Source organism: Hibiscus syriacus, unplaced genomic scaffold (assembly GCF_006381635.1).
Source record: "Hibiscus syriacus cultivar Baekdansim isolate YM2019G1 unplaced genomic scaffold, ASM638163v2 tig00113123_pilon, whole genome shotgun sequence".
Lineage (NCBI taxonomy): Eukaryota > Viridiplantae > Streptophyta > Magnoliopsida > Malvales > Malvaceae > Hibiscus > Hibiscus syriacus.
Window position 1 is genome coordinate 285,307 of NW_024063443.1, and position 72,089 is coordinate 357,395.

General features: G+C 35.1%; 2 protein-coding genes and 3 pseudogenes across 2 annotated transcripts; 2 read left to right on the plus strand and 3 right to left on the minus strand.

The window, feature by feature from the left end:
• Positions 1-2,669: 2,669 nt before the first annotated feature.
• Positions 2,670-3,119, minus strand: LOC120185516. The gene has a single exon (XM_039189713.1). It carries the CDS (start codon positions 3,117-3,119, stop codon positions 2,670-2,672), a length of 450 nt encoding a protein of 149 aa, XP_039045644.1.
• A 16,486-nt stretch (positions 3,120-19,605) lies between these two features.
• On the minus strand, positions 19,606-28,262 carry LOC120185517 (annotated as a pseudogene).
• Positions 20,105-23,770, plus strand: LOC120185477 (triacylglycerol lipase SDP1-like). The gene is made up of 3 exons (XM_039189682.1): positions 20,105-21,726; positions 22,284-22,427; positions 22,633-23,770. The coding sequence occupies exons 1-3, from the start codon at positions 20,314-20,316 to the stop codon at positions 23,635-23,637; spliced, it is 2,562 nt and encodes an 853-aa protein (XP_039045613.1). The 5' UTR covers positions 20,105-20,313; the 3' UTR covers positions 23,638-23,770.
• On the plus strand, positions 24,772-26,521 carry LOC120185478 (annotated as a pseudogene).
• Positions 28,263-36,456: 8,194 nt separating the features above from the next.
• Positions 36,457-37,724, minus strand: LOC120185518 (annotated as a pseudogene).
• Between the last annotated feature and the right edge of the window lie 34,365 nt (positions 37,725-72,089).

Sequence of the window (72,089 nt, forward strand, 5' to 3'; positions counted from 1 at the left end):
AATTCATGCAAATAAGTAATCCATTTCAACCATAGTTTAACCTAATCTTTTTCCCAAACATATAATAATATAACCCGACCTAATGATTTTATTAACAAGAGATGGTATATACATATAATTTAGGATAAAATTAAAATTGAAATATTCAAAAATTTTGGGACCAGTTTAGAATGAAGATCATAGTTTGGGGATGGAAATGAAATGTTTAGAAGTTTGAGGACTAATTTAGAATGATAGTCATAGTTTAAGGATGATATTGAAACATTTAAAAATCTAGGGACCAATTTGAAATTAGGGTCATAGATTAGGAATGTAAAATAATTTAACTCCAAAACTAAATATAAAAAACTATCAACATATTTTAAAAACAAATTAATATGAAAACTTCAAGAAACTTGCAAATTTTAAAAAATCGTAAAACGTCAACAACCAGAAATTATAGTTCACGGGGAGATGGGTTTTAAAATTTCAACCATAGAATTAATTACTATTAAGTTTCATAGAACTTAGAAGTGTGAACCTATAATAATAATAATAATAATAATTACACAGGTGTGAACATGGTATGAATTCCTGTGTGTAATTTTCCCATGTATTTATTCAAAGGTTTCATTAAGAACTATTTCCATGTAAAATATGTCATTTAGATATATTTTTTCCCCAAACCTCTCTCTAATATTTAATTGACAAAAGAAGGAACATGTTTTAGATGATGTGTGCAGCTACGTAGACATGGAATTCATGTGCATTGTGCATCAACCCCTTGCTTGCCTTTCGAGCATTGCTTCAACTAGAGATAGAAAAATAAATCCACGTCAGCTGCCCAAAATATTGTTTAAATCTTAATACATTATGTGCCCATTTTAGGATTTCATTTATTAATAGATAAATTAGTTTTAAAACATATTAATCAATCTCTCAAAGCTTAGTGTGTATATAAATATTAAAAATAATGGAAGTCAAGTCATCACATTAAAATAGTAAAAATGAATATATCTAATAAAGTTGTTAGATCATAGGCATACTCATTAATGTTAAAAGAAAGGAATATATTCTATCAATAATAATGGGTTTATTTAAAGAGATGTTATGTTTTTAAAATAATGTCGAAATTTTATATTTTAACGTTGGTAAATAAAATAAATTGAATTAACAGAATGATAGTTGTATATCGAATCTCTGGAGTATCTAATTTAAATTAATATTCAATAATAATAATTGAAAAAAGTATGTTTTAATAAATTATTTAGTCATCAAGTAGCAAATGAAGACAAAATATCGTTATATATTGGGGAAATGCTTCCAAGAAACGGAATATAAAACGATGCATGAAAACACAAGATGTTCCCTACTTGAGAAAATCCACCCAAAATATAATTAAAAATATATAAATATATAAAGTCGAGATGTGCATGTAATTGGAGGTAATGCCGTCAATGACACAAGTGAAAATGACTGACCCTAACGTAGGTCACAAGACCTCCAATTATTTATAATACTATTAATATATATATATATATATATATATATATATTATCAGCGATGAATAAATTTAACTACACAAAATATTAAAACTTTTAAATAAAAGAATTTAAATCATAAATTGAATAAATTAATTGAATGAACCATTCATACAATTTATCAATAATAATTGTTTTTTATTATTAATAAATATTTATATTTATATTTATCGACAAATTAATCAATATTTTTCACCCACGAATATGTATGATATAATAAAAATATATGATATAAATACGTAATCTGACCTAATTGAGATGATCAAATGATGGGGAAAATACAAGGAAATAAATTGGTATTTATTTCTCATTCAGAGATGCATAAATTACAAGGAAGATGGTAACTTATTTGAAAAAAAAGGATTGTTGTGCTCAATTGTGTGGTGGAGGAATGGGTACTGTTCTTTTTTTCTTTGGTTGTTCTTTCGGTTTTCAAGGTTTCGTCTTGATTAATTTGGATAGATCTAGGGTTTTGGTGGGTGAAAGTCTCCCAACGGTGATATTTTGCATACACAAAAACTCGAACTTGAGATCTACTTACCACTTGAACCCACTCCATTGGTGAGGCTGGGTGTTCACCATGCCTAACTCTTTCCCCTTCATTATTTCCACCTACTTAAAAAGTGTACCTATCATCACTTTGATTTTATTTCAGATTATGATGAGTTCATACAAGAAATAGTCTCCAATATCGAATATAAATATAATATATAAGACAGATTTAAAATGATATGGATTCAGTAGTTAGAACTTAAAATAATTTGAATTAAAAACGATATAAAATAAATTTAATCAGGAACCAACTCAGACTCTTTTAATTGAACGACCCATTACTAATTTATGTTAGACTTCTACCTTCAATAGTATGCGCTGAGAGCTTGGTAAGGTGGTACCATGCAATTAAAATATGGTGTAGTAGTAGTTCTATATTTGAATTGAATTGTGAATTTGTTGCAGCTTGGTTGAGTGGGAAAGGGAGATAATAATATAAAATCCGATTCCATGTTCAATTATTTGAAGCAAATAATATAGTTTAACCTAGTTTGGCTTGTAAATTCAAGTTCATACAAATTTTATTTTTGGATAAGTAATTTATATTCATCCAAAAGAATGCAGCTTAGCTACTACAAAACAAGGCAAGTTCCAGCGTTAGGTCAATCCCCAACTTATGCACAAATGCCTATTAGCATCATCAACCCTATGTATGCAATGATTATACAATTTGATTTTCACAGCCTCCTTTATACTATTTACAATAATATCAACTGAACGTGATAAACCCCTGAAGTTCCTATAATTACGTTCCTCCCAAATATAATACAGAAAGCCAGTCCAAGAGAGCTTGAGAATCCGCACACGGAGAGATTTTCCCTTTAAGTTCTCAATCAGCCAGTTGAGACGAACATCCCAGCTATACGAACCAATTCGAATCCCACAGGAAGATGGGACAACACTCCATACTTCCTTAGCAAAGGAATAATATGCAAAGAGATGGTCACGGGTCTCCAAACCAGTCCCACACACAACACAACCATTGTCCATGATCAAACCAAACCGAACCAACCTATCTTTAGTAGGCAACCTATCAAGGATGGCCATCCAAGAAATTAGGGAGAATTTTGGAATATGAACAGGAAACCAAATAATCTTGTGCTAGCTGACCTTCTCCTTTCGGACTATAATATTATCCCAAATCCATTTGCCTCTAACTAGGCTCCAATTAGCACAAGGAAGAAATAATCTCCTAGCCTCCTCTCTAAGCCTCAGCAGCTTTTTTAAAATCCAGCTGAAGTGGGCTTTACATTCAACCTCCCAGAAACTCACCGCATTGAAACAATACTCCTGAACCCATGCAATCCAAAGTGAACCTTCATTTTCCAATATATTTCTTATTAACAACAGGCATCAGGATTTACTCCATAAAGCAAGATCCCTCTAACAAGATAGTTTTAACTAACTGCAACCTACCCCCAAAACTTAATTTCTTGATGGACTATTACCTCAGTTTTCCTTTAATCCTCTCCAACAGAGCAGAACAATCCTTCCCTGTAAGTTTACGGGTTACTATGGGCACCCCAAGGTACCTAACAGGGAGGTGAGCCACCCTAAACCCAGTAGCTAACTGTATCAGATCAAGGGCATTCTCATTCAAGCCACATGCAAAAAACTCAGTCTTCAGAGCATTCAACTTTAGTCCTGACAGTTCATAGAATATCTATAAGGTACTTTGAACACCCAACATAGACTCAAGGGAGCCATGACATAAAACTAATAAATCATCTGCAAAGCAAAGATGAGTGAGGAAGATTCTTTTACATTTAGGGTGGAATCTGAAAATTCCCTGCTTGGCAGCAACATTCAGCAGAGAGGACAAGACATTTATCATAATGACAAAAAGATAAGGTGATAAAGGATCTCCTTGCCTAATTCCCATTGCCCCCTTAAAATACCCCGCCAAGCTACCATTCAAACAAGCAGAATACATGGGGGTAGTAATACAAGCCTTGATCCAGTTGCAGAAAACATCAGGAAGCCCCATTGCCCCAAGAACAATCAGCAAAAAGTCCCAGTTAATAGAATCAAAAGCCTTCTGCAAGTCTATTTTAACTGCACATCTAGGAGAAAGGCTCTTCCTAGAGTATCCTTTCACTACCTCCTGGGCTAGCAGAGTATAATCTACTATATTCCTACCCTTGACAAAAGCTGACTGATTATGAGAAATCATACCAGAGAAATAAGGAATAAGTCTATTAACAAGTACTCTAGTAATGGTTTTGTAGACCACTGAACAACAAGAAATAGGTCTAATTTCCTTAGCTAAGCTTGTATTAAGGGACTTAGGGACCAAAACCAAGGTTGTGGCATTGAAAACAGGCAAAAAGCAAGAAGTATGGAAGAAATACCTCACAGAAGAAATGAAATCATTACCAACAATGTCCCAGTCAGCTTTGAAGAAGCTAACAGTGTAACCATTGGGGCCTAGGCTCTTGTTCTTCCCTTGTCTAAAAAGGGCATCTTTGATCTCCATATCACTCACCTCCTTAGTATGAAAGGTATATGCACCTTCAGGCAAGGAGTAGCTCAGCAAGTCCTTCAAACTTTCAACTGAGCATCCTTTTACTAAAGGGTCAAGAGAGCCAATGAGGTTAGTGAAAAAATCCACTAGCTCAGCAGCCATTCCTTCAAAAGATTCATGGATCTGCCCATCATCACCTTTAATAACTTTCTTAAGAGTCCACTAATTCAGCATGAACCCTTCTCTCTTCATCAATCTTCATCTGATTTGTGTGAGCCAGGTTAAGTGTTTGGATTTGCTCCAATTCAGCCCTTTTATTTCTGACTCTACCAGAAATTTCAGATAAATACTCCTTGTTAAACTCCTTAAGCAGAGGTTTAAGTCTTCTTAACTTGTTAACAGACACTCATGGCAAATCCTCCACATTATTGCTGCCAAGAATCCCTAACGTAGAAAAAAAATTCATTGCCAATCCAACAATTAAAAAACTTGATAGTGATCAGAGACCCCCTGGGCCTTAAATTCCACAAAAGATTCTGGAAAATCCAACAACCATTGGTCATTAACTAAAATACTATCCAGCTTGCGGGCTAAATAAGATACTTCTTGTTTATTGGACCAAGTGAATAAAGGCCCAAGAAATGGATGATCCATAAGGTCAAGGCCCTCCAAACGTTCTTGAAAATCCTTCATATCAGAGGTGCAATGGACTCCCAAAACATCAAAGTCAGAGCTTTCCTCAGCTTTGGCAATGATGTTAAAATCCCCACCAATTAACCAAGATGAGGGACCAATATCCTTCTCAACAAAACTTAAATGATCCCAAAGACCCCTTCTAACCACACCATTGTTGCTGCCATAAACAAAATTAAAAGTTGTCCTATGCCCATCCTCAGTCCCAATGATAGAAATAGCTTGGTCACAACTCCTCAGGACAGAGATTGACAGATGTTTCCTCCAAAAAATCCACAGTATACCCCCTTCAACAAACTCATAATTCTTAGCAAAATTCCAATCATCAGACAGTGCAGCAGTGTATCTAGCAGAGTTATCTCTTTTAATACGAGATTCCATCAAACAGAAAACATCCACACCATAAGAATCTAATCTCCTAAGAACCTTCAGCTGTTTAATGGGATTGTTGACCCCCTAACATTCCAGAAACTGACAAGCATTAAGATGAAGGAAGTTGGGCACTACTGCCAGTGCTCAAGTTAACCACATTACACCTGGCTTTCTCAAGATACTCTTTCTTTTTAGACTTTATCTCATTGAGAAACATTTCCACGCCCATGGAAGCCACTTTGGCTTTCTTATGACCATCAACCACAATCTCTATTTTGCTAGAGGAGCCAACAATCTCTTTTTTCCTCCCCTTTGTCTTCTTCTTCAAAGAGTCTTGAAGGGAAGGAAAATCCCTAGGATGAACAGCTTCCTGAAAACAATTGGCATCAATACATGTGTCATAAGAGTCTGTCAGCTTCTTTACCATATCAGCAAAAAGAATCTGTGAAGGATTAACAATATTTTCCATGACATCATTCAAATTAGGCTCACTGGCCTCCTGCAAAGCCTGTATTGTTGTCTCCATAGTAGTGCTAACTTGTAATTCCATCACCAATCCCTTAGCATTATTACCACTACCAGAGAGAAAGTCTGAGCTCATCTCCTTGGAAGTGCTGGTAATTTCAGCTAGCCCCATAGCAACAGAGGCAATAACTGGCAGAGGTTCCTTACTTACAGATACTATAACATTACTCTCTTTTTTCCTCCAGACTTGCACCTATTTAAGTTTCTAGGGAGGGTGCCTAGCCTCAGAGCACGAGTTAACATGGTGCCCAAATGATTTGCACTTATCACAACATTTGGGAAGCCATGGCACATATACTCTAATAGCCACAGAGGACCCATCATTTAAAATAACATGAACAACATCTGAAATAAGAGCTCCAGCTTTAATTTCCACGCAAACCTTGGCAAATCTGAGCCTCTCATTTGAAGTCGTTATTGCGTCCATGTATAAAGGGTTTCCTAAGGCACTAGATATATAACTTAGACCCTTCTGAAAAATAAAGCTCTAATGGAACATTGTAAAGTTGTACCCATATCGACATAAAGGATAGGTCAAAGCTAAGCTTCTGCATACCAGACACCCAATTCCTTAAGACTAATGGCTTGTTCTGGACGTGCCAGGGTCCATTATTCATGACCCATTCCCTCAAACCAGCATCCAGAAATGAAAACACAAAGAGATTAGGGCCAGCAAGACTAACCTTAACTCACGAAGAATTTCCCTAAATTGTTTCAATGATTCACTGCATAGATCCAAAGCTCGGGGCCAAACCAATAAATTGACCCACTAGAGCATGATTCCAATCAACTATTCCTTCATCAATCACCTAAGGTGGGGGTTTAACAGTAGCCACTCCATCCCATAGCTCAGGGGGAAGAAGTCGAGAGACTGCTCATTCAAACCCACGAATAGCTTCTTCCAATCCAAACTCAAGGACCCCGATTCCATGCAATTAACAAGCAACAAACCTAGAATACCCCCAAATAGAAAGAACAAAAAGAATCAGAAGCAAGGAAGAAAATCTGAGAGACCATTAGACCTACTAACGTGCGGCAAGAGAGTCTTCATTTTCCTCGAAATCGAAAACCCGGGTAATATTTTCAATGTTATAATGTTTTTATGATCAAGTTCATACAATTTGTTTAATATATAGACTCATATATTGTTTCCTTTTCAATTGCGTACTAACTTCTTGGTTATCGGATGATTCACAATCATATAATTATAGCAGTCACCAAATACTTTCATTAATCCCAAATATCTTTCTTTCTTAATGATTGGATCCAAGCTTTGAGTTGATCTTATAAGTTTTTAAATTTTTTATTTCGGTTTTATGAAGAAAAAAAATGATTTCGAGTATTCGGTCATGGTGATATTTATTTATTTATTTATAGTTGAAAGTAGAAAATAATCGTCAATCAAACGATTTAACTTAATTTACTTTGATTCAAATAATTTTGATTTTATATTATTTGATCTCTCCCACTCCTTTCTGAAAATTAACCACTGCACGGACAAAGCTAAAGAGAAAAAATTCATCAGATAGATCTTGATCTGCATGTCAACAAAACCTTCCTCATCTAAGGAGGCTCCATACTCCTGCGGTCTGCTGCTACTTGGACCTCCACAAACCGAGGGCCCTCTTCGATCCAGATTTGCTCTTCTTCTCTTAGCTCTGTCACAGTCGCCATTAAATGAGTTGCTCTATTGGCCGATCTAGGTATTTGGAAAACTTCTACCTTTTTTTTATATCTTTAACCCAGGTGTTGATCTCTGAAAAATCTTTATCTTTGGAGGATAACTTGCTTATAACGGTCCTCGAATCGCCCTCCACTATGATTCTGTGAAAACCTATATCCTATGCGAAATCCACCGCTTGGTTCGCTGCTATCGCCTCTGCCATAAAACTCGTGGTAACGTTCTGATTTGTTCTTCGATAAGCCCCAATTATAAAGCCCCCTTTATATCTTATTAACACCCCTGACACTGATTCTTGTTTATGATGAGCAAAACCCACATAGAAATTCGCTTTAACAATTATGGATGGAGGTGGAATCCAACTGCTGTCTGAACTTCTGTTTGTTCCACGAAGACGGATGTTTATTTTCTCAAAATATGAACAGTGGGCTTTTATTGAGGTGAGCATCTCTTCACTTCTTGTGTTAATGCCTTGGTGAATAGATTTGTTACGAGCAAACCAAAGCACACATAAAGTCACCAAAATCTCAGAATGTTTCGAATTGGAATAATTTGTAAACAAACAAAATAATCAATCAGCTAAATCCATATTACAAGGCCAAGAGTAACCTAATGCATGCCAAATCTGCACTGTCAATCCATAATCTCGCACTACGTGAAAGTAAGATTTAGTTTCTATTGGGCATTTGGGACAAAACTTATTATTTGAAAATAAGCTTACCCTTATTCCCATATGTAATGGGGTAAGGGGAGGTAGGATACTAAAATAAATTGTAGTTTGTGGGGATATAATTGAATAACAGCTTCCTAATTTACAACTTAATCTTTCTCTGACAACTACAATCCCAAACAAACTTAACTAACCTCTTAATAATTGGATTGTGTCCCCCTCCGCCAATAGAAGTCTATAAGTACTCCTTACGTTAAAAACCCCCGATTTTTCCCCATTCCATACGCGAAAGTCAGCTTGCTGATAACGAGCCAAAGGAATCCGGATAATCTTTTCAGCTTCCTCGTCATTGAAAATTTGGCCAATCAATTCCACCTTCCAGGCTCTCGACTCCTCATTGATTAAATCTGAAACTCGCTCCACCCTGTCATCCCTAGGAGATGCAACCTTACATTGTCTTTCGTTCGGAAGCCAATGATCATTCCAGACCAAAATTGTAAGGCTATTCCCCACTTTTAAACCCAAGCCCTTTTCCAAAAGTCCTCGAGCACTCCAAATACTTATCCACACATAAGAGGGTGTAGAAGAGTTAAGAAACTCACCCGACGGATAATATTTTGCTTGAAGAATACGACTCACCAAAGACGCAGGATTAAGAAAAAGTCTCCAACCTTGCTTTACTAATAAAGCAATATTGAACTTCGCAAAATCTCTAGAGCCCAACCCTTCATTCTCCTTTAAGCGACTTAGACTCTCCCATGAACACCAATGGATTCCTTGCTTTTGTTCAGATTTTTGCCACTAGAAACGCGCCATGATGCTTTCAAGTTCTTTGCATAATGTATTAAAGAGGGATTGCCTGCAAAACAGACTTGATAAAAACTTCTTTTCCTCTTTGAAACAACATACGAACACACCAGCTCTTAATTCGGCTTCGAACTTTATCCTTCAAGTTGACAAACGCCCCATTTTTATCACGCCCAACAATGGTTGGAAGGCCTAAATATTTCTTAGGATTAGAAGTACTTGAAAAGAAGATGCCCGATTTGTAAAAATTTATTTGTTTTCCCGTACTATTCCCATACACATACAAGATTTACTTTATCCATTGAGCCATTGTAGGGTGGCTTCTCCAAATATAAGACTGTCATTTGCGAACATGAGATGAGTTATAGTTGGGGCATATCTATTAATCTTTACTCCCTGTAACTCCCCATGATGAAATGCTCTTCGGATTAGTGCTGAAAGTCCCCTCATTGCAGATGAGGAAAATTTAAGGGCTTAATGGATCGCCCTATCGAAGTCCCCTTTGAGGCATAAAACTCTCTCCTGGTACCCCATTCAAGATAACCAAGTAAGAAAACATGGTAACACAACGCTTCATAATATTAATCCAATGCAAAAAGAAATCCATACCTGTCATCACTTCCCATAAAAAAGTCCACTCTACCCGGTCATAAGCCTTGCTCATATCCAACTTCAAAGCAAAGCATCATTTTTTTCCATCTCTTTTCTTCATAAAAGAATGTAATAGTTCGTGAGCAATGATGATGTTGTCAAAGATTAAATGGCCTGGGACGAAAGCATTATGTGCTTCATCAATACAACACTGTAAGAGGCTTTGTATTCTCATCACTAGCATTTTCGAGACAATTTTGTATATCACGTTGCATAAGCTAATCGGGGGAAATTGAGTTAACCTCGACGGGATACTACTTTCGGTATTAACAGAATGTGGGTGTGATTAATTGTTGTCATATCCTCTCTTCCTTCGGCAAGTGCAATGCAATAATCCGCGACTTCTACTCCAATTAAGTGCCAAAATCTTTGATATAATAAAACCCCCAAACCATCCACACCCGGTCACAAGCTTTGTATCCAACTTCAAAGCAAAATATCATTTTTTTTTCCATCTCTTTTCTTCATAAAAGAATGTAATAGTTCGTATGCAATGATGATGTTGTCAGAGATTAAACGGCCTGAGACGAAAGCACTCTATGCTTCATCAATACACCACTGTAAGAGGATTTGCATTATCATCACTGGCATTTTTTAGACAATTTTGTATAACACGTTGCATAAGCTAATCGGGCGAAATTGAGTTAACCTCGTTGGAGACACTACTTTCGGTTTTAACACAATTTGGGTGTGATTAATTGTTGTCATATCCTCTCTTCCTTTGGCAAGTGCAATGTAATAATCTGCGACTTCTACTCCAATTAAGTGACAAAATCTTTGATAGAATAAAGCCCACAAACCATCCGCACCTGAAGCCTTTAAAGGACATAAGGACTTCATCGCAGTTGTCACCTTCTCTCTGTTAAAAGGGCTTGATAGCATGGTATTCATCTCCCTCGTTACCCATAATTCAATGCCCTCTAAAATTCTTTCATCAATTTGGGGAAAACTTGACGCAAAGAACTCTGCAAAGTACCTATGTGCTAAGTACGTCATTCCTTCATCGTCCTTAGTTAAGACCCCCTCATCTGATTCGATAGCATGAATACGATAATGATGTTTACGGCTTGAGACAAACCTGTGAAATAACATTATATTGTTATCCCCATTTTTCAACCAGTTCGCACGGGCACTCTGTTTCCAATATAATTCCTCCCTATCAGCCTCAATATTCAGGTGTAGTTTCGTATCAATGGTTTCCCCCAGCACGTCATCTATAGGAGATAACTCTACTAACTCATCCAATCTACGTTTCAACTAAGAAGCCGTGATGCCCTTCACCCTGCAAACTTCTTTAAACCAATGATCCAGCCCATGACAAACAAAATTTAATTTATCGGGGATCAATCATTGTGCTTCTCTCCATAATCTCGCCACTGTATCTTCACAAGAGTCTTCCACTAGCCAGGAGGCTTCAAAAAGGAAATGCCACATTTGTGGAATCAGTTTTTACGCATTCCTAGAGTTTGACTATATACTCTTTTTGATTTATATTTTTCATCAACATTTTAACTCTCAACATTTTATTTTAGGGTAAACAACAGCCTACAGACATGAATTGGTTGTCCCCTACAAATCTTAAATTATTATATATTTTAGACTTTTCTATATATTTTCTATTGAAAATCTGTTTCCCTCTAAAATTTTATAAGTTCAAGTTCGTTTCTAACTTAAAATTTTGCGTCCAAGTTTGCATGCAGACACGACTGCTCAAATCAATTGACAACATCCTTAAAAAACTAACAACATCCTTAAAAACTGACAACATTCACGGACGCATTGCTCAAACCTATAATTTTTAGGGAGAACAATATTCTCCTTAACGGTTGAAGTTATTTGATGAGTTAGATTGGATATCATTTTTAGATTAGGTAAATGACGAGAAGGTAAGAAGTGAGAAGCAGCCCAATCATGCACGACTCTCATCCAATTTGTTGTCAGGCAAAAACAACTATGTACCCAAAAGCATATTGGCATCAGACAACTCATGAGGTTTAGTAATCCCAAAAACCTCATCCCTTTCCCATTTTACATTTCAAAACAGTGTTAGAATTGAAAGTTTATTAATTTCGATATAAATGGTTTTGGCTTCAAATTTAAAGCGGGAAAAAACTTACATATACTTACCAATTTGGTTTGTTTGAGCTATGTCTTATATTTGGTATCCATCTCTGTCTTGTTTATCAAACATGTTAATTACCTTAATTAGACAAAACTTTTAAGACCTAACACAGTTCCGAACGCAGGACAAATCTTGATTAAGAAAAAAAGTAATCTAATTTCAAACACCAATTTGCACTGTTTGGGGGTATTGAGCTAGATTTTTGTACGGACTATGATAGAATATTCCACAATTGATTGAGGTGGTGAATTTTTAGCCTTTCTGGATGGAAATTACCCTTTTCTTTCCAACAAGGATGCCATTAGTTTGATTTATGGTAAAGCTTCTTGTAGTTGTCTTTGATGCTCTAAAGCAACACTAAAATGTTGTTCACTTTCAAGATATCTGAACGTAAAATGATTTAAACTAGAAATAATTTGAATAAATAAGTTAAAATTATTAGAATTTGTGGCAAACCTGAATTACAAAACCTAAAATGGCATGACTTAAAAAATAACTAGATTTAAATTATTCAAAAAAAAAAACTAGATTTAACCCAATCTGTGCAATTAACAAGGGATGGCAGCAGAGTGATGAACGTTGCTCAAAGATGAAGAATCAAACCTAGAGAGATCTAGACTCGATCAAAGAATGAGAAGGGAAAGAGATAAAGGAGGTGACGATAAGTAGTGTTTTATGGGATTTAGGGGTTTAAATGAAATTGAACTTAAGAAACAAGATTAAGATAATAAAGATGTAATAAAGATAAGAAAAAAAGAAGAAGACAATGAATGTAATATGATAGGAATAACTTAGCTAAATTTTGAGTTTTGATGGTGATGGGTGGTAATGGTGATTTGAAAATGATGATGATGATGGTGATGATAGATAGTTGTCCTACGAACCCTCCTAGCTGCAATTGACTAGGAAAACTCGATAATCAGCTCTAACAAGGTCTCCTAATTGCAATGAAAAGATAAATCAACATGTGAAGATCTCCATGAAAGAATTTAATGATAAAGAATGCTTCGTAGGTACAAAACAATCAACACTTGTAAAAACAAACTCTCGTTGTATTATATTCAAGAAAAAAGATGTGTTTACAATCGTGGAAGGGGAATCCTTTATATAGAATGAAGAGTCCTCATTCTAGTATGACTAATGATTAAAATGATAATAAAAATAACAATATAATGTTATCCTAATTCCTAATAAAATAATAATATAAATATAATGTTTTAACTATATCTTAATTCTTAATAAAATAGTAAATCTAATCCTAAAAGATAATGCATATCCTATATTAAATTATATTACAAATAATCAATAAAATTTTTGAATATTCGTAATATTTACAAACTCCGATATAATTTTTTTTGTATACTTTGTATTCACTAAAATGAGCGTATCTTGAGTTTCAAATATTATATTGATCTCATTCAAGAACCGTTGGAAAGTAAAGAGACAACCGGTCGTATCTCTAGAATACATGTCGACCAAATAACGCCTAAATCCCATTCAAAAAGTCATTGCAAGTATGCTATTGTTCTAGTCTTCTTTTCCAAGGCTTGATTGTGTGGATCAATTGGAAGCGTTAGTCCATCTTCTTTTGATGTTAGGCTTGTGATTAGTGGTGGATCTAGAAATTTTTTTAGAGTGAGAACACACATATATTAATAATATAAAATTTTAGGGTGGGTACACATATATTAAGAGAAAAAAACTTTAAATTTTAAGAAAATTAGAATTCCAAAAAATTTCAGGGTGGGCACGTGCCAACCCTAACACCAATATACATCTGTCATTGCTTGTGATATATGTATCACCCTTACTCTCTTAAAAAAAATCGACCTCGAATCTGAAATATCAAAGAGAGAAATGTTAGGATCTTTAAAGAATCCATTCACATTATACTTACCGAATATGTATGCTTTGAATCTTCGAGACCTTATTCTTTTAATAGATTCGAGTAGAAACATTAGTCTAAAAAAGCATGTATTATCATTATGGACTCTTGTGCATGTATCAACATGTATACTCAGAAACTTCAATTATTATCCATGTTTTACCTAACATACACCAAAAAAATATGTAATTATTAATGGAATTTCTGAGGGAATTTCTGAGGGAAGAGAGTAGTCAGTAAAATGTTGGTCGAAACCAATATTTCCGAGGGAATAAAGTAACCCGCCAGAAGTTTACTGACAGAAATCCATCAATATATTATTGATGAAAACTTTAAAATCCGTCAGAATGTTATATATAAATAAAATACTATATTTTATGTTTTCGACGAACATATTTTTTCCGTCGGAATGTTATATATAAATAAAATACTATATTTTATGTTTCTGACGAACAATCTTTTATATCATGATATTTAAAAATATAAAAAGAAGATCTGAATTTTTAATTTATGATGGATTACATTTTTCCGTCATAAATTTAAATCTTAATTTTTTTTAAAAAAATGAGGGAAAATTTATCGGGATTATACCCGAAAAAATTTTCATTCCCTACAAAATATCATGAATCCAAATTTTTATTCCCTCCAAAATATTACGAAACCAAATTTTTATTTAATTAATTAATGTACCAAAAATTAATAATAATAAATATAATTGAAATAATTACATTCATTTAAAAAATAGATAATAATAATCCTAACAAGTCCTTAATATGAAAATAATAATATATAATGAAAAATTAAATTCACCATATTAACGAAGATTAAATATGGATTTACAACATATATTTCACAATTCAATGTTTCTAATAAATATATGGTTGTAAACTATACATAAGAAACACAATTTCAATAATAAAAAAGAGTAAAATACAAAGTTTGCATACTAAAAAATTGTTATAATTTAAAATTTTCCAAACAACCTACAAAATATAATGAAAGATATTAGTGATTAATTAAAAATAATATAATAAACAAAGTATATATTAAAAGAAATTACATTGAACAAAAACTAAAACTTACATCAATATTGATAATAATGATAATAAAAGATGATGAAATTAAGAGAACTTTTGGGTAGAAAAATGAGTTAATAAGAAGAGATGAAATGAGAAGAAAGAAATGAGTGTCTAAAGGTTTAAACAGGAAAAATTAGGAAAAAAAAAAGCGGGTAAATTTAAAATTTTATGGTGCAATGGAGAGAAATTGAGGAAAGTGGAAGTGGGTAAAAAAATTTCAAAAAATTGTGACGGAACATATAGACTCGTCACAAATTTTTGACTAAATAGGTGGATCCTTCATAAATTTGTGACGGGCCCACAAATTTCGTCACAAATTTAAAATATTTTTTTAAAAAATGATTTTTTGTGATAGAACATGTGGACCCATCACAAATTTGTGACAGAATAGGTGGATCTGTCAGAAATTTGACACGAGTCCACAAATTTAAAATACTTTTTTTCCTAAAAAATGATTTTTTAAAAATATCATATAAAAAAGAATCATCCAATCCCCTTACCAAGTTCACCGACCAGAAAAAAATGTTTCCCGCAATAACTTCCATATATTGAATTCCAATGCCACAAGCAGCAACATGAAGACGAACAAGCTGAATCGAGTAGTCATATTTGTTTGAGTAGTTGAAATGAAATATCTAAACTAGATTGGAGAGATGGAGTTGGCGAGCTATATAAGCCCGATTAGATGTCTAAATAGCTAAATTAAAATTTTCAAAAATTATTTAAAATTTTAGAAAAATAGATTTTAATAAAATATAATTTCAATAAGTATTATCTAAATTATTTTTGATGAAAAAAATGAGATAATAAGAATAGAAGAAATGAGAAGAAAGAAATTAGAGAAAAATGAGTTTAGAAAGGTTTAAATAAAAATAGGGTACAAAATGGGTATGTTTGAAATTTTATGTTTCAATGGAGGGAAATTGGAGGAAATTAGTGGGTAACTAAAAAAACCTCTAAATTTTGTGATGGAACATGTGAACCCATCACAAATTTTATGTTTCAATGGAGGAAAATTGGAGGAAATGAGTGGGTAATTAAAAAAACTCTAAAATTTGTGAGGAACATGTGGACTCATCACAAATTTGTGACGGAACATGTGAACCCGTCACAAATTTTATGTTTCAATGGAGGAAAATTAGAGGAAATGAACGGGTAATTAAAAAAACTCTAAATTTTATGACGGAACTTGTGGACCCGTCACAAATTTTATGTTTTAATGGAGGTAAATTGGAGGTAATGAGCGGGAATGAAAAAAACTCTAAATTTTGTGACGGAACATGTGGACCAGTCACAAATTTGTGATGGGTCCGCATATTCGTCAAAAAATTAAAATACTTTTAAAATTATTAAATAAAATAAAAATAGAATAATAATCCTTTTGTTTCTTTTGTAATCTATTTGGGTAGTTATATTGTGCATAATTTTAAAGAAAAGTAAAAATATAATTTTAATTTTTAATTTTTTTGAAACTAAACAAGGTAACCGTCTCTAAAAACCTCCCTCTAAATCCTAAGGGAAGAAAAGTGCACTACTTTGTTGTCTTTTCATTGATGAGCAAATAAAAGTATTGAACCATTACAATTCAACAAAACATAAGATAATATTAAGGCAAGCCATTATCTTTGGGCATTAACCTCTGCATTATTCAACAAATGTCATCATAGCATGCATTAGGAATTTGATATTGTGCTTTCAAGTGTATTAATTCGGAAACCATTGATAACCAGGCCATATCGGTTCAGAAGAAGCACAAAAGTCTATCGTAAAATATATGCATTGAACCAATTGGTGGTTGATCATCTTCTGCCATATATGCATTTAATTTAGGACCACCAACATCTACTTCATGGGAATCATGATTGTTACCAAATGGATTATATGCATACTTTGGAATTGAAGTACTAGATCTTGTCATATGGTTATAGTAACCAGTGAGAGAAAAATGTGGCTCTCCATGATGCGCCCAATTGTAATAATGTGGAACAAATCCTTCAGTGATCACATGAACTTTAACCATTTCTGGATCTCAAAAACTTTTATTTATGCATTTAGGTCGATTACATGGATACCTAATATTTTCTCGATCAACAAATCTAGGCTTACTTAACGCAAATGTAATGAACTCCAACAGTGGTCGCTCAAAATCAGGATTAATAATGTGACCATTTATTAACCAATCAATATTTTACATCCAAGATCGATCCATAGTGAATACCAAAACCGGTTTCTATTGTATTATTAAATTAAGATACTTAAATTAGTAAAATTTTAAATAATAATTTTTTAATTTCTATTTTTTTATATTTTCTAAAAAACAAAAAATTAGGACTTATGGTATTATTATTGAAAATTACATGTAAAAAAATTTAATTACTGTTTTTATTTATATGCAAAAAAAATTATTATACTATGTTACATTTAAAAATATTTTCTTTACTTTTTGACATATTTTGCACCTTTTTAATTAAAAGGATAATACTAATAAATTGATAGCATTATGTTTTAAAAATAAATTCAAACTTACCTCAACTCACAAATTTCGTAGAAAATTTCAGAGTTCTGAAAAAAATAAAAATAAAATTTAAAATATTATTTTTCTTATAAATGTAAAAAATAATAGCTGTGTTATCAGTATCATTAAAAAGAAGTTTATTAATTAATTAGAAACAACTTGCATTAACTATATATAAAAAAAGGAAGCAATTTGCACTATATATATTATCATCGAGCATATGCAAAGCAATTAACCTTTGTCGAGGAAAAATTTTATTTTTTTATAAGATGATTGAGTATGCTATATATAAGTCATGAAAGTAGATAGCTAAATCATTTAGACAAGCAACATTTTCCAATCTAAAATTACAATATAAAATAAAATAAAAAAGATAAATGCATATAAATAAAAAAAAGTAAAGGATAAATGCGTATAAATCAGTATATTATAAATGCATATAAATTAAAAAAGTAAAGGATAAATGCATATAAATGGTAATTGTTTATAGGTGGTGATAATATTTTTTTATATATATTTTTTATTTCCGATGGAATGATTATTCTATTACAAATTAAATTGATATATTTTTTTTATTAAAGTGAACAAAATTTTCGACAGAATCATTGTTTCGTTATAAATTAAATTGATATTTTTTTTATTGAAATGAATAAACTTTCTTATGGAAAAAACAATTCGATTGAAAACTACAAATAGGTCACAATTTTATGACGGAATAATTTATTTTCATCGGTAAATTGTGACAGATTTTACATTTGCCGGAATTTTTCCTTCGATAATTTGAAATTCTTTTGTAGTGATATCCTCATCAATATCATCAAGGGAGGTTTATCAAAAGTTAAAATGGACCTATGCTCCAAAGACACCTACACTTTCCACGGCATTGGTTTATAATCTGATTCAGCTGAATCAAAAATAGCTTTAAAGCAGAAGTTTCTGCCAGCCTTGGTCTAGGCCGACTTGGCACTTAATAAACCAAACTTGATAATCAAGCATATGCAACAAGATCGAACTAATGAAATCTTTAGCAAATAAACAAATTCTGCATAACATAACAAAACATACAGAAGTGCAATCAAATGGGGCTGTGCATGAAATCCCATGTTATCGTTGCTTGCATGATTGCATGCATCTCTGGGAACATGAAGTCGACATATTTCGAAACAAACAGTAAAATCAATAAAAAGACCAAAAAAAAATGCACGGAAAACAATGAAAAGGAGCAATGAGAATAGCTGCGTGATACTGCATTTTATTACCGTCACATTGATGAGTGTAACCTTTGAAATTATGATAATTATAAACGATTCATCCATTTTGATTGAAATTTTGATGGTTATAAATAATTTATCCATTGTGATTTGAACGAAGAGTCACAGTTATAAGCTCACATTGTCTTATCTGATAACTTTTTAAACATCAATCAGAAAAACTCACAATGTTAATGAAAAATATCAATGATATAATTTATTTAAAATTTATTTAAAAATAATATAAAAAAATTATTAAAATAGGCCAAATGAGAAATTATTTGGAGAAATAAATCAAAATCTAAGGTATTATCAAAGTGGTCGTTAGAACCTGGTCAAAATCTTCTCTTCTTGTGGTATATTCAATTTTTTTGAATGTCAATATTGTCTAGCTACAGTAGCTGACAACACAATATTACTATTAAAGTTGAAATTGGAGAAAGAGGATTTAAATGCCACGTCTCGCTTACTTGTTATATTTTATTTATACATATCCATTCAGATTCAGTGCACATGCAGTGGTCCACTCCCACAATTTTTTTAATATAGTGAAAATAATAATAATTTAATTTAATATTTGAAATAATTTATTTAAAAAAGCTAAAATGCTACTTTAATCTTTTTTTTATTAAAAAAACATAACTTCAATAACTATTACTATGATATTTTAATTATTAAACGAAAATAAAATAACTAGAATTCTAAAATAATAATATTTTTAGAATTGATTAAAATCTGACGTAAAAGGAACTAATTCTTATCGGGTTAAAGTGAAACATGTTGAGTTGTTGTGACAAAATAAAAGCAGCTGTTGCTTGCAAGCAAAAGCAACTAAATCCCATTGGTCGTTTACGCCAAGCTTTCCCCTTCCTCGTTTTAAATGTTTTATAAATAGGAAGTTAGTTTCCCCGCGATCAGGGTCTTTATCTTCTTCTTCATTTTCTTAACTTATTACTCACACACAATCTTCACGGTCTCCATCCGGAATCTTCGTTCATATTGGCCGCGTTATCTCTTTCACAGATCCCAAAGGTTTCGCTTTCTTGTTATATTTAGCTGCTGCTTTCAGTATATCAGCACAACAGGAATGTCTGCGCTTTTCTTTTACCGGGTTTTCCTTTGCGAATGTTGGATTGCCGAAGGAAAAACCATTGATTTTTAGTTGGTTACGTAAGTTGTGAAATTTGATGTTGTAGTCAAACTTTCAGGCCTTCGTCTTTCTGGGTTTCGTTTCGTTTAGGTTCTTGATTATCGTGTGTTGATGAGAATTAGAATTCTGGGTTTTCTTTGATTTTTATAGATGTTAAGAGAATTGGGTTATTCAATTGATCTTTAGTGATTCAGAATTCAATTTGGTGCAAAACAAAGCCAATACTGTCTTCATTCATCTTATCTCTTCATTCCCTTTAAGAAAATTTCTTGCCTGCTGACCGCCGATATTTACCTTAGATCAACGTTCTCTGTTTCCTTTTTGGGTTATCCGGTCCTAGTTCCTGGCTGTTACCAAAATATCGTTGTAAACTAGCCATGGATATAAGTAATGATGCCAGTGTTGATCCATTTTCAATTGGTCCCTCGTCGATCATTGGTCGGACAATTGCTTTTAGGATCCTGATGTGTAAGTCAATGTCGCATTTCAGGCATCGAATATTTCACGTGTTGTTGGATTTGTTCTACAGATGTAAGGACTTGTTTTCACCCATTATATCATGGTTGCATCCACGAAATCCACAGGGGATATTGGCATTGGTGACAATTATTGCTTTTTTGTTGAGGCGATACACGAATGTAAAATCGAGGGCTGAAATGGCTTATAGAAGGAAATTTTGGAGAAATATGACGAGAACTGCATTGACATATGAAGAGTGGGCTCATGCTGCTAAGATGCTTGATAAAGAGACCCCAAAGATGAATGAATCGGATCTTTATGACGAGGAACTTGTGAGAAACAAGCTTCAGGAGCTCCGACTCCGTCGTGAAGATGGATCTCTGAGGGATATAATCTTTTGCATGAGAGCTGATCTTATCCGAAATCTCGGTAATATGTGTAACCCTGAGCTTCATAAAGGAAGGCTTCAGATGCCTAAACTCATCAAGGATTATATTGATGAGGTCTCTACTCAGTTGAGAATGGTTTGCAACTCTGATTCAGAGGAGCTCTCCCTGGAAGAGAAGCTTGCTTTTATGCATGAAACGAGGCATGCGTTTGGTAGAACTGCTTTGCTTTTAAGTGGGGGTGCTTCTCTTGGAGCATTTCATATTGGTGTCGTTAAAACGTTAGTAAAGCACAAGCTGTTACCCAGGATAATAGCTGGTTCTAGTGTAGGATCCATTATGTGTGCTATTGTTGGCACCAGGTCATGGCCTGAGCTGCAAAGTTTCTTTGAAGACTCTTGGCGCTCGTTGCAGTTCTATGATCAGCTAGGTGGAATATTTGCTGTTGTTAGGAGGGTTATGAGACAAGGGGCTGTTCATGATATCAGGTACATGCAATGGATGTTAAGACACCTCACAAGTAATCTTACATTTCAAGAAGCTTATGATATGACTGGACGGGTTCTTGGGATAACGGTTTGCTCTCCAAGGAAGCATGAGCCACCTAGGTGCCTTAATTACTTGACTTCACCTCATGTTGTCATATGGAGTGCAGTAGGCGCTTCTTGTGCCTTCCCTGGCCTTTTTGAAGCTCAGGAGCTAATGGCAAAAGATAGGAGTGGAGAACTTGTTCCTTATCATCCTCCCTTTAATTTAGATCCTGAAGAGGGTTCTGGTGCACGTCGGTGGAGGGATGGCAGCTTGGAGGTTGATTTACCTATGATGCAACTGAAGGAGCTGTTCAATGTCAATCATTTCATCGTGAGCCAGGCAAACCCTCATATCACACCATGGTTGAGGTTTAAGGAGTTTGCAAGAACCATTGGTGGTAACTTTGCGGCAAAGGTATGTGGTTAAGAAAGAAAAAGGAACCTTTTATCTTGGTTTATATTTTCTTCTCAACATTGTGTTATATACTTATCGCTGTCTATTTCTTTTAGTCGACTGTCTTACATGTCTGTGTTGAGACATGAATGAAAATCTCTGACCTTAACTGCACATGGCCTTCTAGTTTATCTCTGATGCATAGACATGCATCGACATATAGAGGAGTAACTAATCTTACAGTGTACATAGTGATATCAGGCAATTTCAGTTGAATGCTGTTTTATATGTTCGGGTGGAGCATTGGAGTCATTCTTTGAAAGTCGTTTCGTTGGTAATTTCATTTTTGTAGGAACAAAATGATCTGAATGTACAGTTTTACATTTTTTTGAGGTTTTCTGTCATGGTTTAATAAATAGAGCTGAAACAAAGAAGCTTCTGCAAGAATGATTATACGTGTATTTAAAATATTTTATCTATTATCAATCTTGTTAGTCATTACCATATCTGTCTGTTTACTTTTCCTATTATTTGCATGCTGAAATGAAATAAACTGGTTTTATTGTTTCAAATTGTAGCTTGCACACCTAACTGAGATGGAGGTTAAACATAGATGTAGTCAAATACTCGAACTGGGATTTCGGGTGGGGGGACTTGCCAAGATATTTGCTCAAGAGTGGGAAGGTGATATTACTGTTGTTATGCCAGCCACAGTTTCTCAGGTATGTTCAAACTTATTTTAAGGCTTGCCTTGAGTGACATTCAAAATTTAAAATGGTGAAAGCTTGAGCAGTGGCATTCAAACCTAGATTTGTATTGCTTCAGCTTTTATGCATTAACCGAGTCGATCTATGTTGTTTCTCAAGTTCACATCATTCAATAATCTTTTCAATGGTGACTGACTGTGTTTTTTTAAACTGTTAACAGTACTTGAAAATTCTTCAAAATCCTACTCTTGTGGAGCTTCAAAAGGCATCCAACCAAGGGAGAAGATGCACTTGGGAGAAGCTTTCGGCTATGAAAGCAAACTGTGGCATTGAGCTTGCCCTTGACGAGTGTGTTTCAATTCTTAATCACATGCGTAGGCTTAAAAGGAGTGCTGACAGAGCCGCCGCTACTTCCGCTTCATCTCATGGCCCCACCAACACATCCAAATTCAGTGCTTCGAGGAGAATTCCTTCTTGGAATTGCATTGCTAGAGAAAACTCAACAGGTTCCCTCGAAGAAGATCACCTCTCAGATGTTACCACATCTTTGCATCATGGTGTAGGGGGTTCGTCGGGAATGCCATCTCCTGGGAGGAGTTTGCGAGCCCACCGCAGTGCGTATGATGGAAGTGATAGTGAGCCTGAAGGTGTAAACGTAAATTCTTGGACAAGATCCGGTGGCCCGTTGATGAGGACAACTTCTGCAAATTTGTTAATCGATTTTGTCCAAAATTTAGATGCTGAATCTGAAGTGAACAAAGGTCTGATGGCTCATCCTAGTTCTCCCGGATTTCAGATGGGCAGCGGGGATCCTTTTAGGCGCAGCCCAAGGATGACAACAACAGATAGAGGTTCAGAACACGAGTTCAGTCAGAGGAATTTCGGGAACAGAGCACCTGTTAATGGTTCAAGCATTATGGTCTCTGAAGGAGATTTCCTGCAGCCTGAAAGGCTCCATAACGGACTTATACTCAACGTCGTCAAGAAGGAAGACTTGGCACCCTCAAGTAGAAGCCCCAGTCCAGAAAATTGTAGCACTGAAGCAGCTGAATGTCTGCATTTGGACTGTCCAGAGAAGGATGATAGCTCGGTATCCGAATATGGCGACGAAGATGCGAATGCAGCTAGCAGCCTGAGTCAAACAGTTGCTACTGAAAATCCCAATGCATACCCCAGTGTCCATGATGGCGATAATCAGGGTGGTGTTGTAGATGATAAGTTTTAAGATGAATCTGATCCTTGCCAAGTTGGCAGGGCTATTTTTGGGGTCACAAGTTGGCTCCTGGCATATTGAATGTCAAGCGATTGGTACCTTTCATTTTGGCTTGTTTAGAGGGAGATTTTGCTATCACTAATTATTATTTTTTATTTACTATTATAATTCTGTATGACATAAAAGTATTGTCCCTATCTTTTTATGCTTAATTTCATTCTTAGCCTTTATATCCACAACTATTGTATAGATGAGTTGGTTATCATTTAAATTGAGCAATTCTGAACTAATTAGTTACATATTTTTTTTTATCAAAAAGGTGTCATTTTAATAAATAATATTACTTGGGTACCATTCTGATAAAAAAATGTTGATTTGGAGAAATTATTATACGAACCTTTTCCACCGGCTCATCCAATTGTTTTATGTCACATCACTAATTTTTTCCACTCATATTTGTAAAATCTTCCTTCTTAGAACTTTTTGCATTTTCAGATCGAACAAAGAAGAATTTAGAATCCACCATTATTACTGGCCTGCAAAATGATATTGTAGCTTTTTTTTGGATAATGAAACCAAAGGTTGAAGAAATGTCATTGAACAAGTCTCATATTTCTTCAACTTCTGGTTTCATAATAAAAAATCAGGCTAGAATATCATTTTGCAGGCCAGTAATAATGGTAGATTATAAATTTTTCTTTGTTCAACTGAAAGGAAAAAAGTTCTAAGAAGGGAAAAAGACTTTTCAAATATGAGGTAAAAAAATTTAATAATGTGATGAAATAATTGAATAAAATCATAAATGAAGTGATAAAAAAGATTCATATAATAATCTTTCAATGGAAAGAGTTAATATAACAATTTCTCGTTTGATTTGGGTATTATCCTCGTAATATTACCTTGAACTGAGGTAAACAAGTGGAGTTCGATGTATCCATAAAAGGAACGTGCTCTCCACTTTCGTACATTAAATGATGATTTATTGAATGATTTTTTTTCTTAAAAAGGAAGAAGAGAAGGGAATCCACACTACCCTTGGTCGTTGACGGCAGACCACACAAGCTTTACCTATTGCCGCGTCTCTCTTTTATTTTTCATGAAGCATACCCAATTTTCTCTCCATTTCTTCAGCTCATTTCCCTGTCTTGGTGAGTCTATTCTTCTCACTCTTCAATAATCCTTTCCCAGATTCAATGCTTTAAGCTGAACTTACTGGCAGTAATGACCTAGAAGTGTATTTTGAAGAAATATTTTTGTATTTGAGCCACTTTGTTGGAATTCCATGGATACTTTACTTAGAACTCACAGCAAGCTTGAATTTTCGCGTCTTCTACTCCATGGGTTCTCTGAAAAAGCTAGAAACCCAGGAGGTTAAGTTTGGTCCCAATAAATCCTATTTTAGAAGAGATATGAATAATGATGGTTGTATTAAGGTTATGGCAAGTAGAAGTGCTCTTTTGGAGTTGGTTCCTGAAACTAAGAAGGAAAATTTAGATGTTGAGCTTCCTATATTTGATCCATCAAAAGGTACTGTGGTGGATTTAGCCGTTGTGGGAGGTGGCCCTGCTGGTCTTGCTGTTGCTCAGCGAGTTTCGCAGGCGGGGCTTTCGGTGTGCTCCATCGATCCATCTCCTACATTGATTTGGCCTAATAACTATGGTGTTTGGGTGGATGAATTCGAAGCTATGGATTTGCTTGATTGCCTCGATACGACTTGGTCCGGTACTGTTGTGTATATCGATGACCAGAAAAAGAAACATCTCGATAGACCTTATGGAAGGGTTAACAGGAAGCAGCTCAAGTCCAAAATGTTGCTTAAGTGCATATCCAACGGTGTGAAGTTTCACCAGGCCAAAGGTTATTAAGGTTATTCACGAGGAATAGAAATCCATGTTGATTTGCAATGATGGTGCCACGGTTCAGGCTACCATTGTTCTTGATGCCACTGGATTTTCTAGGTGCCTTGTTCAGTATGATAAGCCTTATAATCCAGGCTATCAAGTGGCCTATGGAATTTTGGCCGAGGTGGAAGAACACCCCTTTGATGTAGAAAAGATGGTTTTTATGGATTGGAGAGACTCACATCTTGCCAATAGTAAGGACTTGAGGGAGAGATAGTAGAATTCCCACATTTCTATATGCAATGCCCTTCTCGGTGAACAGAATATTTCTCGAGGAAACTTCTCTAGTCGCATGACCGGGAGTGCCTATGGATGATATCAAGGAGAGAATGGAGACCAGGTTAAGGCACCTAGGAATTAAAGTTATGAGCATCGAAGAGGACGAGCACTGTGTTATTCCGATGGGTGGGCCCCTTCCAGTGCTACTCCAAAGAGTTGTGGGAATCGGTGGCACAGCTGGGATGGTGCACCCTTCAACGGGGTACATGGTTGCAAGAACTCTTGCAGCTGCTCCAATTGTTGCAGATGCCATAGTTCGGTTCCTTGATCCCGGAAGGAACTTGGTGGGAAACAAATTGTCAGCAGAAGTATGGAGGGATCTATGGCCCATAGAAAGAAGGAGACAAAGGGAGTTCTTCTGTTTTGGCATGGATATTTTGCTTAAACTCGATTTACCGGCAACGAGAAGGTTTTTCGATGCGTTTTTCGATCTGGAACCCCATTATTGGCATGGATTCTTGTCATCTAGGTTGTTTCTTCCCGGGCTCATAACATTTGGGCTTTCTCTGTTCTATCATGCCTCAAATACTTCCAGGTTAGAGATTATGGCTAAGGGAACTGTTCCTTGGGTCAACATGATCAATAATTTAGTGCAGGATAGAGATTAAGATGATGAGGATATCCATTTATTGCATGCTTAAGTTTGTTGGTTGGGTTGCATTTTACTAGTTTTTTCCCTATAAATGTTTATATTAAACTACGAATTTGTTTCTATATAATTATGATAGTTACATTATGAGGATGAACGAACATTGATTGTAATTTCTTACAGAACAAAATATCATTAGATTTCTTCATTTATGTACTCACAGACATGTTCGATTAAGCCATTCATGGTCTCTTGCTTGTTCTGAAAAACATGAAGCCAATTTTTATTTTTGTTTTTAGAAATCGTTTTACAAATTAAATGAAAATTTGAAAATGAGTTACAACATGAAACGAAACAACTCTTCAAGACAATAAACCACATAGGAAAGTGTGGCCAAAGCTGGGCAACAATGGAGGCAGGACAAAGTATACTATAAAAGACCAGAAGATTACTGGGGGAGAAAACACACAGACAGGGATGGTTGAAAGCACACTCTTTTAAAGGACTGGTTTCAAGGAGATCACTGATTTTGCTGTCGATTCTGCGGCAATGAGAAGTAAACCTGAGTAGCAGAGAAAAGAAGCCCTATACTAACACCCAAAAAGGCAAGGATACTCCATGAGCTACTAAAATGGGTGTAATAGGCATGAGCCAGGGCAGCCGTCCAGGGATTGTTGCAGTACTTGTGAATGTCGTGTACCACTTCAGAGTACCACTGTTGGTCAGGCACCAAATCTCTGCTCATTTTATTGAAAAGATCAGCAACCTCTTCATCGCTGCCCAAATAGTTGTGAAGCATTCCCATAACTCGCAGCTCCTTAACATCTTCCGCTGTATCGATGAGAAAGTCGAGGAAGCATAAGTGAGTGGTAATCTCGAATTCGTTCTTGAAATCCCTAAAGCCACCAAGTTCAGGAACTTGGAGACTGTCGAGTCATCCACCAAGAGTTGTGGCATCATTAGTTTTCCCAAAAACTTGCAGAAGAAGTAAATATTCTTGAGGTTGATCGTCGGGGTGGGCTTCACATAAATCCCTGATTCTGTAAGCTCCTTGACGCTACGAAAGGTTTTCCTGCGTCTTCGGCTGTCTCCACACGACAGAAGCATCTTTCCGATCATGCTACTCTCCCTCTTCACTTTGTCTCCTATCAGGTGCTTCGCCCGTAACCACTCCAGGAGGTGAGCATAATCATCCGTATCTGGGCCTTTTACTGCATTTCTGCTCGTGCTCACCTGGTATGTTTGTTATAAGGTTCTGAGCTATGAAGCCTTTGAGAGACTTTTTCCACTTTGGGGGATCAATGGCCGACTCGATCGATAACTGGAGGACTCTGTAAGGAATTTGATTTTCTAGCAAAAACCAGAAGATCTGGTTTAGTATTCAACTTGTCAAACTCACCTTCCATACCGCAGTTTACTGTGCACAACACCACACAACCGTCTATGAACAGAATCCATGCTAGCTTCTTGTCGTCCGGCTTATAACACTTCCTCAAATCTTTTGTCTCCGCCTTAATCTTACCGAACAGATTATTGTCAGTAGTTTTGTCCTCAAGCGCAAAGAAAGCTGCAAATTGAAGATTCGACACCTCTGCACGCTGGAACCTGGGGTCACCATGATGCAAAGGCCCGAGAGATACCAACCTTGGCTCAAAACATTTATTAAAACCCTCCTTCATGTTGAGTAGGAAAGGTGGAACTCTTTGTATTAAGGGTTTAGTTCTCTGAGATGATAAACCTCCTCCCTGGTTTCGGAAACCATCCATGGCCGACTTAAATTCCTGGCTCTTTTTCTTGATGAATTCCGATTTCTCAGTCTCGGGAATATCAATCGTACTATCCACCGGCTCGCCCTCTTTGCTCGTCATTTAGTATGTAGGGAAATTCGGAAATCTAATAGCAACGGTTCTTGCTGAAGGTGGCCGAAGGAACAAAGGATGAATGAGAAAGGCGTGTAGGGTTATTTGTTTCTGGACATGGCTCCAAGCTGCTGAATTTAAAGCTCTATAAAATAATAGCTTAAATTGGCTTGGAATTGATCCCATCCTCTTTGTACTTTATCATGGTAACAACTAACAAGATTGGTATATACATATATATATATCTAAATATGTATGCTTTAATACTTTCTGAAACAGTGATTGTTAAGACTTCATCCATGAAACTTGGAATAAATCTTTCTGATTACTATGATTTCTTTTTATCTGTACATCCGAATGTACCACTTTCTACTCCCCTTTGTTGCTTGGGATGGAAGGTAACAACAATTAAGTTCATTAAACAAAGATGCAGTAAACTATGATTTGCAATGGCGGATCCATAAATGTTTTTCAGGGGTATTCATATGTTAACAACATAAAATTCTTATATAAGACGGGTATAAAAAAAATTTCAGGGTGGGTACCATCCATAAAATAAGTAAATAATCAAAGAAAATTCAAATTTCAGGATATACACTATTAGTAAAATAAGTAACTAATAAAAGAAAATTCGATTTTTAAGGTGAGCATGTGCCCACCCTGACCAAGCCTTGACTCCGCCACTGGTGATTTGGATGATGTTTGTGTTGGTTTTTTGGCAAATTTTGAATCCCACATTGGTTTTGTATAAGGAGGAGGGGAAATACTTTTGTTATAAATAGAGTCCTCCTCCTTAGTTTAGCATCCCACAAATATAAGACTTCTTATATATTAAAGGCTATTTGTACTCTTTCTCTCTCTTTGTAATATTTCATCTATTAGTGAAATATTATTTTAGTAGTGTTCGAGGACATAGGTATAATTTTAGCCGAACCTCGTTAAATTTTGGTGTTCTCTTTTATGTCTATTTAATAACTATTGTCGGGTATAGTTGTTGTTAATTATTGTCTTATTAAAATTACTTGTTTTGGTAGTTCTGTCTAAGGACAGTGGGTTTTAAGAGAGACCATTGTGACCCCTCCACTCTTTCCTGGGAATCTACCTTGGGGTGATTTTTAGTACAATTGTTTTCACACTAGTCACATAGGTAATAGTTTTCAAGGTGAATTTGTTATTATTGGTGGAAATTAACCCGAATTCCACAACAATTAGCATCAGAGCTCTTGGTTTATTTTAGTATGCTCTGTGATTGCGTCTTAGGCCGATATTCCACATTAGAAAAAAATTTCCTTGGGCTAATTGACATTCCGCATTGACTGCTATTAAATAGAATTTGTAGCAGAAATGGCATACGACACAAAAACATCCATATCGTCATCAACAGCTTCTTCATCTTCAATTTTGGCAAGAAATGTTGTGACAAATGTTAGATTTGTAGTGGAGATTTTTGATGGCACTGGTCATTTTGGCATGTGGCAAAGTGAGGTTCTAGATGCCCTATTTCAGCAGGGTCTAGACATTACTATTGAAAGAGAGAAACCAGATGATGTTGAGGAGAAAGAATGGAAGAGGATCAATAGATTGACATGTGGTACTATTCGATCGTGTCTTTCTAGATAGCAGAAGTATGCATTTTCTAAGGAAATTTCTGCAAGTAAATTGTGGAAGGCACTGTAGGAGAAATTTTTGAAGAAAAACGGTCAGAACAAGCTCTACATGAAAAAGAGATTGTTCCGCTTTAACTATGTACCAAGTACCACTATGAATGATCACATTACTAGCTTTAATCAGATGGTGATTGATCTGATGAATTTGGACGTGACTTTTGAAGACGAAGATCTGACTCTGATGTTGATGAGATCACTTCCTGATGAGTTTGAGTATCTTGAAACTACTCTACTTCATTGGAAGGTTGATGTGTCTCTCAGTGAAGTATCAACTGCCTTGTATAGTTATGAATTGAGAAAGAAAGATAAACAAGAAAACACAAGTATCGAAGCAGAAGCTCTTGTTGTTAGAGGTCATTCGAAGAGTCAGAATAAAGGAAGGAGAGGGAGATCGAAGTCAAAGTCTAGATTGAGCAAAGATGAATGTGCCTTTTGTCGAGAAAAATGACACTGGAAGAAAGAATGCCACAGTCTAAAGAATAAAGGCAAACTTGAAAGGGGAAAGGCTGTCTCAGAATCAAATGTTGTCGAGTATGATGATGCAGATTCAGATTTCGCATTCGTTGCTACGCCATCAACCAGCTGTTCCAGTTCATGGCTGTTAGATTCAGCTTGTAGCCACCATATGACCCCCAATATAGAATGATTCTTTGATTTTAAAGAACTAAAAGGTGTAATTGACTACACAGCAAATAATTCCCCTCTTGACACACTTGGGATTGGTCCAATTCGCTTGAGGAATCAGGATGGATCAATCAGAACCTTAACAGTGTCCATTATGTACCAGAATGAGAAATCTCATCTCTGTGGGAACCTTAGAGTCAAAAGGTTTAGAAGTGAGGGCAAAAGATGGGATTATGAGGATTATCTCTGGTGCACTGGTGATAATGAAGGGAATCCGAAAAAGAAACAATGTGTATTACTTTTTGGGTAGTACAATTGTTGGGACAACAGCAGTGGCAGCTTCTACTGATAAACAGGAGTCAGAAGCAACCAGGTTATGGCATATGTGCTTGGGGCATGTTGGTGAAAAATCCTTGAAATTGTTGATAGATCAAGGATTATTAAAGGGTGCTCGGGCTTGCAAATTAGTTTTTTGTGAGCATTGCATCAAAGGGAAGAAGACGAGGGTGAAATTTGGAACAACAATCCATGACACTAAAGGTATTTTGGATTATGTTCATTCAGATGTATGGGGGCCTTCCAAGACAACTTCATTGGGAGGAACACACTATTATGTCACCTTTGTTGATGATTTTTCCTGGAGAGTTTGGGTGTATACAATGAAGACAAAGGATGAGTTGCTAGGATTTTTCCTTAAATGGAAAAAGATGGTGGAGACTCAAACATGTAGAAAAATTAAACGTCTCCATACATACAATGGTGGAGAGTACAAAAATGATCCATTTCTGAAAGTCTGTAAAGAAGAAGGTATTGTCAGGCACTTCACTGTCAGATATACACCACAACAGAATGGGGTGGTAGAGCATATGAACCAGACATTAGTAGAGAAGGTTCAGTGTATGTTGTCTAATGCTAGGTTAGGCAAAGAGTTTTGGGTTGAGGCTTTGGTCTATGCTTGTCACCTTGTCAACCACTTACCATCGACTGCTATTGGTGGTAAAACACCATTAGAGAAATGGTTTGGAAAACCTGCTATAGATTATGATTCCTTACATGTGTTTGGTTTCACTGCATACTACCATGTTAAGGAGTCAAAGCTGGATCCAAGAGCAAAGAAGGCGATCTTTATGGGGATCACCTATGGTGTGAAAGGCTGTCGTCTTTGGTGTCCAGAAACAAAGAAAATAATCTTTAGCAGGGATGTTACCTTTGATGAATCTACCATGTTGAGAAAGGTGACTTTAGAAAAATTGGAGCAAACAGATGGAACTCCCAAACAGGTGGAGTTTGAAGGAAGCAGAATTGTCCCATCCAGTAAAGAAACTGATGTTGACTCTCCTATGGTAGAAGAAGAGTCATATGAAGAAGAGGTTCAGACCCAGGAACCTCCACAACAGCATGAATCAATTGCACTCAGAAAGGGAAAGAGGACCATTAGACAACCTGCTTGTTATGCTGATATGGTCTCTTTTGCATCACCAATTACAATTGATGACGTTCCTGCCACTTTTAATGAAGCAGTCCAAAGTTCAGAACATAAAAACTGGAGGATCTCCATGAATGAAGAAATCAATTCCTTCAAAAGAATCAGACGTGGAAACTAACTAGTCTTCCGAAGGGAAAGAAGGCAATTGGGTGCAAGTGGGTATATGCAAAGAAAGATGGATTTCCTGACAAGAATATCATCTACAAAGCAAGATTGGTGGCTAAAGGCTACGCTCAAACGGAGGGAGTTGATTGTAATGAACTATTTTCTCCAGTCGTAAAACATTCCTCCATCATAATTTTGTTGACTTTGGTAGCGCAGTTAATTTGTAACTAGTTCAGATGGATGTAAAAACTGCATTTTTACCTGGAGACTTGGATGAGGAAATCTACATGACTCAGCCAGATGGATTCAAAGTTTCTGAAAAAGAAGAGATGGTGTGTAAATTAGAAAAATCGTTGTATAGATTGAAGAAATCTCCAAGGCAGTGGTACAAGCGATTTGACAAGTTTATGATAGGGCAGAAGTACACAAAAAACAAATATGATCATTGTGTGTATTTACGCAAGCTACAAGATGGATCCTATATATATCTTCTTCTTTATGTTGATGATATACTGATAGCTTCCAGGAGTCAGACATAAATTGCTAAACTAAAGACTCAATTGAACAGATAGTTTGAGATGAAGGATCTTAGTGAAGCGAAGAAGATTCTAGGCATGGAGATATCAAGAGATAAGAAATTGGGGAGGCTTTGTTTATCTCAGAAAGAATATCTGAGGAAGGTACTAAAACGTTTTGGCATGAATGAGAAGTCAAAACCAGTTAGTACACCTCTTGCTCTTCATTTCAAGCTCGGTGCATCCATGTCACCTAAGGATGATGCAGAACGGGAATACATGTCAAAGGTTCCGTATGCAAGTGTTGTTGGTAGCTTGATGTATGCAATGGTGTGTACGAGACCAGATATTTCACAGGCAGTTGGGGTTGTGAGCAGGTATATGCAGGATCCTGGAAATAAGCATTGGCAAGCTGTGAAATGGATTATGCGGTATATTCTGAACACCGTAGATGTTGGTTTGGTCTTTCAGCAGGACAAACAAGATTGTTAGTGTATAGTTGGGTATTGTGATTCAGACTATGCAGGTGATTTGGACAAGCGTCGATCAACTACTGGTTATGTGTTTACATTTACAAAGGCACCAGTCAGTTGGAAGTCCACCTTACAGTCAACAATGGCTTTGTCTACTACAGAGGCAGAGTATATGGCAGTTACATAGGCTGAGGCAATTTAGCTTCAAGGGTTGCTTGGTGAATTGGGAATGGAACAGAAGCACATTAAAGTGCATTGTGACAGTCAGAGTGTTATTCATTTAGCAAAGAACCAGGTTTACCATGCAAGGACGAAGCACATCGATGTTCGATATCACTTTGTACGAGAGATTCTAGAAGAAAGTGGAGTCATAATCCAGAAGATTCGGACCATTGAGAATCATGCTGATATGTTGACAAAAGTGGTAACTGCGGTCAAGTTTAAACATTGTTTAGACTTGGTTAATATTGTTACAAATTGAAAGATGAATTTGCAGACACTACTGAAGATTGGATTTTTTAGAGATGTGTGTGGAATTTGCCAAGGTGGAGATTTGTTGTTTTTTTTGGAAAATTTTGAATCCCACATTGGTTTTGTATAAGGAGGAGGGGAATTCTTTTGTTATAAATAGAGCCCTCCTCCTCCTTAGTTGAGCATCCCACAAATATAAGTCTTCTTCTATATTAAAGGCTATTTGTACTCTTTCTCTCTCTTTGTAATATTTCCTCTATTAGTGAAATATTATTTTAGTAGTGTTCGAGGACATAGGCATAATTTTAGTCGAACCTCGTTAAATTTTGGTATTCTCTTTTATGTCTATTTAATAGCTATTGTCGGGTATAGTTGTTGTTAATTATTGTCCTATTAAAATTATTTGTCTTGGTAGTTCTGTCTAAGGAGAGTGGGTTTTAAGAGGGACCATTGTGACCCTCCACTCTTTCCTGGGAATCTACCTTGGGGTGATTTTTAGTACAATCATTTTCACACTAGTCACCTAGATAATAGTTTTCAAGGTGAATTTGTTATTATTGGTGGAAATTAACCCGAATTCACAACAGTTTGATCCTATATCAGAGTTGTATCATGTGTAGCTTCGATCTTTTAATTTTGTGTTGAAGTAAGTTCTATTATATTTAAGTTTCGTTCAGATCAATCGTGATTTAGGTATGAACCGGTGTATATATTTATACTGAATTTAGTTGTAAATTATTGTTGTGCTGTGTGTGTTTTTTCCCCTATTGAAATGTTGTTATGTACTCGAGTCTACTAGAATATCAAGTTTAGTATCTTTGTACCTTTTTCTTTCCAAGATACCACGTTTAGCTAATTAGCCTTATGTTCTTGATTGGTTAAAAAAGTTATGTTGTACAATAAATTTTTATTAATGATTTGGGTAAAGTACACAAATGGTTATCGACTATAGGGTGTTGTCTTATTTAATCTCTAAACTATTAAAAGTTATAAAATAATTCATAAATTATATGATGTTACTTTATTGAGTCATCTGATTATTAAAAGTTATAAAATTGTCACGCAACTATTCATATGTTTCACCCTCGTCTTTTTTTGTTAAAAATTATGGTTGTCTGAGTTGAGCGTTGATCTGCTGACTCAGTTATGATAAAATTATATTTTAATGATGTCTACTACAATCATCGTCGTTTTCAAGCACTGACTCGTCAATATAATGTTTTAAATACTGGTTCGATAATATAATGTAAACAGAGACTTGATTCACAAAATACAACTCAAAGAGTTCTGAGATCAGATTTTATCATATCTCAATGAATATGTTAACATTCAACTCAAACAACTGTTATGTTTTTACGCAAAATGACAAGTTTAGAGCATATAAATAATCGAATAATTATTTGTAACTTATAGTAAGAGGGTATATTTGTAACTTTTAATAATTAAAGGACTCAACAAAACAATGTTTAAAAAAACATGTTTAGATGTCTTTGCTACCATTTTTTCAGTAAAGTGCTGTTTGTTTGGATCATGTTACATGCTTTAAAATTCAAAATCAGGTTATTTGTAGCCTTTTTATATCAATATTGTAACTTGTTTTATTTATTAATTTTTCACCGAGAAATACCAACAAAAGGGTAAGAAAACAAGAACAAATAATTTTTTTTTCATTTTTTACTCGTTTGACTTTGATTTTGTAGTCAAACGGGCTTTTTAGCTCAAATGCTTTAGAAAGTCAAACCAAATGAGGCCTAGAAATAGGTGGCTATTGTTTTCTCTGTTACATTTTTAGGTGTCTACCATTAAAAAATCGTTAAGTGGCACGTATCACGCTCAATTTTTTTAATATTTTAAATAATATTTTATTTTAAGAAAAATAAAAAATATAAACGTGACACGTATCATTTAACGGTGTCTTTAACGATAGACACCTAAAAGTGTAACAGAGAAAAAATTAACACCTATTCTTAATAAAAAAATAGACACCAAAAATTAATTTTAAGTATAATTTAATCACTTTTTATTAATTAAACATTTCTTTTAACAGAAAATATTACTAAAGTAACTAATAAATAATAGGGTAAAGTATAGTAATGGTCATTGAACTTTTCTAAAGCTTTCATTTAGGTCCCCTAACTTTTAAAACTCGCAATATAGTCCCCCAACAGTCACGCCGGGGACCATATTGCAAACGGACTAAATGTTGGGGGGTTGTATTGCAAGTTTTAAAAGTTAGAAGACCTAAATGAAAGCTTTAAAAAGTTCAGTGACCATTACTATACTTTACCCTTAAAATAATGATTATAAATATCACTATCAGGCTATTATCATGATCTTTGATAAATTTATTGTTACGTATTTTTAAGATGACGAAATTTAATAGAATTAAAATTTTGAGTTTATTTGTATCTTTTTTAATAATAAAGAGATTAAATTGATCCATTTAATAATAGAAGGACCAATTTGATCAACCCCATATAATACAAGGGCCTCTTAGTTACATTCACCTTTATCATAAGGTTGTGCAAGCAAGGATGGCTTAAGGGGTGTTTGGATGCACTCGTATCTTCGAAAATTTCAAAATTTTAAATAATTTTGATACCTTTTCTTTTTACATTTTTATTGGTTATTTAATTAGCACCTGTGAAATTTTATAATTTTAATTTCTGATAATTTTAATATAAATTACTAATTCTACAAACCTAACGTAAAATCTTGACTCCGTCGCTCATTCCCTTAAAACTCAGAAATCTGTTAATTTATGCGAGAAGATTAAAAGTTGATAGAAAGGGAAACAATAGCAAGAGATTGAGAATGGCGCATGCTAAGCCATTATTATTAGAAACCAACAGTAGATCTTCATTGAATGTTACAACAAACACACCTTTCACCAACTTTATTATTAGCCGCACTCCTTTTGTGTGTTCAACAATGAGGGAAAAGTAAGAAATCTAAGCTTCAGCTTTCCCCTTTTCCCCTAAGAACCGCAAACCGAATGCAAAACCTAAGATCAAGAGGGACACCAAGAGCGGTAACATTTTAGACAGAAACCCAGATTCATCGTCTTTATGAGTCTCTGAATGTGGCTGTGTTTTGATCTTCTTTGGTGCAGGAACTGTGGAGCTGTCAACCTCACCAATGTAGTATTTCTTCATCATGTTCCTTGCATCATCACTAATACGCTATGACCAACGTCTTCGAAATCCTGATTCGCATATTTTCCTGCATCAATAAGATGAATCAAACCGAGCTAAAGAAATATGATCTGCCGGTGATAGTCGGATGACAGCAATAATCAGGAATGGATCAAAAGGACGAATTGTCTTGAAAATTTTAAATTATCATTACTTTTTTATTTATAATATGTTTTTGTCCCTAAAATTTCAAAAGTTCATCCCTAATCTAAAATTCTCCTTATCTGACAATATATCATCTTACCACTAGCGGCTAGCAAGACTTCATCTCCTCCAGGATGATCCTCCAAGAATTGGGTTATGTCATACACCTGATACAATAGGATGAAAAGAAAATAGGTTAACTGCACAGTGAAATCAACATTGCTGCTATCAATATACAAGTTTACTACACCATTTGAGCTCTATCGTGAATTTTCTCGGTAGGTTAAGTTAATATGCATACAGATCGGAAACAAGATAAAGGCAGCTTACATGTAAATTTTATAATCGAAAGTGAAAATCTGATAGTCCGATGGTAATACAGAGAACGTTCAACATAGTTGTCAAATTCCAGAACTAAGCTATAACATCTAAATCAATTATATAAAAAACAACAGGGAAAACCCGAAATCAAATTAGCAAAGAAAAACCCAACCTTTCCAGAGATCAATAGCCAACAATTATTCCTTTCCTTGTTCTTTGCCACGTCTTCAAAAACAAAAACCTTTTCTCCAACCCATTGCCCATTGCTTCAACTACATAAAGGAATGAAAACAATCGAAAAAACCCAGAAAAGTAGAGGAAAGTTCACAGTTAGAACAGTGGTATTATGAGAAAGTAAATTTCAGACAACAAACTAAATAGAGGATGGATTGTCTTACCTGTTGTGAGGAGAAGAAGACAGAGGAATGGAAATGAGGGGAAGGAGGAAGAATTTGAGTCCAGGGTTGTCATAAATGTGTGGGAGAAGCTGAATTTTATCTTAGTTGGCTATGATTAACCAATAAGAAGCTAGACACGTGTTTCTTTTTTTGAAGGTAAAGTATAGTAATGGTCACTGAACTTTTCTAAAGCTTTCATTTAGGTCCCAACTTTTAAAACTTGTAATACAATCCCCCAACATTTAGTCCGTTTGCAATATGGTCCCTCAACATTTAGTCCATTTGCAATATGGTCCCTGACGTAACTGTTGGGGGACCATATTGCAAACGGACTAAATGTTAGGAGACTGTATTACAAATTTTAAAAGTTGAGGGACCTAAATGAAAGTTTTAAAAAATTCAGTGACCATTACTATACTTTATCCTAAATAATATTGGAATAACTGAGAAAAATGATCATCAATTAAAAAATTATACCTATTTGTAATAAGGAAAATTGTAAGAATTGTTGGATGATTATATTGGAAATTATCATTAAATTAAATTTTCTATTTTTATTAATGTAATGTTTATTCAAAGATAACTCTCAATTCTTTGACATTAAACACTCACACCCCTGACATCTGTGATGCTCGATTTCGAGTCTTCAAAAAATAATAATAACTCATCTACTACGAAGATCACTTGATTCGTTTATAATAAATTTATATATATCTATACACGGACAATTAATCACGAAACTATATTGTTAAAATTTTAATTATTATATTTATTTACACTTTTTTAATGCTAAGTACAAATATGTATGTTTATATTGTATTAAACACACATTTCAATTCTTTAAACGCCAAGTAATTTGAAAAAGATGAGATGCCGTGAGTGATGAGAAGGCCATATTCTAGTGCCATTGAACGAGTCGTGGATCATAGGTTTAGCGGAGCAAGAGATGTATCATGATGGTTATGATGGCTTTAGCAGCGTCACTGCTGCTGCTGCCGCTGCTTCTGCCGTCTCTGCCGCTTCCACCGTCGATGCTTCTTTTCGTTCCGCTCCTGATAATGATTCTTCTCCTTTTCTTGGCCCTGTCTCCAACTCAAGCCCCCACCCTCACCGTCAGTGAAGTTTGAGCTTTACGCAGGACGCAAAAACGGGAGAATACAATTAATCGAAACTCCGCCGTCGAGTGCCTGGTCAGATGCATGATTCTCTCCTTTTTGTATGTACTTCCTTCAAGGATGTAACTTGATTTTATATTTTCTCATTTTTCTTGTTGAATCTTTAACGGAGCAAGTTTAGATTCTTCTTCCTAATCGTCACTTGGATTTTCTTGTTGATTTATCCTTTTTATATGTTTAATGGATTTATGAATAGGGTAAAGTATAGTAATGATCACTAAACTTTTAAAAGCTTTCATTTAGGTCCCCAACTTTTAAAACTTGTAATACAGTCTCCCAACATTTAGTTCGTTTGCAATATGGTCCCCCAACATTTAGTCTGTTTGCAATATGGTCACTGACGTAACCGACCGTTTGACGTCGTTACACTACCGTTAGTATGTTTGCAATATGGTCATTGAACTTTTTAGGCGCTTGCATTTAGGTCCCCAATTTTTAAAACTTGCAACACACTCTAAATTTCATTCTAAACCCCAAATTCCTTTTCAATCTCAAATTTTCTTTTTCGCTTCTCTCTTCTCATTTCCAGCGTAACTTTCAGTTGAAGAAGTATGGTAAATTCCAATCTAACTTTGAATTATGTGGAGGTGTTGACTTAAATAAGGGTCCATTGAGAGAAGACCCGACCAAGGGACTATCGGGATCATCAACGATTCAATGTGTAATATTAGATACAGGTCATCTCAGGTGAAGCATAGATGTTCGATGAAATGCTTGTGAAAAAAAATGGGGTTAAATATGCAGAATTGACAAGTACTACTAAGATGAACTAAGTATCATTGTTAAAAGTCACCAACAAAGCTGTAATTATTTTGTATAAATGCATATAATATTTTCTTCATTTAATCCTTGTGGTTAAAGATTTATCAACAGATAATCAAATATAATGAAATCTCAAACAACACATTCACCTCTCAGCCTCTTTCGTTCACATGCACTTTTGTTTGATTTTTGTTCTTCAATTTTCCGCCATGTACAATTTACATGTGAACCTAGTGAACCTAAAAGAGACTAGTAAACCTAAAAGAAATTTAATCTCACAAGTATTTGATTGGCTCATGGACAAAGGGTTGTATATTTCCGTATAGTTTTTAAGTTATTATATTGATTTTAACTTTGGATTTTGTTTTACGTTTCAATGAAGGTATTGATCAGTTAAATTGCCAATAACTTGATGATCCGATTATTTCTTCTTCCATTTTTTTAAAAGAATTATTAAATCCTTAATTCTTCGTTTCCCATCATTGATCGACATTCTCAGCAGGATTAATATCAAAATGTTTCTCACTCCTCTTTTTTTCCAATCAAATTTATTTTTCATAAAATTCACTCAAAATCGATGAAAATTGAAGAACAAAAACCAAACGAGAGTGCATGTGAACAAAAGAGACTGAGGTGAATGCGCTGTTTGAGATTTCATTATATTTGATCATCTATTGGAAAATCTTTCAGCACAAGGATTAAACGAAGAAATTATTATATATCATTTATACAAAATAATTACAGCTTTGTTGGTGACTTTCAACAATGATATTTAGGTCATCTTAGTACTATTTGTCAACTCTGCATTTCTAACCCCATTTTTTTCTCACAAGCATTTCATCGAACATCTATGCTTCACCTGAGATGACTTGTATCTAACATTAAACCTTGAATCGTTGATGGTCTCGATAGTTCCTTAGTCGGGTTTTCTCTCAATGACCCTAATTCAAGTCAACACCTCCACATAATTCAAAGTTAGATTAGAATTTCCCACGCATCCCCAATTGAAAAATTATGCTGGAAATGAGAAGAGAGAAACGGAAAAGGAATTTCGGGTTTATAATGAAATTTAGGACTGTGTTGCAAGTTTTAAAAGTTGAGGGACCTAAACGCAAGCGCCTGAAAAGTTCAGTGACCATATACAAACGTACTAACGGCAGTGTAACTGCGTCAAATGGCCGGTTACGTCGGAGACCATATTACAAACGGACTAAATGTTGGGAGACTATATTGCAAGTTTTAAAAGTTGGGAACCTAAATAAAAGTTTTAGAAAAATTCAGTAACCATTACTATACTTTACCCTTATAAATATCACATTAGGATGATCAAAAATGATCCACACATAAAACTTTTAAATTTCTACTCAAAACGAAGTGATTTGAGAATTGAATCAAAACTTAGAAATTTATATGATTATTACAAAATGTAGGGTTCCAATACCGAGTAGTGTAATAAACGACAAAATGAGCCTAGGAGAGTTCACGAACCAAAATCGCCTACCAAAGGTTCTACGAATACAAATGTGTGTTGTACTTTGAGATTTCTGCTATTGAAACTCCTCGATGATGTTGTTACTAATAAAGTTAAGACTTAAGCAGTATATATATATATATATTCAGTGGCGCAATTTGATGATAGAGTTTAAGGGGATTAACTTAAAATTTTAAAAAGTCCATAGGTTTAAATTAAAAATTTTAAAAATTTTGAAAGGTTAAATTTACATTTTTTTCCAAAAAAAATTAGGTCTAACTAAAATTTTGAGAAGCTTAATGAGAATCTTTTAAAATTACGGGAGGGGATTTAATTAAGAACATTAAAAAGAATTTATAGTTTAATTTGAATTTCTAAAAAATTGGAGGGACCAAATTAATATTTTTTTTAAACTTTAAGAGTCCAATTTATAATTTTTAAGATTTTGAGGGGATCATTGCCCTCACTAGCCCCTCTTGTGTTCCGCCATTGTATATATTCTACCATACTTCATAAATCTCATAAACAGAAACATGAAATCCTAATTTAAACAGAAAACAATTAGAGTGTTTATCATTATTTTTAAATTAAGGAATTATACCAACAATCAATCGGTCTAATGGGATGAGATACTAGATCTCTTAAGCAAGATTAGGAGTTCGAATCATGACGTTTGCGAATGGAGCAAACTGGGTTGGGAGGGTCACCCTCGCCTCTGCAGTACCCTATCTAGATTAGTCGATCAATAAATCAGATATCATGATTAATTCAAAAAAATTAAGGAATTATTGTTTGACACACATGGGCAAGGTTGGGGCCCAAAGGACTCTGACATTTGTTGTAGTTGGTAGAGCATAAGTTTATTAATCTTGAGGTCGTGGGATCGAGTCCTACGGAGGGCATTTTATAATTTGGAGGTCTTCTACGGAAACTGCTCTCAACCTGGTATTGGGGGCAACCTACTATCTCCCTCCCCTTACCCCATTACATATGGGAACAAGGGACAACCTTATAAGAACGATTAAAAAATTGAGTAGACTATAAGTTTAATATCTAAACTATTATTTTTATTTCGGTTTTGTATTTAAACTTTTTTTAAAATCATATTTGACGTTTAGTTTAAGTTTCAATTTGGTACCCATCATTAAAATAATTAACATAACTATTGACATGGTTTTTTTTTTCAATGATGGTATGCAATGGCGATCTAGAAATTGAAAAATGGGGGTTCAAAATTTTAATACTCGATTCTAAAAAAAATTTGGTGTGCAAATTTTCTTATTTTTTCCTATTCCATTAGTAAACTAAACTAAATTTAACACTTTTCTCAAAATAATGGGTGTGCAATGTCTCCCCTATGGAGCCATGTACATCTGCCCTTGATTGTGTGGTATTATCTTATGGTGACACATCAATATTACCGTTAAGTTTTTAACAACAGAATACCAAAATGAAATTTAAACTAAATGTTATATATGATTTTGGAAGCACATAAAGTTTAGGTACCTAAACAGAACAAAAGTAATAGTTTAAGTACTAAAGGTGTAGTTTACCTTTAAAAATTACAAAGATTTTATCCAAAACAAAATATAATAAGTTGTAAAGTATTCGTTGCTCCATTATAAAATATTATGATAAAACCATCAGCTCCACAACAAAAGTAAGTCCCTTCTACTAGGGGTGTTCAAAACCGGATACCCGAAATACCGGGTACCTGGAATTTTCAGGTATCAAAATAAAGGCCCGTGTCCTGGCCCATTACATCCGGGTACCTGTAAATCAGGTACCCATAAAATTCGAGTACTCATATTTTTGGGTCACGGATACCTGGTTCTTAATTTTTTATTTTTTTCCTTTAAATTACATTATTATTATTATTATTATTATATATATATATATATATATATATATATATTCTAAAAGTTTAAATTTAAAGTTCTATAATATATAATTCACACATAAATTTTAAAAATTCAAATTACATAATTGAAAGAAAATTTATTAAATAATAAAATAAAAAATATAATTAAATTTCAAGTGTTTCGAAGTTAAAATAAATATTTTAAATAATAATTTAGAATATTAATGTGAAATAATTTAAGAAATTAAAATTTTAGAATGTTATGGTAACAAAATTTAAGAAATTATGAATTTAGAATGTTAAATTGAAATAATTTGAAAATTATAAATAAAAATTTAATATATATATATATATATATAAACCAAGTACAGGGTCGGACCCGGCCTGAAAAATTGAGTATTTTCAATATAAATACATGATATTTTTTAACCGGATCGACGGGTCAACAGATAGGGTCAATCAGGCTGGATATTTTTCAACACCCCAACTTTCTACTACGATTGTGTGATAATTACTAAAGTAGTCCAAATCCAGTTGAGTGTAAATTTTGAAAGGTAAGCAATTGAGCAATATTTTATTTATTAATTGGAATTATTTATTCTTATATTTAATTTTTGTATATTTAATACAATATCACTTGTAGATACATTTCAAGATTTGAATGAGAGACATGTTTTATTATGGTTATGTGATAGTTATGTCTTTGACACATTTTTAAAATCGTACATTTTTTTATTATTTACTTTAATTTTATTTATAATTTTCTATGTGTTATGTAATAGAAATGATAAAACTAATATGCATATTAGATGTTATTATTTATATTTTCAAAATAAATAAATAATAAAAATAGAATTATATATATAATTTAAATCTGCTAAAAAGGTTAGACCTGTGTTGAAATTATATTCTGGTTCCATCCTTGTATAGGGACGATTTTAATTATCACATCATGATTAAAAAAAATTAGATGTTATTATTCGAGAAAAATTTTCAGATAATGCATTGGGGTTTTTTATTTTAAAAAAATGGATTCCAAAAATTATTTTACGAAATTTGGTGAATGTTACGGACTTACGGTAGACACTGAAGATGCCATGTAGTCCAGCGTTCATGGCCTTCCAAGCTGAGACGCCGTGTATTCCTAGCGTCCGAGAGCAGAGACGCCATGTACTTCATGCGTCCGAGGGTTTAACGTGGTCCTCCGTCTGCCTGCGTCAGCTTGCGCCTGCTGTGCCTTCACGTGGTGCATCAAATGGTCTGCCTCTTCACGTGGTCCAATCAAGTTTAAAGCTGCATGCAGCAATAATTTTAATTGTAAGAATACAACAACGTTGAATGACCAAACATAATTATTGTTGGTGGGAAGGGAGGATGATTTCAAATTTATATATATAGGATAGTTCGGGGATTGAAACATACACAGCAGAGAAGAAAAAAATAAAGAAAGAAGAGGTAATTTTTTATCCCGATTGATTATTTTATTCGTAAATTAGTAGATATGATTTGTTGTTGTCCAGATTTTAAAATTAATTAGTTAGTTTAGAATACGTTTAGATTAAATTATTTTGTTTAAATTAATATAATTTTTAGATTAATTTATGATTGATGAAAAAATTATTTTCTTCTTACGGATTCATTCAAATGACAGAAGAAAATGAACCCTTTTTTTCTAGACGTTCATCATATTTCTAGCATTTTGGGAGCGATGGTGTTATTATTTTTAATAAGATAATATATTTTATTTTATTTTTAAGAATGAATTTTTATTATTCAATGGAAGAAGTTTTTTTATGATTAATTGATTAATTTAATTAATTAATTGTATGAAGACGAGCAATGAGTCTTTCGTCCTCGGGTCTATGTTCCCAACAAGCCACACGAGTTGATTGAACTTACGAATGACTAGATTTTACTACTTAAAATTTGTTCAAGAATACAAATTGGTCCCAGGTTTGATCAATGCGCTGATTGAACGTTGGAGACCAGAAACACATACTTTTCATTTTCTGTTCGGTGAATGCACGATAACTCTAGAGGATGTGACATTGCAACTCGGGGTCCCAACAAATGAGATGCTAGTGGTGCTAAAAAATGAGTACGGAAAGGCGGAACATCTTTGCGAAGAATATCTTGGGCAAACGACAGTATGCCCATTTTTAAAAGGGTGGCGTTTGAGGTTGTTGTGGTTGAAGAATGAATTTAAGCTCGGAAGAAATAATATCGAACTAGAAATTTTATATGCAACTCAAGCATATATATTGTTGTTGATTGGGGGAGTTTTGATGTCGGATAAATCCGATAAACTGGTTCACATGCAATATCTACCTTTTTGAGTAATTTTTATATTACCCGTCAATACAGTTGGGGATCAACGATATTATCATTATTGTATCAAGATATGTGCAAGGTGTCATTAACGCAAAATAATACTGATATAGCGAAAATCGGTGAATGCCTAATATTGCTATAGTCATGGGCGTGACACAGACTTCCATTTATAATATTGATTAGTCGAAAGACGGTCGATTTTCCTCTTACCAGAAGGTAACATTTCTATATTTTAATTTTAAATTTAATTAGAATTTATTTATTGCGATTAAAAATAATTAACGAATAATTTTTTATCTATATTTAAATGGAGGCATAAAATAAAAAAGAGATTGATGCATAATAATGTTAAAGAGTTTAGGTTGATGATCCATATTTTAGCAAAAAGGAGGTATAATAATATTAATATAATAATATATTTTTATAATTATTTTATTTATTAATATCATAATATATTTAAATTTATTTATGTATATAAAATATTATAATAATATTATAAATTTATTAATATAATAATACATAATTAATTTTTATAAATTTTAATTGTACAGTTTAATTGTAGACCGTGTGTGGAGGAAGAAATTATTGTGTGTGTCGGAAGACGTTTGGGATGATTATGAATATTGGTGTGTTGTTATACCATTGATTCATTTTGCTTTTGTTGAGTTCCAGTTTTCGGATAGAGTGCTGAGGTAGTTCGGCTTCCACCAGCCGATTCCGTAGACTCCACATTATCATTACAACCTCCACAATATAGATGTACGAGGTAAGAACAAAGTGGACTGAGTTGTAAAGCATGCTCAATGCATTAATGAATGGAACGAAAGAGCTTCACACTTGCCACCTCTTTATCCCATTCAAGATTATGACTTTGATTTTAAGACTTCAACTTACCTTCAATATTACCGGGATAATGGAAAGTCATACTTGACAACATTAGGAGAAAGACAACAATTTACCAAATTTATGAAAGAATTTGGTAAAAATAAAAAATTTATTTCGAGTGGGAGTTGGAGTTCATCTCAACAACATGAAGCAAATTATAGCTTAACACAACCGTTTGCTGATTCTGGTGTTCCAACATACATACTCGATTTTGGAAATCCTCAGCAAGTATAGTTTATGAATCATCAAGCGCCCGTCTACTCTCCCATGTTTGAAGGCGTGATTTTGAGCATATGACATCTATGATGTCAAATACGACTATTTTTCAGTCTACGTATCCAGCTCAAATGGGATAGCAGAGTGGTGGGCATTTATTTTCAGGGAATGATGAGGATGACTACTACACTCCAGAGCAAGTGCAACAACCACAACGCACTCGTCGTCCGCCTAGACATTATTATTCCACAATAACCCGACACCGGTAAGAATTATAAACTCCATTGTTATTTGTACTACTTGTATAAAAGTTAATAGTAAATAAAATGTGGAAATCCATCACCCTAACTCAAAGATAAGTAGGAAAAATAAAGCATTCATTCATTCTAATAAATAGGAAATACATATTACATTACTTATGAGGCCTATACCTTGATAAATTTGGATATTTTTTTTGGAATGACCTTCACCCCTACATATTCCACATCCTCTGTAGGTGAAAACACTCATCAACATAATTGTACGCGTTTACACCAGCATGCATACATATAGCTACTACATGAACACAGGGGATATCTTCATGCCTAAAAGCGTCAACAGTCACACCATCTGTTTCGTAAATGTACTCTAAAAGTTTGACCTTCTCGTTCTTCATTGCGGAAAATGTTGGATACAACAAAAGTATGATCAATTCAGTCAAAGTCATGAACTACCATTGAGGTTGTCAATTGCTCGTTAGCTTATATTATTTCGACCACTATAGGAGCCCAAGTTTTACCACTATTTATGAGAGGAGCAATCTCTTCCTTTATCGAAGCAAACCTTTGACAACCTAAAGTATGTGTCTTTCACTACACTCGCTACTGGGAGATGATATGTACCTTTTAGTACTGAATTAATTGCCTCAACAAGGTTTGTTTTCATGTGCCCGTATCGTAGACCATCATCGTATGCTAGTGACTATTTTTTGCGTGGGATTTTTTAAGCCCACTTCCAAACATGCTGATCATCATAAAACATCTTTAAATTCTCTAACCTCTTATCAAAATTTGATTGGCGTAGTTTGTATCATATTTCATAATATATATACGATGTTAAACATCAATTAAAAAACACATAAATTGTTACACACATTTTGTAAATAAAACTTATCCATGCTTACTATCTAGCTATGAACGCGGGCGTTATGAAACTGATCGATACTATTCTTACCAATATGACAGATACAGAATGTGGGATATGCATATGGAGGTATCCAATGAATTAATGGTCGTTCAATTACCGCCAAAATACTCGTTCCTCGATCGTATATCAAGCAAACTCCATATTCTTGAACGACTTATTAACGTAGATCGGTCAAAAAGAAACCCAAAGCCTCGATTGTCTCTCCTTTAACAATGAAGAATGCAATTGGGAAGATATTTCATTCACCATCTTGCATGACTGCTATAAAAATACATGTTTATATTGACCATATAACCATGTACCATCTACTTGGACCATATGTTTGTAGAATGTAAATCTTTCTATATACGAACTGAATGCCCGGAAGAGTCTATGAAATATTTTCTTCCCTGGAACAAGTTGACTTTCTTTTTTATATGCAAACATGGTTTGTGACTTCAATATGGTTCCTGGGATGAATCGTTTCATTTCCTGTTACAAATATGGTAGCTCATTGTACGATGCATCCCAATCTCCAAAAGTCAATCTCATTGCCTTTAACTTCGCACGTCAAACTTTGCCGTATTTTACTTGGTATCCCAGCTAGGGCTGTAAACAAGACGAGTGTAACATCCCAAACTATGGGTTAGTGACTAAATTGTAAAATTTCAGAATTTGATGATTAAAGTGGAAAAGTTAGAAAGTTTAATGATTTATGTGGAGATAATTCTTGGAAGTTTCTAGTAATTATCCAAATAAGTAAAGGGCAAAATGGTCATTTGATAATAAAAAGATATTTGTATCCCCTTTAATAGGAGATTAAAACATGAAAGATGAAAACATTTCATCTCTTCTTCCTTTCTTCTTTCTCCTCCCGTAAGAGCTCAAGGGTAAAGGTAAGTTTCTTCATTAGTTGATTATTTGTTCAATTAAAGGTTGGGTTTTGATCATTAGATGGTAATTAAGCTTAAGGAAAGCTTAATTTGTTCTAAAACAACAAGATGAAAGGTATAGGAGAGATTAAAGATTTTGAGTTTTTGAATGAAATCTTGAAATAAAGTTGATAAGTTAAATTTTAAGTTGAATTTGACTTGTCAATAGCTGAATTAAGAGATTTGGAGTGATAGAAACGAATTTAGAACATGTTGAAATTTGAGTATAATTATTGAATTTCATTAAGAGGAGAGGATTTTGAGAATTAAGATGGGTTAAATGAGTAAAAATGGGCTTAAGTATGTGTGTTTGAGTTTAGTATATAAAAGAGGTTGAAATATGAAGTGTTTAAGATGAAATGAAGTAAATTTCGTGTTGAAAATATGATTTATGGGCTAGGGGAATCGATACCCATTCAAGGGGAATCGATACCCCCCTCAAACGAACCAAAAATTCCAGAATCTCATAGGGGAACCGATTCCCCCACAGGAGGGAACTGATTCCCCCTAAAGGAAAATTGTGAATATGGGTTTAATAAGTTTCGTTTAAGTTGCTAGTATCCAATTACAAGGTGTAGGTATCTAATGATTGCCTTAAAATGTATATTTATGTAGATTCTACGCGTAAAGCAATTCCGGAACATTTGGCAAGTAAGATCGATCAAGGAAAAGATAAGATATTGGAATTGACTAGTGAGGCCAAGGTGAGTGCATACTAGTGACATGTAGTGTTTAATGGAAATAAGACTTGCGATGAGTCTATTTCCTATAGTAATATGCATGAAGTCATAGACATGATTATGTGTTGGTTATAACTATATGTGATTATATGTATTACATTGATTGTATGTATGCATGACTAAAGATAATGATATGCTTTGTATATGCTATATGATTTATGTAAAACTTTTATTATGTAATAATGGAAGAACATGGGATAAGTTATATGATAGAGTCATAAGAAATGAAATGAACATGAGAGAATAAGATAATCAAGTATAAGCCATATGATATGGTAAGTGATTAACGAGAAATGTTAGGAGAATCTAAGAGAATAGTATAAATTCGAGGGCATAAATAAGGATACATAAGTTATAGGGAAGATTGATAAATTAAAGGAAACTATGGTTTATGTATTAAAGTGAAGAGCTACAAAGTTTTATTAAAGAGTATTGTGGAAGTCATGAGAAATTGAACTAAATAAATAGTTTTATGTGAGTGAAAAGGGAAAATGATATAAAATAAGTGGAAATTATTTATAGGATAGAATGATACTAATTGAACCTGTAATATAAACTTTATAAAGGAGTACTTGGGTAAAATCATTATATGATACAATTATAGAATATTACTATACAAATTATATTAAAATAGTATATATGAGAATATGAGTAAGTTTATAGGTTATTGATAGGACATAAGAGTATATAATGTATGATAATATGAAAAAGTGAACTACGTTTAATGATGTTGAACCCTATGAGTAGAAGTTATATGATTATAAGTAACATGATTACATGATCACAAGATATGATACATGATATGAGATATATGAAAGAGAAAATATATGTTATATGAAATATTATATGACTATGCGATTATATGAAAATGTTCTACGCGTAAGTGAACCATGTGTTTTATGTATGGGATATGTGATTTATATGACGATGAGCTATGTGAAAGAACTACATGACTATGTGTATATGTGAATGTATGTTAACATAAATATTAATGCCCATGTTATGTGTCATGAGAGCTAGGGGTATAGTTGGCATGCCAAGAGTCCAGGGTCTACGCGGTCCTTCGGGACATATATGTATTCTTTGGAACATGTTTGAAGTCTGGTGAGACACATACTTGATCCTTGGCATATGTATATGATTCTTAAGGAATGATGTGTCCTTCGGGACATATATGTATTCTTTGGAACATGTGTGAAGTCTGGTGATACACATACTTGATCCTTAGTATATGTATATGATTCTTAAGGAATGATATGTGGTCCTTATGGACATTATTATATGGCACTACGGTGCAATTCTACGCGGCACTCTGGTGCAATTCTACGTGGCACTTCGTTGCAATTATACGAGCTGTGGTGACAGTATAGTGCACAACCTCTATAGACTCACATATCTATAGTTCTCACATGTGTACATGGGCTTTGAAAAGAGAACATAATTTGATATAATGATATATGTATTTCTCGTGACATGGTAGAAGTGCATATATGTCATGGTGATATGAGATGCTATGCGTTTATGTATTATATGATTATAGAAATTAGTAATGTATGTGGCATATTAAAATATATATAATATGTTTATATTCATTATATGCTCATATGACGGAATTGAAGTAATGACAAGGGAATTAGTAAGGATAAACAAGTTGGTGATATGAGAACAATGTATGTGATATATGTATATGATGTGTGATATGAATTGCATGATATGATATATGTGTGATAGGGGTTATGGTATCTGTTACATAATATACATGAATATATGTAAATAAGTTGTATAATTTGATAACATAAAACAGTCATGCATGATTAGTGGGTATGAATTCCATTAGATGTGTTTTCTTTATGCCTCACTAAGTCATCGACTTAGCGTGTGAGTGTTTCACACGCATGTTACAGAAAGTGAATATAGAAGCTGTGAGGATCAATACAGGTCAGCATCTCCCTTACAAGATTTCAGATCAGAAAATAGATGAGTTAAATGATTTTTGTTATTTTGAATATAGTTGGCATGTACTAATTGATTGAGTTAAATATGCTCTGATCGATTTTGGTTATTGTGGTCAAATTATTTAACTAAACTGCTTTTACTTTAATGAAAGTTTTAAATTTTCTTTGAATTTTGTCAAGAGTCAAAGTTTGAAAAGTCAATGTGACACCTCGGACTCATATCCGGGTCGGGTACGGGTTGGGGGTGTTACAACGAGTCGAGCTCGAGTATTGCTAAGCTCGACTCGAACTCGAAAAGTTTAAAATTAGGCTCGACTCGACTCAAAAACTCACGAGCTAAATATTATCAAGCTTGGTTCGAACTCGAAATATAATATTGAAACTCGACTCGAACTCGAAAAAGCTCGAACTCAAAAAAATTCTGGAGCTCGATTGAAGCTTAAGACTCGAGCTCTATTGAAGCTCGATTTTGAGCTCAATTCAAGCTCGCACTCAAACTCAAATTTTAACCTACAAAAATCTTATATTAAATTTAAAAATATATTTTTAAAAAATTATAATTATCAATAATGTATTTTTAATATAATTTTAATAATGAAATTTTAAAAAATCTAAAATTATAATGTAACATTTTTTTGAGTAGCTCGCGAGCTTTTCTAGTCGAGTATTAAGTAGCTTGTTTTAGCTCGTTAAGAATTCGAGTTGAGTTCATTCAATTTGAGTGTTGATCAAGCTTTGACCGAGTCGATCTCAAGTAGCTCACAATCTATCTCGTTTCATTTACAGCTCTAATCCCAACTGGCTCCGAATAGATGCAGCTGACACTGAACAAGGGATCCTTGGATTTTTTTCAACTATCACCTTCATATATTGGCATATTACATCGGAGTCTAATAGTTGATGGTTTTTTTCGATAGAGTTTTGCAAACATGTGTGAGGACCGATATACCATGTGATGACTCAAACATCATACCTATGAATTTTCTAGACTGATCTTCCACTTGCACCCTGTGTAACACCCCAAACTGGTACGACACATGGTCGACCAATATAGGATACTACATGGAACCACAAAAGTGGTTAACCAACTTTAAGCTTACTTTCTCATGCTTTAAAATGACCATTATAACCAACCATAAAATTAACTAAAATATAATAAAAATCTTTTCACTGAGAAGCTCCAAAATAAAATATTTACGCTTTAAAAATATTACAGACTGACTCTTAATAAAATTTATGACTCAACTTATACAACAAGGTTTATAATATATACATGCCCTTTAAAAACTGTTGAGACGTTGATAACTACGTAAAAAGACTTAATTTATAGTATTTTCACTTAAGTTATTGCTCGTCTAAACAAAGTATGCATTGCATTTTTAGTTGCATTTAGTTGCATATATTATATTTGCTTGTGGTGGATAAGTTTTGCCTAGGCAAGATTTATTTGGCTTAACTGATGATGCTGAGGAGAAGGGGTTGTTTGAGTTGTGTTTGTGCAGGAACTCTACAGAGGAAGAACATTTCAGTTGTGACAATGAAAAGTTGCAAAGGCCAATGAAGCAGATGAGAACGTGAGGAGCAGATTTATTTCGCCGAGGCAAGATTTATATGAAGAAGTCTGAAGCACATGGGGCGAAACCGCCTATATCACATGCCAGCTGGATGACCTACTTTATGTGCAAGCAAGCCTTGATTATTCTGACAGCCGGCAGCCGCCTTTCCTTTTTAAGTTTGGGAAATTAATAACGACTAATTAAGGAAACTTTAAAAGCATGCAAAGCCTTAGGAGATTCTCCTTATAATTACCAGCCGTCGCTGCAAAAAGAAAAGGCAAGGAAGAAGAAAGAAGAGCTTTACTTTTGGCGTGAGCAAGCAGCTGCAGTGCTAGCCCCCAGTATTTCTTGGTGTCCTCCATATCCAAAAGATAGCAGAGCGGGTGATCAGGCCTTGAGAGAGGGTGATCACCAAGGAAGGCGTGGTGTCGATCAGGATTGTCGCGACAGAGCCTCGGATTTGGGAGTCGTTCTTTCTTTATTCCTAAACTATAATTCTATTTGGGGTTGTATTAAATGGTTTAATCTTGGATGATCTTTGATAACACCATAATGCTTTACTTGGTGTTAAACTTTGTTTTGACTGAACAATATTTTTATGTTTATGAATGATGAATTATGTTTTCTTATGATTATTTTGCTCATAGTTTAAATATTTTTCCTTAACACTGTAAGAGCATCAAGAGATCGCCTGGGGTTTCGGTAAAACATGTCTGGGCATTGTAAGAGCATCGAGAGATAGCCTTTTGTCTAGAAAGTGATTCTTGAATTCAAGAGAATTAAGAGAGATCAACGTGAGCAAATGAATGAATCCGGGATGGTGAAGTTCTAACTTGTCTACCTTAGAGATAAGGAGTGAGTTTCAAATGACTAAAAGGGATAAAGGCTAGAGTAGGTTAAGACAATGTCTATAATTAATGCCGAGAGGTATTGCCATAGCAACCGTCTAAGAATACCTAGTAATCTTGTCGGGCAGTTTAGTGAGTCATAATAATTCATTCTGGGCTTAAAATAATGGTTGCCGAGACAATAGTTTAGCATCAGTGCTCTGTGACACGTCTGAATATGTGAGGTTGTTTGCATTATATTTAATCCAATACTTGTTTTATTTTTTTTATCTGTCTGCATATTTTCTTTGTCTCAACCACACTTGTCTGCAATCATTGAATCATTATTCTTAGCTCCTTAATATTAGTTCTTATTTTTAATACGTAGCAGGATTAATTTGTGGCATTAGTTCTAGTTGTGGTGAAAATAATATATTTCTAATACAATCTCTGTGGAGACGATACTCACTCACTACTATATTACTTGCATCGATTGTGTATACTTGCACAGATTAGCTTGCCTTAGCATATACATTCACAAGCGATCAAGTTTTTGGTGCCATTGCCGGGGATTGGCAACTGACGAAATTTCTAGCCATAACAAGTTCTTTGTATCACTTTATAATTATTTAGTATAACGTAGTTTATTATTTTCTTTTATAGATTTTTATTATTGCATGACCTTGAGATCTGCTGGTAAGCCTTTGGAACCATTCGACCCCGAAGTTGAGCAATCATTCAGACAAAGGTTGTGTGCCCAAAGAACCAGAGAATAATTGAATCAAATGCAAAACGACATGGGAGATTTAGGAGATCAAGTTGCAAGACCAAGAGCGATATGAGATCACTTGAACCCAATTCATGATGACCTCAATCCTGGCATAGTGGCACCTGAGATACAAGCCATTCATTTTGAACTCAAACCGGTGATGTTTTATATGCTGAACTCTATCGGCCAATTTGGTGGTACACCCAATGAAGACGCTAGACAGCATGTGCATGCTTTCCTTGAAGTATGTGATTCATTTAGACAACAAGGAGTACATGAAGATGTGCTCAAACTGAAGCTTTTTCCTTACTCCTTACGTGATAGAGCAAGAGCTTGGCTCAGCGGAGTTCCTTCCTGATCAATGGAATCATGGGCAGATTTATGCAAGAGTTTCTTACTCCAATATAATCCACCCAATATGAATACACAGCTTCGGAATGACATTGCAAGTTTTCGCCAATGCGATGATGAATCAATGTACGAATGTTGGGATAGATATAAAAGTTTACTTCGCAAATGTGTTAATCATGGATTTCATGATTGGACACAAGTGGTGATGTTTTACAATGGAGTCAATGAACTAACTCGAATGATGCTGGATGCTTCAGCAAATGGCACCCTACTAGAGAAATCACTCGAGGAAGCTTTTGACATCCTCGACAAGATAACAAATAATGACTATCAATTTCCAAGTGCAAGATTGGGAACCGGCAGAAAAAATTCTGGAGCATATGAATTAGAAAGAAAAGATTCAGTAGCAGCCCAACTTTCTGCCATAACCAATATGTTGAAAATTTTGCAACGTCCTAATGAGGTAAGAGAAGTCAAGGCGACCAATAATATGTGACTATTCTATCACGGAAACCATCATGAGAGTGATTGTCCTGAAAACCATGAGTCAACTAATTTTGTGGGCAACTACAATCGGAACAACAATAATCCCTATTCGAACACGTACAACCCTAGTTGGAGACTACACCCAAATTTTTCGTGGAATAATCAAGGGAACAATAACAATCAAGCCACAACAAAATAATTCGGACAATCAACATATTCAGAATCAACATAATCAGCAACCCTGGAAAAACAATAAAGGTATAGCTTTTTCCTCTAACACTCATTCCAATACTAACTCCTTGGAATTATCCTTGCAGGAATTCATGGCCTCGAAAAAAGATTTCATGGCGTGTACAAAGACCTTAATGCACGAACATTCTGCAGAAATCAAAAATCAAGGAAATTTGTTACAAAGCCAGACAACACTTTTGCAAAGCCATAGTTCATCTCTCAGAGCATTGGAGAATCAAGTGGGATAGATTGCCACGACATTACATTCTCGCCCACACGGAAATCTCCCTAGTGATACTGAATTCACTAAGCATCATGGAAAGGAGCAATGCAATGTACTTACGCTAAGGAGTGGAAAACAAGTTGATCAAGATGATAAGTTTAGGGGAGAACAACTGAACAATCTCGCCAAGGCGTAACACAATCGGATGAGGAATCTGAGAATACTGAACAAGAGAAAGCGCATGAAGAGAAGGAAAGAAGTGAAGGCTCAGAAAAGCATCAATCGGATAACAAGAAATTCATGGTCAAGGCTAGCGATTACCTTGCACCATCAGTAGTCGATATGAGACGTCCACCACCGTTCCCTCAACAGTTGAAAAAACATGATGATGACATCCAGTTTAAGAAATTCGTTGATGTTCTAGACCAGTTGTGTATCAATGTACCCCTACTGGAAGCCATCGAGCAAATACCTTCCTATGCCAAGTATCTGAAAGAAATTGTTATAAAGAAAAGGAAGGTAGAACGTGTCGCCACGACAACAGAAATCTGCTCAGCAATGAGCAAACTCCCACCAAAGCAAAAAGACCCTGGCAACTTTGTAATACCATGTTCCATTGGTAATGACTTCATCGGACGAGCTCTCATTAACTTGGGATCAAGTGTAAACTTGATACCAAAATCGATATTCATGAAACTAGACGGGTATCACGCCCATCCCACCTCGGTCATTCTACAGTTGGTTGATCGGTCTTATGTGCGACCCGAGGGCAGAATTGAAGAAGTTGCAGTAAAGGTGGATAAATTCGTATTTCCAGTGGATTTTCTCATTTTGGATTGCGAAGCCGGTGAAAATGCACCAATCATTTTGGGACACCCATTCTTAGCCACCGGGAGAATTTTAATAGATTGTGAAAATAGAGAATTCACTATGAGAGTTGGCGAGCAAAGCGTCACGATCAATGTTTTCAACTCTATGAAATACGCAGATGATTCAGATGAATGTCAATGCATTAGTAAGATTAAACAAAAGGTAATCCTTGGACGAGGTGAATCCCTAAGGCTCAATGAGTACAATACTTTGTACCATGAACCTAAAACCGAGATGCATGAAGCAGAAAACTTTGACCCAGATGAATTATTTTCAGAAGACGGTTCTGACAATCATGGCCACGACAACAGAAATTTGCGCAATGAACACCCTGAAAGCGACAACAATGCAAATCACGGAGGAAAGATAAATGACCAATTGAGATTTCTTCATAGGTCAGTTATGAAATTCGAACCTTTAGATTATGATGAAGTTAAATCTCAAGAGTCATCTTCACAACATGCACCAAAATTAGAGCTTAAGACTTTACCATCACATTTGAAATGTGCTTATCTAGGAGTTGATGAAACTTTACCAGTGATAATCTCTGTCAACCTAACCTCCAAACATAAGAAGTGTTTGTTGTATATTTTGTCACAGCACAGAAAAGCTATAGGATGGATGATGACGGACTTGAAAGGAATCAGTCCAACCATATGCATACACAAAATCAATCTTGAAGATAACTATAACACATCGGTGGAACCCTAAAGATAGCTCAACCCGATTATAAAGAAGGTTGTCATGAAAGAAATAATAAAATAGCTGGATTCGAGAGTGATTTATCCTATATCTGGTAGTTCATGGGTTAGCCTAGTCCAATGCGTGCCAAAGAAAGGTGGTGTAACCGTGGTTAAAAGAGAGCATGATGAGTTACTCACCACAAGAACAGTCACGGGATGACGCATATGCATGGATTATAGGAAGCTCAATAAAGCCACAAAGAATGATCATTTTCCCCTACTTTTCATTGATCAAATGTTGGATAGATTAGCAGGAAAGGCATTTTATTGCTTCCTCGATGGATACTCGAGGTATAATCAAATTGCCATAGCACCCGAAGACCAAGAGAAAATAATGTTCACATGCCCGTATGGTACCTATGCATTTAGGTGAATACTGTTTGGACTGTGTAACGCTCCAGCTACATTCCAACGATGCATGATGACAATCTTTTCAGAAATGGTGGAAGAGTGCATGAAAATATTTATGAACGACTTCTCCATTTCGGGTGATGACTTTGACCGATGCCTCGGTAATTTATCCAAGGTGTTGAAACGTTGTGAAGAAGCCAACCTAGTACTGAATTAGGAGAAATAACATTTTATGGTAACTAAAGGAATAGTGTTGGGACACAAAATTTCATGCCATGGCATCGAAGTCGATAAAGCCAAGGTGGATGTAATTGCAAATCTTCCCCCACCCGCTAATGTGCGAGGTGTACGCAGTTTCCTTGGACATGCAGGATTCTATAGGCGGTTTATAAAAGACTTTTCTCAAATCTCTAAACCTTTATGTCTTTTGCTTCAACAAAATCATCCATTTAAGTTTACTAATGATTGTTTGAATGCCTTCACAGATTTGAAGAAAAAGCTTTCAGCAGCATCAATAGTTATCCCACCAGACTGGAATGAACCATTTGAGCTTATGTGCGATGCTAGTGACTATGCAGTCGGAGCAGTGCTAGGGCAACGAAAAAGTAAAATTTTTCATGTTATCTACTATGCAAGCCGAACGCTTAATGATGCTCAATTGAACTATACCACCACTGAAAAGGAACTCTTAGCAGTAGTATTTGCATTCGATAAGTTTAGGCCATATCTAATAGGCACTAAGGTAATTGTGCACACAGATCACTCAACTATTATATATCTGATTAATAAAAAAGATGCAAAGCCTAGACTAATTCGGTGGATATTATTATTGCAAGAATTTGATTTAATGATCAAGGATAGAAAAGGTATAGAAAATCAAGTAGCAGACCATTTATCTAGGCTAGATAACAAACCTGATTGTCTTGATATCACATATATTAAAGAGGATTTCCTTGATGAAAAAATATTATTTGTCACGGCTGCACCGTGGTATGCTGACATCGTTAATTTTCTTGTTAGTGGTATTGTTCCTCTTGATTTATCTAGCCAGGGCAAACAGAAATTTCAACACGATGTGCGACATTACTACTGGGACGAACCATTTCTTTTCAAGCAATGCGAAGACCAAATAATCCGAAGGTGCATTCTAGAAGAAGAGCAACAAGATATCCTACTCCAATGCCACTCGTTTCCATATGGAGGGCATTTTGGTGGGATGAGAACAACAACAAAAGTGCTTCAGTCAGGATTTTATTGGCTAACCCTGTTCAAAAATACACATAAATTCTACAAGTTATGTGATAGATGCCAACAAACAGGAAACATCTCGAAACGACATAAGTTGCCATGGTAAAACATTCTGGAGATCGAACTTTTCGACGTATAAGGCATAGATTTCATGGGACCTTTTCCAACATGATTTGAAGATATGTACATTCTCTTGGCAGTGGATTACGTATCAAAATGGGTTGAAGCCATTGCAACACCTAAGAACGATTCCAAGACGGTGTTGAAGTTTTTGCACAAAAATATATTCACCTGCTTTGGGACACCACGAGCTCTCATTAGCGATGAATGGACACATTTTAATAATAAATTGATTGACAAGGCACTGAAAAGATATGGAGTATGACATAGAATTGCTATGGCGTATCACTTTCAGACGAATGGACAAGCCGAAGTATCTAACCAAGAAATCAAGCAGATCCTCGAAAAAGTGGTCAACCCAAGTCGAAAAGATTGGTCGTCGAAGCTAGATGAAGCACTATAGGCCTATCGCACAGCATTCAAGACACCGTTGGGAATGTCCCCGTTCAAGCTAGTCTATGGAAAGGAATGTCATCTACCGATTGAACTCGAACACAAAGCTTATTGGGCCATCAAAAAGATAAACATGGATACTCAGCTTGCTGGAGAAAGAAGACTAGTGGAACTAAACGAGATTGATGAATTTAGAGCACATGCATACGAGAATGCCCGCCTTTACAAGGAGAAAACAAAATGATGGCTTGACAGAAAAATATTGCCAAGGTAATTTTATTATGGACAACAAGTACTGCTCTACAATTCACGCCTTAAGTTATTCCCAGGTAAGCTAAAATCACGATGGTCATGACCATTTATCGTACACCAAGTCCATGACAATGGAGCGATTGAAATTTAGAACCAAAACGATGGTTCCATCTTCAAAGTGAATGGGAAGAGACTCAAGGAGTACAAAGGAGCCCCAGTCATGCGCGACAAACCGGCATCGTTGGCACACGATGCCCAAGAGTTTGCTTTTCTTAATTGAGCAAATATTCGTTGCCTAGGCAACGAAAATCTGAATTATGTACATAAATATGTTAAGTTATTTTATGCTATAATCCTTTTTATTTTATTATTTTATTCTATCATATTGTAGGCAAACAAGGAACACGTGCAAGCATGGGGAGTTAAAGCATGCATGAAGGAGAAAGGACGAACTAGGGCAAAAGATTTTGGCGGCAGAGCAAAAGGGAAAGAAATCTTTTCCCCTCCTTTACATCAAATCACATATTTCTCATTTAATGAGAAATATTTTCCCCACCGAGAGAAGACGCAAATACCCTGAAACCAACCATCACTTTCCAAGAAAAAAACTACCCACTCTTCATCATCATCATCGTGTTTCCATCTTTCTCTACAAACCAGAAAATTTGTTTTCTTTCTCTAAAAATACCTCCCCATCGCCACCACTAAAATCAGCTAAGAAAAATGGTGAGATCGAAATCGACCCCACCCCCCAGACAGAGTTTCGAACGTTTCCAAATAGCTAAAGTAGAGGCACGATTCAAAACCATTTAACAACGCCAAGTCTATTTGGAAGATGAATTCATTTTTTTAGCCAAGGGAGAAGAGCAGTTTGGCCCTGAGGTGATGGACTTCATAAAGAAGCATAACTGGGAGAAGTTTGCTCGTAATCCTAATGCCGTAGCACCGACAATGATGAGAGAGTTCTATGCCCACCTCACGGACACCTCTAACCACACGGTATATATTCGAGGAAAACTCATTCGCTTTTCCCCTTCTGCACTTAACAAATACTTTAAGTTGGGGAAGGTGGATGATCAGTATAAGAAATTTGTGGCCGAGGCAGATCAAGAAACGTACAATGGAGTTCTACAGGATTTATGTTTTGGGTGGGCCAAGTTCAAAAGGAATGCCCCTATAAGAAAGCGAGTAGATCGCCGAGCCCTCAAGTCACACGTGAAACTGTGGAACCATTTTTTTAAAGGCAAGTTGATGCCAACATCCCACAACACCACTTTCCTCGTCAAGCGGGTGATGCTGTTGCACTCGATCATTTACTGTAGGACGATCGATGTGGGTAAAATCATCTTTGAGTAGATCCATGAATGTGCCAAGAGGAACAGTGGTAACATACTGTTCCCAAACCTTATAACCGCGTTGTGCAGAAAGAAAAAGGTTCTTGAGGACCCATTCGAAGACTTCATCAAACCCAAGGAGGGTATTACAAAGAAAAATGTCCACGAGTTGATGAGTTTCAATGATGACGACCCAAAGGAGAGTCTGGAGCGAGGAGCAAAATCGGTTACCTCGGCTAGAATGGCCGCTGTGGTCACACACACGCGTGAGACGCGTGAAAAGATCGGGTGTCTGGAGGACCACATGAAAATTTACTTTGAATACGCCAAGGCAAGGGACATGCAACTCAACGCCTTCATCAAGGAGTTGCTCCCAACCACAATGATCAGACTGCTAAGTGTCATCCTCAACTACAATGCGGGCAGCAGCATATTCCATGCCTTGACATCTTATGTCCCTCTAGACGTTCCACCAGGGGTACCCACTGATGTGCCACCATTGGCAACCCATGTCTCACCCATACCAGAAGAAATCCACGGCGACACCGAGGAGTTCCTCAGTTCCTCATCCTTCTCCACCACCGAAAGCAGTAGTGATACTCCACCCCACTTCTTCACTAATGAAGATTTCACGCCATCACCGAAGCAGCCTGAGCAGGATCTCATTCCATCCCCAGTTCAAACGACACCACCAGCCCCAACAACAGCTCCTAGTCTACCACCAATTTCAGCACAACCGACTCCCACGACTGAGTAGTCCACTCCAGCCCGCGCTTCGACCAGCAAGAAGCGATACAAGAGAACGACGGGCCGTATACTTTAGCCATCTCCTTCTCAGCCAGAAGTAGTAGACTCGGGATCCGAGAGCCATTCTCCTCCAAAACGACTCCGCACGAGGGCGTCAAGTCAAGCCACACCACCACAAAAAGTTTTTTTTTAGTCTTCGATTTTATTTTTATTTTCTCATTTGCATATAATAGCATTTAGTGTAGTTTCCATGCATTGAGGGCAATGCATCCCCCAAGTTTGGGGGAGGTGTTGTCCATTCTGCGATACTTTGTTAAATAGTAATTGATGTTAATTGGTTGAAATTTTTGGTTGTCATGACATAAGCATGTTAAGATTATTGTTAGGAATGAATTAGGGATACCCAATGATGAATGCAAAATTCTATTGCCTAGGCCAGAATTATTGTAAAGACTGTCTGAAGAAGAGAACCAACCTTAGGCTTGATCATTTGAAACTTATAAACACGATTGTGGGCTGTCTTTGCTCTAGGTAATCTGTAAAATTTTAGGGAAAGAACTTTCTAATTGCCGAGACTTCAAAAATATTCTAAGGGTAAGGTAAAAACCCTCTAGTATTTAAAAACTTGAAAACTCGAAAAATACAAAGGGACACTCCTCTGTTTAAAGGCATGAATAATAAAAACTCCAAAAGAAATTAAGAGTAGTCAAGGCATATGAGTGAATGAAAGTAGTCACAAGATGACTCCGCCCGACTAGCTTGAGGGTGGAAGGTATGCTCCCTTTCACCTAGAGTGTGGAACGGTAGTTGTGATGAGCTGACTCCCCTAAAAAATTGTGAATAAAGAGAATAAAAGTTGATAAATAACTAGGAGTATAAACTAAGCCTGATGAATAATTTGTTGCCTTGACAACCTAGAAGTGCTTTCTTTAAGTTTTCTAATTACCTCTATGCATAGACTGGTTACAATCACGCACACACACTAGCAAAGGATCCTGACTAGGGAGGGAACTTGACTAATATGACTGTTGAACATGTTGAGGCCACATATTTTTGTTGAGGGCTGAAATCTCAAACCTAATGATGTTCTTGATACTGCTTTGTCATGAAAATTTTAATTTTCTTCTAGCTATTATCCATTGCTTGAGGACAAGCAATAGCTTAAGTTTGGGGGTGTGATAACTCCGTAAAAAGACTTAATTTATAGTCTTTTAACTTAAGTTACTGCTCGTCTAAACAAAGTACGCATTGCATTTTTAGTTGCATTTAGTTGCATATAGGTTATATTTGCTTGTGGTGGATAAGTTTTGCCTAGGCAAGATTTATTTGGCTTAACTGAAGCTACTGAGGAGAAGGGGTTGTTTGAGTTGTGTTTGTGCAGGAACTCTACAAAGGAAGAACATTTTAGTCGTGACAATGAAAAGTTGCAAAGACCAATGGAGCAGATGAGAACGTGATGAGCATATTTATCTCGCCGAGGCATGATTTATCTGAATAAGTTTAAAGTACATGTGGCGAAACCACCTATATCACATGCCAGTTGGATGACCTACTTCACGCGCAAGCAAGCCTTGATTATTCTGACAGCCGCCAGCAGCCTTTCCTTTTTAAGTTTGGGAAATTAATAACGACTAATTAAGGAAACTCCAAAAGCATACAAAGCCCTAGGAGATTATCTTTATAATTACCAGCCGTACCCGCAAAAAGAGAAGGCAATGAAGAAGAAAGAAGAGTTTTACCTTAGGCGTGAGCAAGCAGCTGTAGTGTTTTCCCTCCGTCTACCCACCAGTCTTCCTTGGTGTCCTCCATAGCCAGACGATAGCAGAACGGTGATCAGGCCTCGAGAGAGGGTGATCACCAAGCAGGCGTGGTGCTGATCAGGATTGTCGTGACAGAGCCCCAGCTTTGGGAGTCGTTCTTTTTTTTGTTCCTAAACTCTAATTCTATTTGGGGTTGTATTAAACTGTTTAATCTTGGATGATCTTTGATAACACCATGAATGCTTTACTTGGTGTTAAACTTTGTTTTGCTTGAACAATATTTTTATGTTTATGAATGATGAATTATGTTTGCTTATGATTGTTTTGCTCATAGTTTAAATATTTTGCCTTAACACTGTAAGAACATCGAGAGATAGCCTTTTGTCTAGAAAGTGATTCTTCAATTCAAGAGAATTAAGAGAGATCAACGTGAGCAAATGAATGAATCCGGGATGGTGAAGTTCTAACTTGTCTACCTCAGAGATAAGGAGTGAGTTTTAAACGACTAAAAGAGATAAAGGCTAGAGTAGGTTAAGATAACATCTATAGTTAACGCATAGAGGTATTGCCATAGCAACCGTCTAAGAATACCTAGTAATCCTGTGGACAGTTTAGTGAGTCATAATAGTTCATTCTGGGCTTAAAATAATTGTTGCCGAGACAATAGTTTAGCATCAGTGCTATGTGACACGTCTGAATATGTGAGGTTGTTTGCATTATATTTAATCCAATACTTGTTTTGTTTTATCTGTCTGCATATTTTATTTGTCTCGACCACACTTGTCTGCAATCATTGAATCATTATTCTTAGCTCCTTAATATTATTTCTTAGCTTTAATACTTAATAGGATTAATTTGTGGCATTAGTTCTAGTTGTGGTAAAAAGATATTTCTAATCCAATCCCTGTGGAGACGATACTCACTCAATACTATATTACTTGCATCGATTGTGTATACTTGTACATATTAGCTTTCCTTAGCATTTACATTCACAAGCGATCAGACGTACTCTGAATCTGCACTAGGTCTGAACTTTTATCTATCTAATGCTCCTTGAACTCTCGATCTACTAACCTGCCCACGAAAAACAATCCGAAGGCTTAGCTTACTAGCTCAGCTCCATACTAACAACTAAAACATATTAAAAACATCACTAAAAAGATTAAGCTACCAAGTCTACTGGTATAAGGTTTAATGTTATTTGTTCTATTCTAATAGCCTACTCCTTGAGTGTTAGACCTCGCACCTAAGCTAGTCCACTTTAAAACTACTTTATTGAGTATTCTCAGATACTCACTCTCTAAGCTATGGTAGACATCATGGTGTGACTGAGGGTTCTACATCTCGGAGCTCATACACCCTTCAAGTCTATCCTGGATATGGCCCTAAAAAATCTCTGCATCGAAAACCATACTCTTAACTAACTCACCGTTTCTTCTAAAGTGTGTTAAGGCATCGGGAAACATAGTTAGTCAGAAGGGCCTCGACCCTACCTAAAGATATCCGGATTGAATCTACACTGTCGACTCTGCTAGATTTTCTAAAGGAACTCGGGTGTCCCAATCATTTTCCTGAGCATTCAAACAAGGCTAGTCTTATTTCACCATACTTTTTTATCGTTTCTACGTTTGAATTAAGTAATACTATTGTTCTCACTTGTAATATTATTTAAGATGAATTATAAACTTTTGGGAAACCTTATTTACCTCTATACTTTCTCTTGACTTAAAGCCCATTTCCTATATTTTGTATCAATATTGGCCTTACAATATCGATACCCTCGCTTGCCTATACACGTAATCGTGCTTTAAAGCTCAAACTATACCATTGGTATGGATATTGGGCTTACAATATCAATACCCTCTCTACAGTATTGATATCCTACCTAAGGTATCGATACCCTTACAACTATTTCATCCATTTTAACCCAACTTTAAACATATTCTATAGTACTTGTTCTGGTGTTTTACACCTATTCGATCCCATTTATGGTCATACTATGGGTCTAGGGCCTATCGGGCAACGTTTTGACCAAAACATACTAAAAGTATCGATACTAGCCCAAGAGTATCGATACTCTTGTAAAAGTTTCGATACTTTATATAAGTACCGATACTTTTAAACATTCTGTTATGCCAGTTTCGAAACTTTCTGGGAGTTTTGAAACTATGACCCAACGTTTCAATACTCTTGAAAGAAAGAGTATCGATACTTGAAAACTCTGTAAAAAACTATGTTTTATGTCTTTTTACTTAAGTTATTGTGTGTTTAAAAGCCGTTGTCACAACATTTTAGTTGCATTTAGGTCATATTTGCATGTGGTGGATAAGTTTTGCCTAGATAAGATTTATTTGGCTTAACTGATACTGCTGAGAATGAAGGTTATTTGTTAGCTGTGTTGATGCAGGAAATAAATAAGGAAAAATTTATTAGCAGAGACAAAACTATTTCCCAAGGTTAGAGGAACATAAGAAGGCGACAATGAGGAACATATTTTTCTTGCCGAGGCAAGATTTATCTTGCAGATCTGACGTGGTTCAACAACTGCTGACGTCATTTGCCCAGCTTCATCTTCACGTGCAATCACGCCCTTCAAGAAAATTGACCACTTCCAGCCGCCTTTCCATTCGTAACATGTGTAAGTTAACGAGGGTATTTAGGGAATTTCCAAGGACACAAAACCCTAGAAATTTTCACTATAAAATACCTCATTATCACCACCCAGAAAAAGGGGAATCAAGAAGAGGATTTACCTTAGGCTTGGAGTAAGCGGCTGCAACACCTTATTTTCCACTGTTCCCCCGATCGACCGTCCTTGGTGCCCTTCATAGTCGGACTTCACCGGAGTAGTGGCTAGGCCCTCGAGAGAGGCTGGCCGTTGGAGCAGGCGTGGAGGTGGTCAGAATGTCATGACAGAGCTCTGTTTGGGAGTGTTTCTTCCTTAGTTCTTAATTTCCAATTCGCTTAAAGGGATTCTACTTAATGTTTAAACTCTTGGATGATATTTAACGCACCATGAACCGCTTTACTTGGTGTTGGTTATTGTTTCGATGAAACATTATTTTGGATTTTATTGAATGAAGAAGTTTGTTTATGCTTAATATTGTTTTGTTCATTATTTTTATATTTTGCCTTGACATTATAAGAGCTTTTGAGAGATTGCCTGGTGCCTCGGCAAAACATTCCTAGACTTTGTAAGAGCTTTCGAGAGATTGCCATTCTTCTAGGAATAGATGCCTAATATCGAGAGAGTTAGGAAAGATCTACGTGAACAATAGGACTGATCTGGGATGGTGAGGTTCTAATCTGCCTTAGAGATAAGGAGAGGGTTTCATTCGACTAAAAGGGGTAACTACTTGAGTAAGATAGGCAACAACTGCAGTTTATGTTGAGGGGTATTGCCACAATAACAGTTTGAAAAACCAATGGTTGTAGTTCACGACGAGAAGTATTGTTGTAGTAACCGTTCTTGAATACTCTAGTAATCCTGTCGGGCAACTTAAGCATAGCACACTAAGTTACTCTAAACATAGAATAACTTCCCGCCATAGAAAAACAAACCTAAGTGCTCCATAAGAAGTCTGATTATGTGAGGTTTTTTTTGAATATATTGAACCCAACACTTTTATTTGCCTTAATAAATTTTATTTGTTTACTTTTACAATTTTTCCTTGCCTCTACCAAACTTTTCTGCACACCATACTTCACAATATTTTTTGCCTAGACAGTAGTTTCTCACTCGTTTATTTCCTTTGATACTAATTGTTCTATGTTTCGACAAGATTTTCAGGACTAGCTCGTGACACCTAGCTCTAGCTATAGCAAAACATCAATAATTCTCACCAATCCCTCAGGAGACGATAACTCTACTTACTACTATATTACTTGCATCGATTGTGTATACTTGCACATATTTGCTTGCCTTAGCATATACATTCACAAGCGATCAATACTCTTGTCTAAAAACTCATAAATTTGCCCAAAACGAAGAACAAGTATGATACTATCCCTATAGTATCGATACTCTACCTGCAGAAGACATAAAACACATACGAAAATACTATAGTTCAATCCCAAAGACCCTAGTGAGGTCCCCAAACATTCTTTAAAGTCTTATGTGATTACAAGGAGCATAAATAAGGCTTTATATCATGCTTATAACATAAATTATGTAATCTACCATTAACATATAACACTAAGCTTCATAACTTACTCTCAAGCTAGAACTCATTTCTAATGATAACTAGGAGTATGAAAGAGTTGACAGTGTGTTACCTTATTGCCTTGGCTGCTAATACCCCTCTTGAACCAACTAGAATTCACCCACTTTCAAGAAAAACCCATTTTGAAGACAAATTTCAAAACTCACAAAATGGAGCTTGAAACAAAGCTTGAAGGATGAAGAGAAACATTCTTACCTTAGCTTGAAACAAACCCATTTTGTTATATGCATTTATGTGATTCATTGATTTTATGGTTTGGATGTTTGTTTTGAAATTGTTTTTTCCCCTTTGGCTGTCATGTCATATAAGGTCTAAAATTATTGAATGGATTTTTTTCCTTTTGGGTTATTGGATTTTGTTCATTGATAAAATTTGGTGTCATTGTTTCGCCTGATCCAGACATGAATCAATTGTTGGAATATTTTTCAGGAAAAAATAGTTGTCTTCAATATTTTTGTACTTAATTGCCCTGCATTTTCTCCTTTTGCTATATGGTAGTGTGAATTTATGTTATTATTGTTTTGACTCCTCGTTTTTTCTTTGAAACAAGAAGTAAAAACTAAAAGCACTTCTATTCTCTTGATTTTTTTTGGTGTCCGATTTTCACGCCGAGGGCTGGTGTACAGGTGCACTGACATTTGAAGTTGAATATGTACGGTGGCTAAAGGAGCACAATAGGAAAATAAATGAGTTGAGGACTGCAGTCAATTCACATGCTGGTGATGCTGAATTACACATTATTGTAGAGGGTGCCACAACACATTTTGATGACATTTACAGATTCAAAGGCACTGCAGCAAAAGCTGATGTTTTCCATATCTTATCTGGAATGTGGAAAACACCAGCAAAGCGGTGTTTTCTTTGGATTGGAGGCGTTCGTTCATCTGAGCTTCTTAAGATGAGTTCCAGTCTTCTGATACTGTGGACTGTTTTCATGGTAAATATGAGGTTTCAATATTTGCGTGTCTCAAGAGCCAAGAGGGTCAACAGAATATGCATGTCTTAACTTTGTTGAAGTTAGATCTCTACTAATAATACTAGTAAACAATTCATAAGAATTGAACAAAAATAATATATTAATTAAAATACCTTGAAAAAGCTTGTTATTACAAACCAAGGGATATGACTTAGTCAAAGGGTTGTAACAGAAAAATCAAGTCAAACTATTTTAAAAAGTATAAAATCAAGGATGCACGACTTTACACTAAAGAAATAACTACCCACATAAAGAAAATTGTAAAAAAAATAAAATTTTCATATTTGATTAAAAAGTTAAACAAGTTTTAAGGAAGAAAGATCAATTCAAATACAGTTTTCTCTCAAAAGCTGACCAATCCACGTTACTGTGCATGAAAGTAGAAAATCAATGGCTAGAAAAAAAAATCAATGGCAAGAGTTTCAACTAAATGAACTGTAGAGTTTGTATCAATATCCTAGAAGTTTTTTTTATATGCCTAAGAAAAAGTTGGTTAAGCTCTACTCTTTGCATAATCAAGTCATGTGGATTTTTTTTTTTTTTTGAAAGGCAGTTTTATGGATGGTTAAGCTGACAAAATATATGCTTTTCTGAGAAGATTTGCTGGAAGACTTGAGACATGCAAATAAATACTCTGAACTGATTGCCACTTAACTTTTTATAGGATTTAGGGTGTTTTCTCTGCATCTTAATATATGATACGCTTAACAGTGAGATGATTCTTTTTTTTTTTTTAAAGGAACAGTGCGATGATTCTTATCAACACGGTTCTTTTCTTTTTGAAAAGAAAAATTACTATTAATAAATCCCAAATGCGTTGCAGTAGGGATTCTTTTTCAATGTAGCGTTTTCTGCCTTAGACCTTTTCCAGCTTTGAAACTTGGTTTTGTCTTTTATGTGCCTTTGGGCATCATGTCCTCAGTTAAAATCAAATTCTTGAGTTTGTTATCAGGTTGACTTTATTATGGAACTCTCTAGCTCTTATAAGTTGTTAAAATATAATATTTTATCATCTTTTCCTCACCAATAACTTTATTTAAAGTATTCACATTATTTAGAACTATTTCTGTTAACCAGATATGGACTCAAATGATCTACTGATAAACCTTTGACCATGCTCTGTAGGATTGAAGTGGTTCTGATAGTCATGGTGTTGTTACTTTGTTTTTTTTTTTTTAACTACACTTGTTTATTTATTTACCATGTATTTGGAAGCTATGACACATTCATTATTTACTGTCCCTATTGAGTTTGTGTTTTGATTTAAATTTATGGGGATACAATGCTTAGATCCTTCAAATAAAAGTAAAACAAATGCCTAAAACATAGGGTAAAGATGGAGTCATACACACACACATGTATATATATATATATATAACATAGGGTAAAGATTTCAAATTGTAGACCAAAAGCAGGACGAAAAAAGTTTCTTTTGGGGTGTTTGATCCGATTACCTTTTGCTTTTGCATTTTGCTTCTGCTTGTATAAATGTTTAGACACTCCCATTGGCGTAATGTAATTGATCATATTCCCATCCTATCTATAGTAATGATAATAACCATCAATTGTTATATAAGAGATTTTGCAAATGAGTGGAAAGGATGGCAAATAACAAGTTATGCCAATAAAAGCAGTGGCTCGAGGAAGAAGATTTCTTCAGGCATGTTCTGTAGTGTTTTCTGTATTAACTGTAGTAGCATGTCGGTTCTTGATCGGACTGAAAGTTCAAAGAACCTGAAGTCTCCGGTTGATTGAATAATGCCGAAAGAAAGCTCTGCCAGTTTATATCAACAATTTCTCAGGTTACATGTTGACATCAACTAGGAAACGAAACAAAAAAAAAAAAATTGAATTTTTTGAGGAAAATTCAGGAAATTGGATTTGTGTTCGAGATTAGAATTATATAATGGTCAGATTATTTGTACGAATACGAAGGCTTAATGGATATTTTTTTTTTAAAAATGGATAAAAATATTATGTTGAAAAAATTGATTTGATAAAGTCGTGGAAGTGGACCCTTGATTTACTAAAAGAAAGTTTGTACAAAACATGCGTCAAGTACAATAGAAATTAAACTAGGTTTTGGGTACAAAGAGACAGCATCAGGTTTGTTAACAATTAAAAGCTCTTGTTGATGTTTCAGGAGTGTTCTCATCTAATGTTAACCAAACTAATGTTAACCAAACAATTAAGAGCTTTTAATTGTTAAACATCAACAAGTACAATAGAAAGTTTCTCCTGTTTGTTTTGGGTACAAAGAGACAGCATCAGGTTTGTTGGATCATTGGAATATATTGCTTGAATTATCGCAGCATATGTAACTGCATGTTTTCGAATTACCTTTACGAGTTGGACTCTGTAGAACTTCCAAGCTTTGTAAACTTTAGCAAAGCGTGCAAAATGGGATAGAATTTTGTCATTGGAGTAAAACTGGCTGTTGTACTGAGGCTTGTTTCCCTGCCAGACAAAACAATGATATCAGTAACAATACCGCGCCACAGTACCAATTATAGTTATCTTTAGGTAGATAATTCAAGAATTTTGTAAAGAATCTGGAGATTTCGGCTTCCTATGACCAACTATCCAATTCCTTATTTCAATAGCTCGTAATCTTGAAACACACTTCACTATCCCTAAACCTGCATATCGTGTTTCAATAAAGCTCCTGAATTATGTTAGGGACATACTGTACTTGAAACCTAAAATTAGTGAAGTAACTTGTGTTCTAGGTAACAATTAAAAGCTCTTGTTGATGTTTCAGGAGTGTTCTCATCTAATGTTAACCAAACTAAAATGATGATATCGACAATAACTGTATGTTTGATTGTTAGGATCTTTCACGATGAAGGGCTTTGACTTGTCTCATGGGTCCGGAAAACTACAGTGAATGCGTTGAGCTCCATCCATCTCAAAAGCAACTCTTCACTTCGACAGTACTTAATAATGGGTAAGTTCACGGTACAATAGTGAGATATGTCACATGTCACATTATTAATTAAAAAGTATATGAAAATATCATGTTAATAATATATGTTGACTGTTAGTTAACTAATAGCTTTCATCAAATAAGAGTTATTTCGAAAAAAAATTGAAATGTTAGGAGTTACTACTCTAAAAAAGAATAAAAGTTAAAAGTGATTATTGAAACAAATATTGTATATTAATTTTGTCATGATACCTTTAATTATAATAAGATGATTATTTTATAATTTTATGATAACCAAGTGATTACATTATAATTTTTAGGGTAAAGTATAGTAATGGTCACTAAACTTTTCTGAAGTTTGCATTTAGGTCTCCAACTTTTAAAACTTGCAATACAATCCTCCAACATTTAGTCCGTTTGCAATATGGTCTCTGACGTAATCGGTCATTTGACGTCGTTACACTTCTGTTAGAAGAAGATATTGTGGCAGTCCTCCAACATTTAGTCCGTTTACAATATGGTCACTGAACTTTTCAAGCCCTTGCATTTAGGTCCCCCAA

Excerpts from the sequence above, each read along its gene's own strand:
- LOC120185516 (XM_039189713.1), bottom strand. The coding sequence starts at position 3,119 with ATGGCCATCCTTGATAGGTTGCCTACTAAAGATAGGTTGGTTCGGTTT.
- LOC120185477 (XM_039189682.1), top strand. The coding sequence starts at position 20,314 with ATGGATATAAGTAATGATGCCAGTGTTGATCCATTTTCAATTGGTCCC. Across the intron at positions 21,727-22,283 it reads GTGGTAACTTTGCGGCAAAG|CTTGCACACCTAACTGAGAT; the intron begins GTATGTGGTTAA and ends TTCAAATTGTAG. Across the intron at positions 22,428-22,632 it reads TGCCAGCCACAGTTTCTCAG|TACTTGAAAATTCTTCAAAA; the intron begins GTATGTTCAAAC and ends AACTGTTAACAG.